At 50.2% G+C, this 70,510-nt stretch overlaps 1 protein-coding gene and 1 long non-coding RNA gene across 7 annotated transcripts; one reads left to right on the top strand and one right to left on the bottom strand.

The window, feature by feature from the left end:
* Positions 1–21,817: 21,817 nt before the first annotated feature.
* PFKFB3 (6-phosphofructo-2-kinase/fructose-2,6-biphosphatase 3) lies at positions 21,818–45,265 on the bottom strand. Of its 6 annotated transcripts, none has more exons than XM_075143045.1 (16): positions 44,169–44,386; positions 38,921–39,046; positions 38,495–38,591; positions 37,899–37,965; positions 37,670–37,744; positions 37,306–37,362; positions 35,357–35,481; positions 34,420–34,627; positions 33,484–33,630; positions 33,007–33,111; positions 31,891–32,020; positions 31,616–31,678; positions 31,381–31,445; positions 29,028–29,198; positions 27,837–27,859; positions 21,818–24,815 (listed from the first exon to the last, which is right to left on the bottom strand). In XM_075143045.1, exons 1-16 carry the CDS (start codon positions 44,245–44,247, stop codon positions 24,809–24,811), a joined length of 1,545 nt encoding a protein of 514 aa, XP_074999146.1. In that variant the 5' UTR covers positions 44,248–44,386; the 3' UTR covers positions 21,818–24,808. The 6 variants fall into 6 exon arrangements, with proteins under 6 accessions (XP_074999146.1, XP_074999155.1, XP_074999175.1 ...); XM_075143093.1 differs by lacking the exon at positions 21,818–24,815 and adding an exon at positions 25,370–25,880 and having other exon boundaries at positions 44,169–44,720; XM_075143054.1 differs by lacking the exon at positions 27,837–27,859 and having other exon boundaries at positions 44,169–45,265.
* Positions 45,266–66,798: 21,533 nt separating this feature from the next.
* LOC142079219 (uncharacterized) lies at positions 66,799–69,820 on the top strand. Its single transcript, XR_012672578.1, has 3 exons — positions 66,799–66,886; positions 69,033–69,079; positions 69,778–69,820. It is a non-coding gene; the product is annotated as an uncharacterized LOC142079219 (long non-coding RNA).
* The last annotated feature ends 690 nt before the right edge of the window (positions 69,821–70,510 follow it).

Here is a 70,510-nt window from a genome sequence, read left to right as displayed (position 1 = left end):
ATCCAGCAACACACCCATCTGGTGGGTCTCCTATGGAAGTCTCAGAGGAGGAGACTGAATGGTTTTACAAGGGCAAGATCTGCTCTCTTCCCAATGCTGTTCTCACCAAGGTGAAGGAAGCTGTTGGGAAGGGAAAACTTCCTCCCTGACCTCTGCTGGGCCCAAGGGAATGGCAGGCCCATGGGAGGAGCATCTTGCTACTGCTGTACAGTCACAACGGGGTTTTATCTCTCAGGGGTTCACAGAAGACTTCTTGTAGCAGACGCAAGGTGGGCAAGGTCCAGGTAAAGGACCCTTCCACGTAAGGATAACCTTCCACGTGTTGGTTATCTCCAGGGGAGGAGCTATCTCTGCCTGCCATCTTGAACTTTAGCCCCAGGAGATTTCACAAAGTGCGGGGACCTGGACCAACTCCAGAGCACCGATAGGGGACAATGCGGAGGAGAAAAGAGCTTTGGACTTTGCAACTTTTCACTTTTCAGCTCAAGTTGACAATGTGTTCACCGCAGAGATGCCTGGGACCAAACACCCTGATTTTCATCTGTAGGGTCTTGTGCAATGCTCAAGGGGAAGAGTCAGAGGCAAATGGCCATTTTGTTTCACATCACCATTCCCACTGAAGATTAAGCATTTCTAGTCAATGACTCTGGCCAGTCCTGTGATCAAGGGTTCAAGAAAGACCTACTGTAAGCGGGTGCTGCCTTTCCTCTTTCCCTTTCTGTTTCTCCTGGGGATGTCACACCGACCATTTTACCACAAGGCATAGCATTTTGCAATAACCACTCACACCAGCTCCCCCAGTGCTCTCCACAATGCTCAGTGTGCAGAACTGGTTTGGGGCAGTGACCAGCACCTGGGCGCCCTGGGCCTCAGGTAGCAGGTGAATACATATGCGGAAATGCTGCACTGGTGAATTTTGCGACACCTCTGCACTTGTTGGGAAGGACCCTGTGGTGCTCCTTGCCAAAATAAGGTAGCTTTTTTCTCTTTTATTAGTTAATGTTGCAGCAAGAGGAAACTGCCCCTGTATTTGGCACTGGTGAGGCCGCACCTTGAATCCTGTGTTCAGTTTTGGGCCCCTCACTACAAGAAGGACATTGAGGTGCTGGAGCGTGTCCAGAGGAGGGCAACGAAGCTGGTGAAGGGCCTGGAGCACAAGTCTGATGGGGAGCGGCTGAGGGAACTGGGACTGTTTAGCCTGGAGAAGAGGAGGCTGAGGGGAGACCTCATCGCGCTCTACAACTACCTGAAAGGAGGTTGTAGCGAGGTGGGTGTTGGTCTCTTCTCCCAAGTAACGAGCGATAGGATGAGAGGAAATGGCCTCAAGTTGCGCCAAGGGAGGTTTAGATTGGACATTAGGAGAAATTTCTTTCCTGAAAGAGTGGTCAGGCCTTGGAACAGGCTGCCCAGGGAATTGGTTGAGTCCCCATCCCTGGAGGTATTTAAAAGAGGTGTAGATGAGGCGCTTAGGGACATGGTGTAGTGGGCATGGTGGTGTTGGGTTGAGGGTTGGACTCGATGATCTTAGAGGTCTTTTCCAACCTTAATGATTCTATGATTCTATGATTCGATTCAGTGTGGGATTGGAGCACTTCATGGCCAAGGGCATCCCTAAATCAGTGCTCCAGTAGTCCTTGAGCCCATGCAATGAGCTCTCACATGCAGCCCAGCTTGAACCCTTGCTTCATGACCATGCGTCAGGATTGAGTACATTTAGCTACTCATTTGTCAAATGTGTTTTACTTCTAGGTTTATTTCTTCAAATTTGCAGTGTGGAAGGAAAAGAAAATAAACAAACAAAAAAAAACAATACCCAAGCAAGAAAAAAACACAAAACTTTGATATTAATGCTTGAAAGGTGAGAATAAAAATTTCCAATATTCCAGCAGCTGCCTCACTCCAGGGCAGCTCCCACACCAAGAGATTAATTTGCTAAGAACAGTGTTATTCTGCCTTGTGTCTTCAAGAACTTCTTGAAATTAAATTTCAGGCTTCTTGTCCCAGGCTTGCTTTAAAACTCCATTTTCAATTATTGTAAGCAACTTGTGACTGGAAATGTTGACAGAGGCGGTACAAAGTCCCCCTTCTAATTAGCAGCTCACCCTGTAGCAAGGATCAAACTCCACTGCTGCATGTGGTGTGTAGCGCTCTTTTGCCCTGACCTTGGGATCTTGCTACTTCATGTGCCTGGAAAGCAGAATTTAAACCGATAATAATGATATTCTTGCCCTTACAATCTGTCTTTCATCCAAGGATCTTAATGTGCTTTAGAAATCCTGGGAGGCTCTGGCCAAGTTAAACATCACACCTCTCCCTGAATTGTTTTTATTCGCTATTGTTTCAAGCATCACGTTAGCTGCTCTAAACATCAGTGACTGGTGAGAAAAATGGAAACTCTGTGTTGGATGACTTTGTGCCATGCACATAACTCGTCTTTATTCCAGTGATTTTGGTGTGATTCCTCACAGAGCTGCAATCAGCCACGTCTCCGTGGGATCCGTGTGTAAGTGAGACTGAAAAGGCAATTCTGCCTCAACTCGTCGTTGAAGCCAGGGTGAAAGATGCTTGGCAAACTGAGTCAAAGTCCTGTCCTTCAGGCTCTTTGGTTACTTTTACAGTTCTTCCACACATCAATTCAGAACGGACAAGAACCTGAAAAAAAGAAAAAGAAAAAAAAAAGGAAAGAAAAAAAAATACAATTGCTAAAACACTACTGACAGCAAAGGATGAAGGGCAGGTGTAAGCGGTGAACCTGTGGTGGATGAGAATGGATTAAACACGTCGTCCCTTTTCTCCTACAGGGGAAATTTTAGCTGTTCTTAACTCATTGCTTGGAAATGCTTATCTCCAGAAGTCTGAAAATGTCCGTCTCTGTGGGAAGGTGGTCAGAAGCTGCAGTCTGACTAATTCAAGCTATGTTAGAGTAAAAGAGAAGCAACTTCTATGTGGAGAAATGCCCTCTGGAAACCACCCGTGGGTAAAGTCAACATGACAGACACTCGTAGCTCAGACCTGGAGACCACATCAGCTGAACTTGATTGCCATGACTATTCATGAAGAAAGAATCAATTGCCCAGCAAGTTAGAGCCTATCAGTACATGTATGTTTAAAAATCTCCATTATCATGTGTTTAGAATAGGGCAGAGTGGCCCAACCTTTTTCTTTTTTTTTTCCCCTCTATTTTCCCTGACTTCGAAGCATTTTCTACCAGAGGCACAGATCCCTTTTGCTCATGTTGGTTGTCGTAAGCAAAATACAATCGCAGGCCCCTCCAGAGTACAGCATGGATGCTGAGACCACGAGCTGAAGCCGCAAGGAGGAAGATGATAAGCATTTTTGCATTCCCTGGCACTCAAGGCTTCTCTAGTCATCTTACAGACAGGGAGGAATTCATCCTCTCTACAGAGTGCTCAGTATTATTCTCTGTGGTTTACATATGGGTATTGTGAGCCACAGAGATGTTTAAGTGTGTCCTGGCCAAGGTTTTGGAGGAGTCATGGTCACAGATTTGGGAACAGAGCTCAGATATCTCCTCTCCAAATCCTGCTGATTGAGCACTATAAAAAGTTTCTTGTCCCATCACCTCAGGTAGATTCCTTTGTGCTAAATCACTGGCAGTAAAAAGGGTATAATAATTAGAATAATTAACTCCTACATAAGCAAGACATGATGCAGTTTGCAAAGATCTCCAAGAACTCCTTATCACAATTTTGCATCTGGAAAGTCAAATGATTCAACCCCAGGCCTGTCCTTTTCAGTCCGGGATCAGAGAGGCTCTGTAAGGTCACCATGAACTCCTGAAACCCAGCTCTCTGCATGCCAAGCCAAGGTGCAGGACTGCCAAAGAGAGATGTAGTGTTTGGCAACACCAGGACACCAAAAGTGGGTGAGAACACGTGTTAGTCTTATCACATGCCTACAAGCCGTCCCAGGAAGGCTGATTGCAACACGTCATCCCTGGAGCATTCAGCAGGTGATCAGAGTCACATTTTGCATGCCAAATTTCCCAGCTGGAGACCTGGGCGATGCCCACTAGGAATTTGGGTGTGTTTGCACAAACGTACCCTTCTGCTGCCATTCAGCATGCCAGGAGGAGCAACACAAGCATACTAGCTAGAAGAGATGCTGCTAAGAATTTGGTGAAAATCATAGTTTTTCAGGAGGCTGTCTCTGGTTGAGAGAAGTCCTTATTACTCGTGTCCTTTGTGGAAGTGGTCAATGGGACTGCTTTTCAGGAGAGAGGGACAAAGCCAATGTTTCAACTGGAGTTTCATTCCTGCAAAAACCACACTAAGAATTTTTGTTTGTTTTTCTTGGAAAAAGCCTACAGGTTGCTATACAGAGGACTCCTAATTTACCCAACCATCTGCAGCAGAAGGCTGGTGATGAATCAATACCAGCTGGAGCTTAGCAGAAGCATATAGGTTGCAATTGTGCCAGGCTACATTCTGAACCTTCGTTAATGGGAACCTCCCAATTGTTTCTAATATCGACTGCTTTGCTTACAACAACACTGAATCAGGCTGATCAAATGCTCACCAGAAGACCATTCAAGAGGTCCTGAGGCTGTATTTAACTCCCAGACCACAAGCACTCCTAAATGACTGTTGGTGGCACTAAGCAAACTGTTTTTAAAGAGCTCAGTTGCCAATTTTCAGTTTCTCCTCCAAAATCTCTCCTGCTTTTGGGTTACAAGTTCCTCAAAAGCTGCTTCCTTCTGTTTTTCCAGGTTCCAGAGGATCTGACAGCATATCAGACCTTGGGGAAGGCATAGTGTTTGGTGTGGGAGCTGAGATCCGTTCCCAAATACCTCAACCAAGAAGTTAGATGAAGTCCAGGCCACTTGTAGGATTCCCTGCCCTGTTCAAGGATCACAGGAGAGGTATATGAAGTTGAATGTGCACATTTTGTCAAAATGGTGACTTGGAGCCATCCTACAGCCCCTCTCATTAGCTCAGGTTGATCCCAGTTCCTAATAATGGTTTCACTAGAATTAAATGCAAAAAAAATGTACATTAGCAAACACAGGAGCAAAAAAGGTTGCTGAGCTGGGATCAGTCATTTATGCGTCTGGAAGGCTTTGTACTCCCTAAATAAGGGCAGGTTCTTCTGAAAGATGATTGATGACAGGGTTTTTTTGGGGCCCCAAACACCTTCGCTCACACCAGAGGCCATCCAGAAGATATCCAAGTCTTGCTCATTTCCATTATGTTGAAACCCTTATAATGCCCTAGGGCAGACAAAGTAAAACACACGTTGTGGTTCATCTTCCCCCTTGCCTAGAGTGTGGACTGCTGCAGACTGGAAGATGCTGAAGCTCCTGCATGGCCTTTGGCTTCATCTACAGAAGAAGCAAAGTTGAACAGACTCAATTTTGGGTCTTCACTTTATAAAATGAATAACCAGGCTCTTGGGCAGGTAGAGAGGAGCATGTGTACTTCGAACCACTACTACCACCTGAGAGTGCAGGGGAGGAACATACCCCACAAAATGTCTTAGAATGACACCAGCTCCCAAATGGCTGAAGAGATGGTTTTGTAGCTCGTTGTCAAGGCTTTTCTCCCATGGATGAAATCCTGAGACACGTTAGAGATTACTTGCTCCATAAGAGATGTCTTGCTCCATAAGAGTTGTCCTGCTTCATAAGTTAGGTCTTTTCTAGGCCTGGCAGAGCTGTGGAACCTCTGTGTTCTTCTACCTGGGAAGAGCATGGAGAACCAAGTTGTGCACTTAATACAGGGGCTGTAAATTCCGTGTAACTTCCCTGATTTCAGCTGGTTTGCTTCAAGTTGATTGAGATTCGATTATCTGATAGCAGATGCATCAATGAACCCGAAGTGATAACAATTCTATCTCTGTGTTTCCCTCTGACCTTCACTGAATGGTCTACTCAACCTTCACTTTGTAATTTTATGCTGACAGTGGAGAACATCCTATAGGCAGAAGCAGATCAGAAAGAACAGCACCATACCTCACAGTTACTATCTTTTGCCTGGCTTTTAGTTGTTGCCAGATTACAGTCCTCAAGTATTTACTTTTTCTTGCCCTTTGTATGAATTTGTAAGGGAAATAATAGCACCAGGTTTTTGTCTCCAAACACTAGCGTGGTTTTTAATTTGTACTCAGCCCATAGGAGCAGCAGGGCAATACATGTAGCAACTAATTATCCCCATCCTATGAGCCTGAAAGTATCCTCTAAACCCATTCCTGGAGGGATGACAAGGGAGCCAAGACTTAGCGTGGCAGTAGATGGCGCTGAAGACCTTGGAGCCTACCAAGAACCCTTGGTCAGCCCATACCCACCTTGTAGGGCTTCCCAAAAAGCCTTCTCTCCCTCTGTTCCCCTTCTGCAGTGAAACCACCCACAGAGGGCGAGAGGGAGACCTTGTCACTGAAGTCTGGGCCACTTTGGGTTCAGTGCAGAGCAGGAGTTGACTTATGCTAAGTTCAGAGATACTCTTACCAGAAGTGGGATCACACGCTGTGCATGACGGTTAGAGGGTCTAACTGCGAGTGTGAAAATGTCAGCAAGCCATGGACCACAGAAGAGCCCTGCTTCTGGACAGCACCCATGTATAATGCCTTCTCAATAGACTTCACTACCAGTCTATATTTGGAGGGTTCAGCATGGTCACAAAGCAGCTGATGACCTTCTTTCTCTGATCTCAGTAATCTCTCGAGATGCAATTACACTTATAGCTTCCGAGGCGTGTCTCCAATTACAGAAGTGCTGCAAGTCAGCTCCAAGCCACTGTCTGCCACTGTTACCATGCGACTGTTGGGAACTTGTGACACCCTGTGTCGTGGGATTTCAGGTCAGGAGCCATCATACCTCCTCTTATCTGATAGAACATGCCGTATCTTAAATGGAACTTGATACATCTGACTGAAAAAACTACCTTGAACTCCCAGGCTTCCCTGCCTGTTCTTCTGACGGTTTCAGGAAAAGTAGAGGAAGGTACACTTTTGGCCTGTTATGCCACATGTGGTGATGTACACGTGGTATGGCTGGAGAAGCACCATACTCTACGGTGGCTTGGCTCTGGGACTACACAGGTTTCTTAGCTGGAAAATGCAAATTTGTGTCTATTCCACTGGTGGGTATGTATGCTTGTGGAAGAAAAACACATTTACAGGCAATGAGCAGTGGAAGGATGACTTCAGGTGGAGCATGTGTCATATTGAACCACTTTCCGGTGTGACTAAGATGAGTTGTGCCTTCTATCCATCTTAAAAGCACAGAGAGCAGAGCAGATCTCCAGAGCTGCCTGACTCCAGTTCCCTATCCGGTCAATGAAGTCAATGGCACAAGGACATTTATGTCACCTATGTCTAAACTGGGCATCACACCCCGTGCTTTCACTGGGAGCCGAGCATCACCCGCCTTTCTCTTAAAGGTAAACTGCAACGTGGGCACTGAAGCATATTGCAGGTGCTGCAGTGGGACATCTCAGTAAAGTCTTGTGTCTTCTTAGCAAATTACTATCATAAAGACTATAAAAGTAGATTGTCGCTGATAAGGATAAAACATGTCCTTAAGTACCTGTGGGTATAGGGGCAGCCAGACTTGGGCCAGAAGAAGAATCTCCATGTTGCCTTTAACGCTTCTCTGAGTTACCAGTTCAAATTCAGGAGTCTCACCAGGGCAATGGACAATCACTCCAAGGATCCCTTCTGGATAAAATCCCAGCCCCGTAAAGTACTCAAATTAGCTGAGAAATCCCCTCCCTTTTACATCCTTGAAGACATTGAAAAAACCCTTCCCCTGGGGCCCATTCCCTGACCTCTAGCAGCCCATCGTTATTCATGACATCACAGGTCATCACGACCATTTTAAGCAGGAAATTAAGCTTCTCACTAAACACTCTTATCTAATCGCCATGGTCAACATTTCGAACTCACTTGCCCTAAAGACATTTCCCCTAATATCCATAAAACTGGGACAGATCAAAGGGTAGTTATCACGTGTTGTGTGTCCTCACCATTACGGAAAGCTTTTCTCCCAGGTGCCACACCTCCACGTTTTACCTCCAGCCTAATTCAGTGTATATCAGTGGATGAAGCACTTTAGTGGTCATGGGGTCAACCAGGAACTTTTCCTCTTTAGTCATACAAGGACATTTCATTCTTTTCTCGGTATTACATTGAGATGATCAGGACATCATCAGATTCATATTGATTCAGCCAAATACAACAGGCATATGATTTTTAATTAAATGGTTCTGCTGACGTTTACTCTGGCCGAGATAACCAGTGCTGTGTGCTAACTTAATTGATCCACATTCCCATATAAGAACATAGTGGTATTAAGCACACCCATATACTGGCACGTTCGTAACTAGACAGATGGAGAAAAGATGTATATGTGTGCACGCAAAGATTAAAATGGCATCATGTGTCACATATTATTCACTTCTGCAAACATCGGATTTATGCATTATTAATGCCAAGGCATCGGGATTATCATTTCCAGCACTGTGTATTCATACGTAGGTGACTGTGGGTGGATAGATGTACATATATGCATAAATGCATATGCATACACACACACACATATGTAAAAATTTGTGAGTGCATGAATATAAATGGATAGACGAATGTATGGTCCGGAAGAGTGTTTAGGTGGAAGTTCAGATATCCAAAAAAGAAATATCCTCGTGCATCTAGACATCAAATTGCTAGAAATCCTAGCCCATTCATAACAAATCTCACAGGCCTTTCCTCCCCTGCCTTAGCAGACAGAAGTGCCCGGGTTTGCTGCGAACGAAGGCATCTCGCAGGCAGCGTGAATGTGAGCGTGTGCCCCTGTGACAAAGAGAAACAAATAGTTGGATGCTGAGTGACGATGAATAAATACTTGCCGGTGTTTATTCCACACCCCAGGGTGGGGCTGGCACTCAGGCTGATCAAGTGAGCCTTTTTTTGTGTTTGTTTTGTCAGTCTCTGGGGTTTTTCCCATCCTTTCCCTGCCCTCCGGTGGGGTTTGGCTTGGGAGGTAGGTCTTGTCGGACAAAGCTACTCCGTGTAACAAGAAAAGTTGCGGAGGTGGGCTGGGGACCGGCTGATCGGGGAGGTTTAATGAGCGGTGTGGGGAAAGGGGAAGCATCTCTCTAAATAGAGAATGAGTCAAACTCACCTCTGGGGAAGGGAGAAGAAAACCTGAAGCAGAGAAGAGGCGTTGATGAGGCACTGTATGTGCTCTCAGTCACATCCTCTGCTGTTTACTCAAGCTGGAGGGATGTGAGCAGAAGTAAAACCTGATTTAGGTCACATATGCCTTTCTCTTTGCTCAGTGCCGGAGCCAAAACATCCCTTGGGCAAGAGGAGGAGGAGACAAGGAGCCGATGCATTGTCTGGGAGATCAGATAGGACTTGATGCACAGTCCTGGACCGCCAAGGATGCCATTTCTCCCAGCTTCAGTGCTCCAAGCAGAGGGCGGTTTTTGCATCTCTCTAAACACTTTCTGTTTGTTGTGGACCTCATGACAGGCTAGTTTGGCTTATCTGAGACTTTATTTTCATAATCACGCAGCTTTGCATAACTAATGAACACTGTTCCCAGCATGTTCTGTAAAGCAAGCACTAGCTGGCAAGGAATTTGTTAGATTTATGCACCTGAACAACGGGCACGGTTTGGTTCCTCATCTCCTCCCCTCCCACCCACACTGACTTCCCAGTGCACAGCCTCTGGGCTCTGCATAAAACCTTCTGGATTGTTAATTCAGCATGACAAGGGCCTATCTACAGTTCCACATCCATACAAGGTCCGGTGCAATGTTGGTTGCATCTTGGTCAGCCTCTAGGCATTGCCCTCAGGACTTAATTGGCCTCACCTGTAATTTACTAACTTGAGGACTTGAGTTTCCCAAGGCACTGGTGTCCTTGGAAAGTCAGGGTGAGGTCAGGGTGTTTGGGTCAGGGTGTTTGGTACCTCTGAAACCCACCTGCTGAGCAAAGCCAGAAGGAGCTGTGCTGAGAGCCCCGTTGCAGGTAACTCAAAGCACCTGACCCCCATCTCATGCAATTTAGCCTTGGGGCACTGGTAGGACCAAATCCAGGTCCAGCAATGCCTGTCCTCAGCCATCCAGGGCCAAGGGAGCAATTCTGCCAGACCAGCAACTGAAGTGAATTAACTGGAAGAAACCTTCTCACCAGGAGATCACATGTAGAGATGGATCATAAGGTCAGTGTTGCTGGTTCCCTCTGTTGAGTCAACAGCAGAGAAGAAAAAGGAGACTTCAAGCCCTTTGACCAAGCAATGGGAGAGCTATCCAGCATCTGCCTGGCGGTAAATTAAACATGAGTTTTGCCGAAGCCGTACAGCTCGCACTGATTACTGGAAATGGCTGTCAGCGACACGTGGTGACACCCTCCCCCTTGCTTCCCCTCTGCCTCCGTGCTTGCAGCCGCGGCTCTGCTCGCTCATTTTGAGCAGCTGTGCTGCTTCTCGCCTCCGAGCCAGCGCCAGGCAGAGATGCAAATCTCAGTCACTTCTTCCACTCACCACATGTGAGAGGACTGCATTTACTGGCGGAAACTACCTACCCACGGCTTTAAATACCGCTGTACTCAAAGCTCTGTCTGCCTTCAGAATTTCTCCTTCAAAGGAGGAGCTAAACCCCCATGCTTTCTGCAGGCTTTATTAGAAATGAATAGACAGTGAATAGAATTAGACAATGAATAGAAATGAATAGGCACGTGAAGTCAAACAGCCTTATTACTGCTGCTAACTTTTTCCAACCCGGTGAAGAGTTAGGCCTTGCAACAATTAAACCCTGCTCGCCAACTGCAAAAGAAGCTGCAAACTTTTGCCAAGGCACAGGTTGTAAATCAAAGCATCAGCACTAATAAATGCAATGTCAAGCAGTTAAGATGGGGTAAATACCCAATTTGGACACCAGTTACAGGTTCCCTTGTGTTTTGTGACTCCACTGATCCATCATCTGCCCCATTAGATGACATGACTTCTGCTGCAATCCTCCACCCCCAGCAAATCCTAAACTAGAAGGTTTTGACCGGAGTGAGGTGAGAGCACAAGGTTGGTGAGCCCCATGGGAACAGTTTGCTCAGAATTGCTTAATGCCAGGTCTCAGAATCGCAGAAAATCCGTAACTGAGACCGTGGGGGGGAAAGGGAGATGTTGGCTCTGGAAGGCAGGGAGGTTGTGTTTCCACCTCCCTGTCTTTTGGGAGATGCCCTGGGGATGGACTTCACATCTAAACCCTGCGTTTTGATGTCTTCCCCATACAGGTTCATTGATCCGGGCAGGTACATGACTCTTGCTAGAGGCTACAACAGGAATTTATCCCTCCAGGGATCAGCGAATTGTGCCTGGGGGTCCCAGAGGATGAGAAAAGAGACAAGTTACCACTTCCTTTCCCAGACCCATCCCGGACAAAGAAACCAAACAAAGGCTTTGGGCTCCAGCAGAGCTCTACCGAATCCACTGTGCAGCCTGGATCCCTCTCTGACCTCCCGGCTCCCGAGGTGCTTGGATGACCATATGCCACTCCCAGACATAATAATAGTAATAGTAACAATGACAAGAATAATAATAGTAAAAATAATAATAATACAACTTTTCCATCCATCAAGGGACAGATCTGTCTTGGGGTGATTTACACACATATAGGCTCAGAGACCAGCACAACAGGCAACTTTCAGTGGCCCAATGACCCCAGCCGTGCCTTTTAGCTGGGGGCTGCTGTTTAAGCACGGAGGAGGCCACAGAGGCAGGGACAGCACGGAGGTTTGTCAGGTTTGCTCCGCAGGGTGATGGCTTCCCGGCTGCTCATCCGTCCTCCCGGCTAACCAGAGCTGGTATGCAACTGAGATTGAAACCATTTTCTGCCTCTGCCCCAAAACCCTGAGAAACAGGTGGTTTCCCACAGCTGTCCCCTTCCCCACGCAAGAGGTGGGGACGCAACCGTTGGGATGGAGTTTTGCTCTGAGCGTTGGGACTTTCCCGGGGCTGTGCATGGCATGGCCATGGTGTGCATCATGCTTAAGTAGCCCCCTCTTTGCTCCTCGCCCAACTGCTCGCAGTCTTCTCCAGTTCACCCATCATGGAAGGACGTTGGCTTCCTGCCCTCAGCCATGTTCACAGACCCTGTAGGTATAATCCATAAAGTCCTGCAGTCCATGGACTGCATCTGTAGTCAAGGTCTTGCTCAGAGTGCCTCAAATAAGGAGCTAATCTGAGCACTCTGATTAATTTTAGGAGGGTCTCTTTGGAAAGGAAAACCCCCCAGCTGATGCACATACCCAAGCTGGGTGGTGGGTATAGTGTGTGTGCATCCAGGAACCATCCCTGAGCTGTGCTGTGCTCTGCACCCATCATCCACGGGTCCCGGTTAGCCCAGACCAACACCACACCAGGGAACACACCAAAACACCGTGGACGGTCAGAGCCCCAGCTCCAGCCCTTGCCCTGACCCTGTTGGTTTGCCAATATAAACATAAACTGGCATTTTGCTGCAGAAAGCTGCAATTTTTGACAAACCAACATTTTCAGCTTGAAAAAAAGCTCACCCAGAAGAATCCTGCCCGGCTTTGCCTGAGCTCCCAGCCTTACTTAAACACAGCTGATTTCTCCCAGCAGCCACAACCCCTGCTATGCTCCCTGCCTGCTCAGATGAGCTCCTACACACAGCGCGGCTATAAATAATCCCAGCCAGCATAAGAAACAACCTCCTTGACAGTTTTATTTTCTGCAGGCATGACCAATCCACAATGATTCAATTTGCTCTTTATGCATATTTGCTTTGGTCCGTTGATTAATTACTTGAAAGAAGATGCTACTGGATTTCCACCCTAGAATATATCTGTTTTGCAATGAATGCTTCAGTGTTGTGCTTTCTCTCATCTGCCGCAAGCGGAGGTGATGATAACCCGGAGCGGCTCGGCTGCAGTTAATGGGATCTATGTAAAACATATCCGGTTCAACAGAGGAGACAAGGTCTCATTCTGCAATAGCTATTAGGCCCATTTCCTTCTGTGGATTTATTCCTAAGCCCTCGCAGCAAATGTTTACTCATCCAGAGGTATCTTGACCTCTGGCATTTGGGTACTGAAGCATGCAATTTGATTGTGAGTTAGTGTGGATCTCCCACGCAGCCTGGCTTTGAACATCCTCCTACAAAACTGGACACAGACCTCTTCCAGCAATGGGTCCCGCAACTGTTTATCTCAAATCACCTCTTCAAAACAATAGAGGGATGTAACAGCTGCTTAATATTTCATCTGACTTTTGCACAGAGGCAAATGCAGCCCCTTTTGAAGTAGGTGGCCAATTTGCTTGTGCTCATTAGCGCTTTAAATATCAACTTCCTGGACAGTATGTATTTATTGGTTATTGCTTGCATTTCTTTTTGCACTGACTTTGGTCCATAACCTGCGAGAGATGCACAGACATGAGAACTTCTGTAATCCCACAGGCAGTGGATGGGCCGGACATTATAGCTGTGTGGGGTCCTGCCTGCTCTTGGCAAACATCAGGCTTTGCAAAAACCCTGGCTGTGCCACCAAAAACGAGCCATGAAGCCCAATGCTCCCTCCCAGACCAGCACAAAAAGCCACCAGTGCAACCAGAAAAGGAAATATTGTGCAATGCATTGTAGTGCCATTGGGAAATACCAGAGGGTTTCAGATTCCCAGGTTACATGTGTGGAGAAAAAAAAAAAATAATAAAGCTTCCCAAAGAAGCTGCAAAACTCACATTACAGGCTCAGACACATGACCGAGCTATTGCAATGGCCGCCCGTCAGCCAAATCCCAGCTGCCCAACACGTGCATGGTCTCACCCCGTGGCAGACGTGTGATTGCCTGGCTTAGCTTAACCCTCACAGCACCGCTGAGTCAGCATCTCTGCAAGCAAATCGGCTTCACAGCCATGGCAGAGTCTTCCCGGTCTGGCTGACATCCTTGCAGCCCTTACTCAGCACTGGTCCCGTCCTTCCCGACCCTCGGAAAAGCCATGCAAGTACACAGACAGCAGCAGCTTTGCTAGGAGCAGCTTTAGGAGGAAGCAGCCAGCCGCAGACATGCTCAGATCAGCTTAGCAGATAGGAAGTTAATTAACATCTGAGTTAAAACCACTGAGGTGGGCTTTTTGTTTGAGCCTACCTCTCCCAACCTTTCTCCCTGTCTGGGGCGTTGCTGGCCATCCAGCTCACACAGCTTCCAAGAGCGTTTCAAGAGATGATAGTGAGATCCCAGAGACACCACGCTGAGCCGTATCTGCATTCCTGAGCCTGTAGCTTCTCTCTGCTGGGTCTCCCAGGAGGTGCCTGGAGGTCACCTGTTGTCTGGGTGAGGTGGACGTCCAGCCTCGTGCAAGATAAGGGCAATACCCAAGTGGCCAAGAAGGCCAATGGTATCCTGGCCTGTATCAGAAATAGTGTGGCCAGCAGGAGCAGGGAGGTGATCGTGCCCCTGTACTCGGCACTGGTGAGGCCGCACCTCGAATCCTGTGTTCAGTTTTGGGCCCCTCACTACAAGAAGGACATGGAGGTGCTGGAGCGTGTCCAGAGAAGGGCAATGAAGCTGGTGAAGGGCCTGGAGCACAAGTCTGATGGGGAGCAGCTGAGGGAACTGGGGGTGTTCAGCCTGGAGAAGAGGAGGCTGAGGGGAGACCTCATCGCGCTCTACAACTACCTGGAAGGAGGTTGTAGCGAGGTGGGGGTTGGTCTCTTCTCCCAAGTAACAAACGATAGGACAAGAGGAAGTGACCTCAAGTTGCACCAAGGGAGGTTTAGATTGGACATTAGGAGAAATTTCTTTCCTGAAAGAGTGGTCAGGCCTTGGAACAGGCTGCCCAGGGAAGTGGTTGAGTCCCCATCCCTGGAGGTATTTAAAAGACGTGTAGATGAGGTGCTTAGGGACATGGTGTAGTGGGCATGGTGGTGTTGGGTTGAAGGTTGGACTCGATGATCTTAGAGGTCTTTTCCAACCTTAATGATTCTATGATTCTATGATTCTAAACCCCTGTTTCATCTTTCATGAGCAATGAAGGGCCATCCCCCATTCTTTCATCAGTGGTGCTTCTTCCCCCAGCATTACTGCAAGTTAATCCAATGTGGTGTTTTCCAAAAAAAGGAATTTTCTGTCAAGAAAAGCCAACACTTTGTTTAAAACATCTTCAGCAAAACAGGGAAAATGGTATGTCAGTTCACGGACTTGAAAGAAGCTTTTTGAATAATATTGGTTTCCATCCCATTTGGACAGGAAGATATTTTTATTTTTATTTACGTTTAAAAGAGAAGATCTCTGGTGAACTGAAAGCCTTGCGCTTCAGCCAGCTTTAACCATGAGTCTCGCAAATCCTTTATTACAACTCTTCTGACTTAATTCACTTTCCTCCCAGTCCCATCTCTCTCCAAGGTTTGCTGACTCTTGCAAGTGATTTTACGTAACGGATGCAGGTGGACTTCTCTCACCTCTGCAACAGACCAGTCATGGGCAAACCCATGCCAGAAGAAGAGGCTGGAAATTAGTCTCTCTGCAATGGCCATGCTCAGAAGTACTCACTATAAGCCTGCATGCTGGTTTAGCAAATCTGGAAAGGCATCCCAGTCATTATTATACATGAATTATGGTGAATATTAGTGCTTTATTATTTTATTATGCCTTGCTTATACAGCACCCAGTCCCTGCTGGGTGATTTATAGCCAAATAAGAAAATAACTTCCCTGCCCCAAGTAGCTTCTAAAAAGTGGGCTCATCCCACCAGTGGGGCCTGTAATGGTGCAAAAATGTCTCTGAGTACGTGCCCAAATAGATGATATCCTCTTAGGAAAGACTTGGAGAAAATGTTAAAAAGATAAATCAAAGCGATGGCTGGAAAGGCATTGGGATTTTGTGGCAATGACTCTGGCACTGGAGATGGGTACATCTCAGGTAGAAAGGGCAACCTGCAAGAACCTGCCCTGGGGATGACTCCCAGGTCTTTTCTTTCACCTTTCTCCAGGAGGGTAAAGCCACCAGTGCAGACCCAAAGAAACCTGACATCTAACCCTTGTACCCATACAGCATGGGGAAGCTGCTGGTGGTGGTTGAGCAATTATAGAGTGGGTTAATGAGCAGAATGTCTGTAGTCTGTCAAAGGATAAAAGGTGGCCTTGGGGTACTGCGGAAGGAGGACAGGCTTGGGAGATGCCTACACATTGCATAGAAAATACAGAGCAAGAAGCAAACGTGTGCGCTGCAAATGCCTAGCGAATGCTAAAGGATGGGGCAATTAGAAAGAGGAGGGTGGATGCATGGCAGGAAAGCACGTCTGCCACTTGTCACAGAAGAATTGAGGCTGGGCAGAAGGAAGAGTGCGTGAGTCAGGGTGCCTGGTTGGTAGGGTGGTGTCACCCATCGGAGCGGGTGACATTAATACAGTCTGGAAGGTAAAAGAGCAGCCCTGGAACAGTCAGAGTAAGTCACAGTCCTTGCAGCATCACCAGTGGGAGAGCCAGGAAGGAAATCAGCCATTAACACTTGTACCATCACCCTGAAATGGTGTGATTTGCCGGTGGAGACACCCCAAGGACAGCGTGGGGGGTATGAGAGGTACCTGTATGAGAGCTACAGCTTCCTTCACCTCCTTTCTCACTGGTGCATCGGTGCTCTGGAGTAAAAAGTGGGTAGAGATGGACCAAGAACCAGAGAAATGCATGGTGACATTTGCTTCTCCATGCTGCCATATGGTGGGACTCCTGCTCCCAAGTGAGGACATCAGTATTTTTAGGTACCCCCTAAACCAACACATCCCCCGCTAGCCAGAAAGCTTTCTCCTCTCTTCATCAGGAAAAGGCAGCTCTGCCCACAGGTTGGCATCCAGCTTTGGTGGAGGCATCCAACGCAGACTAACGCAGGCTCTCCAGTCTGGTTTGGATGACATTTATCAAAATGCTGGGTTTTCTTTCTGCCGATGCTGAGTCAGTTGTTTTGGCGGATAAAGGCAGCGAAAAGCAAGACCCAGCTCTGGAAATACCTCCTCATAATGACCAAAATCACAGCTTAATTGTGGGGTTTGAGCTGCAGCTAGAAATATCTAGATTTGGGGCTGTGCTCATTCTCGAGCTGCCCTCCACTATGGTAATTATTCGTTAGGTCTTAATTACTGTTTCTCGTCATAGCTTCAATTCAGCCATGCTTTTCGGTCATAACCTCTGTTGCCATCCACTTTTCTAACTTCTGCACCAAGCCACCGGTTGGTACAAATTTTTGCCAACATTGATTTCGGTACAAAGAGCACTCAGATACCTCTTGTGGCAGTAAAGACCAAACAACGTTTGCTGGGTGTCTGACTGGGAGTGGATGCAATGTAAGAGTCTGTACCTCGTGCTAGAGGGAGAAGCAATTCACAAAACCTGTGTGATCCTGAACATTGTCTCATCACCATCCCTTCAGATCATGCTAGCTCTGAGTCTTCTTAGATCAGCAAGAAATTATCTTCTCACTTTGCCAACAAGTTGGGTGGACAGATGCCTCAGTTGGCTTTTGTCTGGCTTGTCATGAAGCTCACCAGACTCAGTAACCTTGTCATGGTCTTATCAGGTTGCAAATTAGATTTCCTTTAGGATCTCCCTTAGGGAGATAACATTCAAGAAGACATCTCAAGGCATTTAGCCCATCGTCAGTTGGGTTGGAGCTGCTGGGTCCTCAGGGGATAGTAGTGGCTCATGAGGGAAGAGACTACCAGGAGATCTGAGGCCTTGCAACACTCAGTACACCATTGACTGATTTCTTTGTATTCTATTGCTCTGTGGACTGCCTCATGTTGACACAAGTTGGCTGGTGCATCAGACCGAAGCACGGAGCAAACCTTCCAATGAAGGTTTCCCAGGGCACAGCGCCCAGCCTTGCGGCAGCAAGGACTGGTTCTCCCCATGGCCTCCCCAGACCAGGCAGAGGTCCTGGGGATGGACCACGGAGCAGGACAGAGGATCAGCAGGATGCAGCAAGCTACTTTCAGGGGAAACACGAGACATGAAGCCACCTTTGTGGATGTAGGCACTGTACCTGAATTTCGGGGGTATGTACGTCACCCATTTTGGTATTGACTCTTACCACTATTCCTCCACCCACGTGATGTAATTTCTTCTAGCATTGCCGACAACTAGATTCAGTTTCAATTCACTTTTTCTAAGCAGTTCCTTTCCAAAAGCACTCCCAGCAGAAGCCAAGTGACCAAACCTTTAAGGTCTCCTCTAAGTCCTGCCATGGCTGGGGAGAACAGCAGCTCTGCAAACAGAGGCCAGATCATCCACAGAGAACAGGTCATACCCCAAGAGGAAAGAGATTAGAAAGGAAAAGCACATGACACAATCTGATTTCTCAAGTGTCTCTGGAAAAAAAAAAAAACCCTCTGTGTATTTACCCAGGAAGTTGCAAGGGGCTGTCACAAGCTATATGTCACCGGCCAGCTACTTCTAAGCAGCAGCTCAAAGGCAGAAGTGTTCCCAAACGGCTCTGATGGCTGCTCCTCATTGCTGCAGGGGGTGGGAAGCAGGGCTGGGAGGATGCTCTGCAGTGGTCAGGAGGGTAACAGAGGGGCTGCAGGTGAAGATTTCTCCAGCAGGACCAACTCACAGGGCTTAGGAGCATCTGAGCAGGTCCAGCTGCAGACTGGATGGCTGTTGCTGGTGGCATGGCTACTCCTGCCCCTTTCTTTCCTTCTAGATGAGTTGTCTTTTACTTGACATTTTAATTTCAGAGAGGTTTTCAAAAAACGCTCTAAGTCTGTGTGGTTTTTGGAAAGAGCAGGACTTCAGCGTGGTAGGTCTTCCCATCTACTGCAAGTGGGACATTGCCTGGTGCAAAGCCAAGGCATGCATGGCCAGGGGTGGGAGAGTCTCTCAGTGTCATAATGAGCAGGTGAGAAGAGGGGGAGCCAGCAGTTAGTGGTGACTCCCTTGAAGGCAAGTGAGCTGAAGGATGGGACCAGTGTGGGACCCTCGCCCACTTGACTAGGGAGGCCGGCAGAGATGTGCGGTGCCAGGGCCAGGGGACCCCTCAATGGGCAGGGATGAGGTGGGAGGAGAACGGCTTAGGCTCCACAGCAGGAGCCACAACAGAAGGGTTTTATTGGGGGCATGAAATTGCACCCCCCCCCAGACCTACACTGAGCCTGACCGCTCATGGGAACGGGCTGTTTCACACCCAGGGAGGGGGCAGCTCGGGGAGAGGAGCCTGGCGCTGCCCCATCGCACCCCTCAGTCTCGGAGAGGAGAGAGGACACAGATGCACACATGAGCAAGGGAATTGCATGGGTCAAATGTTCAGGTCCACGCAGCCTTCCCTTAGTCACGAACGAAGCCCGGGCTCTGAGCCCACCCTGGGGATGGGGAAGGCACCCCGAGACTTCGCAGGGTTTAGGCATGGAGCAGCGAGGCTGTGATTTACACAGGTCTGTGCAGAGCTGCAAAATAAATTTTCCATATTTCAGTAGAAATATATGCCTTCCCAGGACGTCTTTTTTGTACCAAAATTGCACAAACGCATTTAGATACCTGGAGCTGTTGCAAATAATTCCCATTAAAGTCACAAGCAGCAAGTTGTTTCCTCTTGCAAAGCAACCCCCCAAAATATCCATTTCTTTTTATTTTTTCTCACAGGTGGGGGGAAAAAGAAAAAGGAAAAACCCCTCCAATCCCATGACGTGATGGCAGTCACTCTCTAGCTGGAGGCAGGTGAGCGGGGTGCCGGCTGAGCTTCATCCAACATATTGCATTGTAAAGGTTTGCCCTTGGTTTATTTAATCCCTTGCACGTATCAGACACATTCCTGAGCCATCAATCAGAGCTGAGTCAGCCAGCGTGACCGGTCTGTCCTTTTTTTTATTTTTTTTAGCAATCACAAGTTCTCTAGCCTTGTTTGCCAGCAGTGAGTTGGGTTTGTTGTTTTTTTTGTTTTTTTTTTTTGAAATGAAAATGAGACTTGACTGGGAGCGGGGAAATGTTCCCGTTGCCAAGTAGAACCTTTAAAGCCGCCCTGCCTCGAGGAACATCTCCTCTCTGCGATGCTACAAAATGCATCACGTGGAAGAAAAATAAAGGATGCTGCCTGGGATGGCGTTGGCCGATGACCCCCTCCCTTGCACAGCTCTCCTGCATGGACGGGGTGATACAAGCCCCATCTGCACGCAGAAAGAGGAGAAAAGGTTTTTCGGAGGGGGTGTTTTCTTGCAGAGCAGCCTTGAAAACGCTACCCACAGCCACGCTCCGGGAGGTAAAGCCTTCCCCCTGTGCTCCCCCCATGAGGACAAGGTTATCACGGCATCAAAACAGCCCCTGCCCACCCGGGGAAGGCAGGGGAGCCGCGCTGCTGTTGTGGCTACACGTAATCTCAGCCCACCGCGGCTGGCAGCGTTATCGAAGCCCCCGCATCCCTGCGGGACTCTCTGCAAGGCTATGCTCCCTGCCCTAAAATAAGGCAAGAGCATTTCGTCTCTGCTTGGGTCAAGGAGACGGCCAGGTTGACAGAGATTAAAAAAAAAAAAAAATAATACAAAAAAATAAAATCTTGTGGTTTCTGGCGTTCCTGGAGAGCATGGGGCATCCCCACCCCCAGGATGCTTGCAGGGATGAGCATCGCGCTAAAGACTCGCATGTCTGCATGCACACCTAGAAAAAAGTTATTGCAGATGCCTTGATCAAGCTTAAAATCAGAGACCCCTCTCCCTGGTGAGGGGCCCTGTCACACAGAGCAATCAGAAGAAGGGAGAATCATAGAATCACAGAATCATCAAGGTTGGAAAAGACCTCCAAGATCATCGAGTCCAACCGTCAACCCAACACCCCTATGCCCACTAAACCACGTCCCTAAGCGCCTCATCTACACGTCTTTTAAATACCTCCAGGGATGGGGACTCCACCACTTCCCTGGGCAGCCTGTTCCAAGGCCTGACCACTCTTTCAGTAAAGAAATTTCTCCTAATGCCCAATCTAAACCTCCTTTGGTGCAACTTGAGGGAAGATCAGAGCAAGGGTTGCACACCAGCCAGCAGTAGCTAACCACAGAACTGAGCTTGAATACACAGTGGTCCACAACTTTTTTTCCCTCTTTTGCTCCTAACAAGCTTTCAGAGGCACAATGGCTCAAAGGGGACGAGCCTCCAACCATATGGGGAGCATCCACCCAAGATGTGCTCTGGAGCATCACATTCAAATTACATCTTTCCCTGCCTTCTCTCCCCCTCTTTTTTGGAGTCAGAAGAAAAAAAGAAACAACCAACTTTGCAGGGAATTGTACAACTTCGCTTGCAGGTGGCATCTGCTGTTTTTCTGCCTTCAGGGCAAAGACAGCCGTGATCTCAGAGGACAGCTCTTGTCCAGCCCTTCAGCTTCCTCTAGCACCAAATCATTTTAAGCAGGTATTTGGTTTCAAGAACTGTACCAGGTTTGAAGAAATGGCTAGAGAAGATCTAGGCAGGACATACTCCAGGACATCATCTTTATACTCAACAGTGATATAGTGGGTAGAGCTTGGGGGTATTCACTTGTCCTTAAGTGGGTGTCAACACTTGGTTGGAGGAACGACACTCTCAACTCCACTGACGAGCTCATCACTCACCATAACAGAAACCTTAAAATTGCTGTAACATGGTCAGAAAAAAAAAAAGGCTCAAGCCATGGGATCCAAATGGTTTCTCTTGGAGATGATCCTCAGAAATCGCACTGCAGGGTCGGGAGGGATTTTATGAGGCACAGGAACATACGTGCAAGGCAGGACTGCATGGCACATGGTCACCCTTGGGGTCACCAAGCCGCACGCAAGACGAGCCTGAGAGCATAATTCCTAATGCAAAGAAGAACCAGGTCACATCTGTATTTCAACAAGGTATTTTATTGGTCCAGCAACTGCAAAATATACAAATTTCTGAAAGGCATACCCTGTTTTTAAGCTGGCACAGCTTTGTATCAGGCAGTTATTCCAGACGTATATACAGAACAGTTAACATATCACAAATCAAAAAAAAAAAAAAAATCCCAGGTAACTACCCTTCTCTCCAAGCTTTGCAGTATACATTAAATAAATAGAGCGGTTTGCTATAAAAAAAAAAAAAAATTCAAGTATCACAATGGAAAACAAAACCAGGGGGAAAAAAAAAAAAAAATAAGAGGGGGGAAGAAATCACTGATGTGGTTCAACAAGTCCCCTCTCCCCACCCGCCTTGGCTGCAGCATCGCTGCCCAGTCCTCGGCTCTGTTCCCCGAAACACGACGGGCAGCGAGTTTCTGGGGCAGCACGATGGCACCAGGCTGACACCATCCCACCCACCATCCCACCCTCCAGCACGAGAGGACCTCTCTGCTGCTCAGAGACCAATTTTCCCCTTACTGGAAAAAAGGCCAGGCTTTTTGTAGGACCTACCGAGACATCTATTATTCCCAAAGGAAGAAAGTTTAGGGTCATTAAGTTTTTTGCTGTTTGATTTTTTTATATATATATTTTTTTATATATATATATATATATATATATATGTATATACACACACACAAATACACGCCAAAACATCTGCAGAATTACATGTTTACAGGATTGATCACGGGGCAGCCAGACGTCAATGTTTGCATTTGCCGGCTTATCTTTTCGTAGCAGGAGGAGAAAGATAAAACTCCCCAGGAAAGGAGGCTGAAAAGACAAGTGACCCGCCCTCCCCAAAACATTCATTTTTCTCAAAGTCAGAGAAACCGAAAGGGCAGATGTCAACCGCGCACACAGGGAGAAGTCTGCTTTTAATGTGGTTATTAAAATTAAAAAAAAAAAGGGGGGGGGAGGAAGTGTTCTTTTTTTCACCTGTACAGGAATATAATACACATATGCACAAGCTCACACAGGCAGGGCACCGCCGAGACCGTCTCTCCCCCAGTCGGATACGAACCGAGCGCGGTCCCGGCCCCCTCCCACCGTCGGTGCCGCTCCGAGCACGTACTTTGGCTGCACGAGGCTGAAGCGCTAGGCACTGTGGTTCACCTTTTCCCAAAGGAAAAAACAGACCAAACCCCCCAAAAAACACACAAGCAGGAAAAAAAAAAAAAAAAACCATCATTATTTCTCCCCAAACCTCTCTGCTCCCTGTCTTAGGGATGTTGTTCCCTGCCCAGGCGTTGAGGAAAGTCATGGGAAGGATGAAAGCGAAGTGCTGCCCGTCTCCAGTTCCCCAGCCCAGCTGCAGGCAAAGAGCACAGGGTGGGGATGGAGAAGATGCTGCACATCAGAGTGGGGGGGGGGAACCAAAAATAACCCAAAACCCTAAAAAAAAAAAAAAAAAAAAAAACCAAAAAAAAAACTCAAAATCCACAGACTTTTGCACAAAGCAATAGTGGTTAATTGCCATTTTTAACCACTGTCTCGCAGCCTGGGACAGGCTGCCAAGAAGGGATCTTGCGTATCAAACCAGTGGGAGGTTGGCTGATGGAGTCTAAAAGTCAGGACCTCGCCCCATTTTTCCTCCACACACACACCTCAAAGGCCGTAACTACTATTTTTTCTGTAGTCGCAGCTTTCCAGCATGCAAAATAAAATTAGGAAAAAAAAAAAAGTTGCCTGTATTCAGGCTTCCCCTGTTAAGGGGCACGACTTGAAAAAAATAAAATAGTTATGCTCCTGCCACAAATAAAGTGCAAAAACCAAGCGGTTTCTAGGTATACACATATACATGTGTGTGTGCATGTATATATTAAATTAAAAAAAAAAGAGAACACAGACAAAACTGCCCCTTCTTGTGGCTTTTTGCAGCCACACAGGGACTCCTGCATCCCAGCCAGACCTCTGGCCACCTCCACGAGACCTGTGTGTCTGCAAAATGCATCTAGCTCAGCCTGTTCACCTGCTAAGTCCTGCGACGATGCAGGGATTCAAAGCCCGCCCCCCAAAATCTCCACTTTCCTCCAAGAAAGAGGAAAGGGGAGATGAAGTGCCGGCACAGCACCTCAACTGGTGCTCAGTCTCCCCCAAAATCCACACACACCTGAACTCAGAGCATCCCTGGGTGCTCCCCGAGATGAAAGCATCGCCCGAACCACCATCGGTGTGGCTCCCCGTATGCTACAGGCAGCTCACCACCAGTTTTAGAAGCAGATCTACATTCTCTGCAAACCCCTTTGAGGTGTGTTGATTCAAAAAAAGAAAAGGGGAAAAAAAAAAAAAAGCATGTTTTGGGGATTTTTTTGGTTAAACCCAGCAGATCTCGCTGTGAAGGACTTCGCACAACCGCCTTCCCGGTGCTCGCGGGCCTGGGTGAGCCGGGCTGTGCGACAGGCTGTGGCATGGGTCGCTCAGCACATTAGGGGCTTTCTTGAAAAGTAATTAATAATAATAATTATTAAAAAAAAAAAAGCACAAAATCCCTTCACTCCCTCCCCCCTTCCCCTTATTTCTCTGTTAACCCCGCACCGTCCACATATATACACCCCACCCGCAGGCGGATGGGTACCAATCGTCTATACAAGAGATCAAAAACCGCTTACAGAGGAAAATTAAACTCCTGTGTGCTAGAAGCACTTTACAGCTTGCTACGATCTAACAGGACGCCGGAGAGGAGAGCAAATGCTGCAGCCTAAAGATCTGGTGGTGACCCCAGGGAGCTCCTCTCCTCCGCTCTCCTGCATCTCTCCCCCCCTTCAGCAGAGCGGTTGGCGGATGAACGGGCGTGGGTAGAAACAGCCGAGGGTCGACCTCGCCACAGACGAAGGAGACCGGTTTATAAGCAAGCTTCGGAAATGGCTATGGGATGGGAAGCTGGCATCGCCGGTGGCGTCGCTGGTGGCCTCGCGACAGCGCCAACGGAGTCACAACGGCTTCTGCGGGTTGTTCATGTTCTGCAACGAGAGGGGAAGGACCGGGGTTGGGGGTCGTGCTGGACCCTATCCCAGCAGCATCTTCTACATGCACATCAAGGAGGGGACGGGGGGAGTAACAGAAAGCCACAGCACGGGTCACTACGAAAGCATCCACCACAGAGGAGAAGACACTGTCCACCCAAGGAGAAAGGTGGGGGGGATGCGCTGACTTGCTACCCACACCCCTCCCCTCAAGCGTCACCTGGCTTTAACTACAGGGTGGGGATTAGACAAAGATATCCCTAAAATCACCTAAAAAGAAGGCAACCCTCCCACCCCACCCCGTCTGCACTTCTGAAGCTGCTCTTTGGTCCATGCAAGGCAAGGTGATGGGGGACCACGGTGTTCATTCAAGGAGCCCAATTAAACATCTCTGTCTTGCTCCCCTTGAGGGTGGTCAGTGTCCCCCCCCACCTGCCAAGGAGGAGGTCACCATTTGCCCATCCTTGGCACTGCCAAGAAGAGGCAGCTCCCGCCAGCCGTGCCGAGGAGCCGGCATGGGGACCGGCCACTGCCAGCGGTACAGCAGGAGCACCCGCTCCCCCAGTGACACGGGGTTTCACGGACCCTAGAGCTGCTTCGGACACAGCCCTGGTGCGGGGTGGTCACACCAGTGCACGGTGAGGACCACAAAACCAGAGACAACCAGCTAAACAGAAGCAGGACCAGCCCCGAGGGCGATGGCCGGAGGAGAGCATCCGCTAGAGGAGAAACCCAAGGGGAGATAATCACAACAAGGACATTTCCCAATTCACAAAACTACACGAAACAGGGTAGAGGGAAAAAAGGACTAGGAAACAGCTAGGAGGGTTTCTCAACATTTTTTTTTTTCTTTTTTTTTTTTTTCTTTTTGCTTTTACTACCTAAACTGCCTCTTACAAGCACCAGGAATCTTGGCCAGGCTACGAGGCAGAGCGGGCTGAGCTGTTCTCCCTGTTAGCTAAGGAGACAGGAGGAGGGTTAGGAAAAGCCACATGCACCACAGGCATTTACCTTGGAAATATTAGTAAAGAGAAAACTTTGAGAAAGTGACAAACGGGTCGTCTTTAAGCATGAAAAGTGAAGGGAAGAAGGGAGGGGATCAGGTCGTTGTTAAAAAGTGCACTTCGGATCACAAACCAAGCAAAAGGAAAAGAAATCATCACGCCAGGTAGTCCCGTGACCCCAAAACTGGCTTGATCCCACAATCAGGAGGACTCTGAGGTACACAGCCATGTCCCCAGGCTCTCCAGGTGTCCCCTGGTCCTCCTGGATGGGGGTCAAGACCCCAACAGTGAGGGCTGATGCAAACGAAGCACCCACTGCCAGCCAAGTCCCATGGTACAAACTGGGAAGGAGATTCCTTCTACCTCCCCTGAACCCATATGGGTTGTGGTGGGACATAGTGGGACCGGACGCATGCACCTATGAGGCAACAGCCTCCAAGAGAGGTACTGACGCCAAGCCTTTGGTTTGGGGTGTCTTCTTCGCTTCCTCAAAAGCAGCCTTTAAGTCCCACATTAGTAGGTGGAAGCAGGCTCCCAGCAGCTGGAGATTTTAAACTTGCTGCTGCCAGCCTACAGCTGGGATGGGTGCCATCACTGCCTGCTCCAGCAGAGCTCCTGGTCTAGCAAAACCTGATGCGGCCACCTCCCAAACTCAACATCGGAGCGTGTTTTCAGTGTCCCAGCCAGCACTGAGGCATGCAGTGCTTTTTATTACAACATGGATGGGGAAAAAGGTGGACGGAGGGATGGACAAAGAAACAAAAATGCTTTCAAAGCAACCCAAGAAGACCAGGCACTTCATCAGAGGCTTTTGTGCCCATGAGCAGCAAGGGAAGGAGCACAGACATGCAGGCCATGCTGAGCAACTCAACCTCTACATTTGCCCAGGAGCATGAGCGCGATGATCTTCCCCAACCCATCCACCAGCAAAGCCAAATCTGACCTTCCTAACTTCCCTTTTCTCAAAAACTCTAAAAGGAGAAGAAACATGAGGTTCACCAGCTGTTACGTGCAAGCAGGGCTGGGGCCTGGCCGTGTTATAGCAGATTCCTCCATCTTCAGCCCACAAAACGAACCAGGACAGGGATGCACGTAGGCTGATTTGAACTGGTCTATAAGGGGCAAAATGATCCCTGGGCACTACCCCAGCCTCAGCTCAGCCCCAAAGTCTCCCTCGTCTTTGAGAAGACATTTGAGCACAGCTTCCAACAACCGCTGCTCTCAACTCAATGATGTAGCATGAATTAAGTCCAAAGGCTTCAAATTTATCCAGAAGCTGTCCTGTCCCTGTTACCCAAAGATCTAACAGCACCGAGGCAAACTGTCGAAGCCTTGATTATTCATAATTAGTCCATTAAATGCTCAAGGCATCTTGCTTTCTTACTAGAGCTAGAGGACAATATCCTTACATCTGCTCTGCCCAGGACATCTAGGCAGACTATTCCCAAAATCCAGAGGTTTGCAGAACTGCAGATGCCAGGACGCAGGATCAGTCTGGCTCCAGAAAACACACTCCTGTTCCCATGCAGGCGATAAAACCCTGCTTGGGGCTGAGGTCAGAACCTTCTCAGAGATCAGTCTGGTGCCATCACCCATAGACACAACTCAGAGCCCCTGGGAAGGACAGACCACCTGGGTCTATCGCCTACGGTACAATGTGCTATCGCAGAGGAGATAACCCCAGGAAAACCCAACAGCATCTCTCATCCCCTGAATGTCCAAGGAGTTTAGACATCATCAATAGAGGGCAAGTGATAATTTGCTTCATTTCTCAACAAAATTGGGACATTTAATCAAGCTAGGAAAATTAAGGGTTGGACAAAGCAGCACCCATAGTCTCCTCTTTACCTTTCCTAAGATGCATCCAAATCCCACACACACAGAGAAATATTAACTCCAAAAAGTCCACACCCCGGCCGGTTTCACAGCAACAACAAAACAACCGGTGGGATGGCAAGAGACATGGAAAGGGGGGGGGAGCAAAAGGGGGAATAAGACGCAAGAAGGTACTTACAGGCATGCCTTCCCTAGTAAAGGCTGCAGAGAGACAGAGAAAATGGAAAGAGGTGTCAGTAACGCCGCGCGAGACCGGGCAGAGGACACCGGACAGCAGCGAGGGGCACCCGAGCAGCGAGAGTTTCCAAACCTGAAGCCATCAGAGAGTTTGTTGCAAGACTCAACCCGCCCAAGCGGAGCCCCGAAAGCCGAGAGAGAGACCGAGCTGCCCCGCTTGGTGCTTGCTGGGGTGGGAAGGCTCATGCGAAGCGGCCACCAAGCAGAGTGGTTGGAGGAGCACGGCACCCTTCCTAACCTGCCCGGGATCTGGCTGAGGAGGGGCGAGAGGACAGCAGACAACACAGATAACGCCAAGAGGGGCTGGGTGAGACAGCGAGATCCAACAGGCAGCTGGTGGGAAGGGCAGCATGGTGAAGGGGCACCTATATATCTATGCTGCTTCTCCAGTACCACCCCAGCTCCTTAATGAGCACAGGGAGGGGGGTTTTGTTCCTGGAGAAGTGTGCAGCAAGGTCTCTCTTTCTACATCCCTTCATGGGTGGGTAAAGAGGAGAGGACACATGAGCACCACAGCAGCTACCCACAGGGTTTCACCCAGGGCTGCAGAAGGCAACCGGGTTCACCATGCCAAGAGGCTTCTGCTCATTTTTTGGTCCGTTTTGCCTATTGCTCTGGGAAGAAGGAGACCCCTCAAGTCAAAGATGGGTCCTGGCAGCTCCTTCTCGAGAGAAGCGCAAGAATATTTGCTTTATTGCAACGCCCAGGTCTACGCCAGAGCTGAGCACGTGCAGGGGGAAGGCAGGAGCCCTTCAGTCCTGGCCGGTCTAGAGATGTGGCTCCCCAGGGGTTTGACACCACGATGCCAGATGGTGAAGGCACTAAATTAACGCAGCCAGAGCTTTGGAGGATTCACGACACTCTCAAAACCCAAGAGAGGATCCACAGCGACTCTTCGCCGGGTGCTCCCGAAACCAACCCAAGGCAGGGAGGGACAGCAGCCGTGGGAGAAAGACGAATCTCAGAGACAGCAGCACAGGTCGCGACAAGTGCAAGCCGTTCGCCAGCTTCAGGAGCGACAGGAGGAGGACAACAAACAATAAAACGACAAGAATAACAACAACTAAAAAGAAAAAGAACAAAAAAAAAAAAAGAACAAAAAAAAAAAAAAAAAAAGAAGAGTTCAACTAACTTGTCCCGGCAGTTGCGTGGGCACTTCCTGAGGAACACAGCCTGGCAGGGCGGAAGAAACAGCCACATGCTCCTCAAAGCTGTTGATGCGAGGTTTTTTGGTGGGCTCTGGGCTTGCTAGAGGGGTAACGCTATTACGTCTCATGAGCGGGTTAGGTCCCTTCTTTGCTTCCTAAATTAGAGTGAGACAAAGAAAAAAAAAAGTAAATAAAAAAAATAAATAAAATAAAATAAAAGGGAAGAAGGCGACAGTTATAAAGGAAAAAAAAAGAAGCAGGTTGTTTTGTTTTGTTTTTTTTTTTTTCTTTTTTCTTAAAGCAGCCTCTGCTTTTCCCCACAATCGCTGTCGACGTGCAAAGGATGCATTGAAAGGCTCTGGACACCGAAAAAAAAACCCTAATGCAAAATGTTCAAGAATGCAGCGCGATTTTCCAAAAAGGGAGGGGGGGGAAAAAAAAAAAAACAAAAACCAAAAAAGCCCCGCACTCAGAAACGAGACAGACTTTCTCCCCACCTGAGCCTCTACTCACAAAAAAATAAATATAGAGCGCTATATAAACCTAGCGGTAATCAAAAGCCATGACTTTGCACGACAGAAAGAGGCGCCCATCGGTCTCCTCCTCGAAGCCGGTCCCTCCGACCCAGGGAGGGGTGTGAAAGCAAGAAGAGAGAAGACGAGCCAGCCCGGGCTGATAAGGAAGATTTGGGAAATGGGGGCAGCAGCCAGCGAGGGTCGGCACCGCGCCAAGCTCCAACTCAAGCGAGGTGGGATGGAGGGGCAGCACCCCGCGCAGCCGAGCAGAGGGACCCAAGCGCTTCGCACGTGTCTTGCTCTATCCTACCCGCAGCCCATGGTCTCCAGCCATCCCTAGCGAGGGTGGTGGTGGAGGGGGCCAGCCATGGCCCCCACAACAGGGGAAAGGACTTCCCCACCTACAGCCACGGGGAGGGAGAAGCAGCTCAAATGTTGCTGCCCGCTGAGGTTGGGAAGAGAAGGAAGGGAGATGTGGGCCAAAAGGGGATGGCTCTGACTGTCCAACATCAAGCCGGGCTCCATCACTGCTACACACAAGTTGGAAAGGTCCCAGCGACTGGAACATGGGCATTGCCAGGGTCCCTGGGGTCCCCCTTGGGTGGCTGCCCAGCCCCAGCACTGAGCTGGCGTTCCCCTGCTTTGGCTTCCGAGCTCCCAACGGAGCACAGGGCAGATAGACCTGACCGTACGGGGGTTTTCCTCCATCTGAGGGGTCTCCTCCCTGCAGCATCCCCAGCCCAGCGCCACCACCTCCCACCCTACAGAACGGCACTCTGGTGGAATGTGCTGAGTTTGGCTGGGGTAGAGTTAATTTTCTTCACAGTAGCTGGTATGGGGCTATGTCCTGGATTTGTGCTGAAACCAGCGTTGATAACACAGGGATGTTTTCGTTACTGTTGAGCAGAGCTTACACAGGGTCAAGGCCTTTTCTGCTCCTCACCCCACCCCACCAGTTAGGAGGCTGGGTGGGCACAAGAAGTCAGGAGGGGACACAGCTGGGACAGCTGACCCCAACTGACCAATGGGGTATTCCATACCATATGACATCATGCTCAGCATATAAAGCTGGGGGAAGAAGAAGGAAGGGGGGACGTTCGGAGTGATGGCGTTTGTCTTCCCAAGTCACCGTTACGTGTGATGGAGCCCTGCTTTCCTGGAGATGGCTGAACACCCGCCTGCCGGTGGGAAGTAGGGAATGAATTCCTTGTTTTGCTTTGCTTGTGTGCGCAGCTTTTGCTTTACCTATTAAACTTTGTCTCAACCCACGAGTTTTCTCACTTTTACTCTTCTGATTCTCTCCCCCATCCCACCGGGGGGAGCGAGCGAGCGGCTGTGAGGTGCTTAGTTGCCGGCTGGGGTTAAACCACGACATAGCCACATGGAGCTGTGGGCACGCCAGGAAAAAAACACAAAGGCAGGAGATGTTGGGCAAGGCATTGAGCCCAGGCTCTGCCAGCCAGTTCGGAGACCTGGGAGAAGTCACCTTCTCTGTCCATGGCTCTGTTCCCCGCTCGGGTGAGCGGTTGACTGCGCAGGTGAAAGTTGAAGACCAGGGAGGAGCTTTCCCTGGGTCAGCTTTAATCTGGGCAAACACAGTGGGAAGCAGGCACATGCAACAGTTCTTTTCCCTCAGAAAACCCTCAACCGGCCACGTCTTTGCAGAGCAAGAACCCAACTGATGCTCCTGTCCTCCAGCAGCACCCTGAGCATCTAGCTGAGCAATCTCCCCATGCCCAACCCAGGCGTCCTGGCTGCCAGCTGACCGTAGGGGTAAGAAGGGGGACACCAAGGGATGGATCTGAGGAAAAACAACACTCACCTCTGGCCGTTCCCTGTGGGTGTTGACAGCTTCGATGTTCAGCGAGATGGATTCCACCCGGCAGCCTGCAGAAGGGAGCACAAGGAGACAAGGAGGCCATCAGCAAACCCAACAGGCACAGGATGCTACAAAGTGCTCCACCCCAGACCCCTGCTTTTCTCCCAGAGGCAGCTTGGATTCAGGAGGAGGTACAAGTCGAACCCCTTGGCACGTTTAGTAGAAAGGCTCCACTTACCATAGGCCACCGGGGTCAGCTTCAACACTGTGTGAAGGGGACATTTCAGGTAGGGCATTTCATCTGCAGAGAAAGCAAAAGCAGGAAGGTTATCCCATTCCCCTCTCCAAAAGCAGGCTTAGACATCTTCATCAACAGCTAAGGCCATCCCACACCAAAGAGATGCATGCTCCAGGCCCTGCATGGACTTGAACACATCTCTCATCTCCTCAGAGCTCCATCTATCATCTCTCCTCCAGCAGGATCAATCCTCTTCCCAGGGACAGGGAGCTCACCTGCACTCTTGTCCAGAAAATATGCCAAGAGACAGCGCATGACAGCCTGGTGACAGATCACAAGGACGTTCTCTTGTCTCTCCAGCTCCATGATGACCGGCTCCAGGCGCTGCACCAGATCTTGGTAGGACTGAGACAGAAGAAGGGAAGGGAGATAATGGCATAGAATCAAGAAAATGAGCACCTCACAAGAAACAATGGTCCTTGTCTTGGTACATCTAACAACATAATTACTGCTAAAACTAAGCAAAGTTCAACAAATCCTCATCTTCAGACTACTCTAGAACATAGCTATTTCTTCTGGTCAGAGGAGAAAGAAGCCATTCACACCTCAGTTACAGTCCTGGAGAGTTTATTAAGGTAAGCAACAACTGCAGAGGGGCTTTGAGCATAGTGTCTATTATCTTGAAATTTTATTTTCTACAAGATTTTTAAGTTCTGAAAAGTCTGGAGCAACCGGAAAATCTCCAGGGTTTTGAAGGACTTCATAAAGAGCCATGACAGCAGACAGAAGGAAGCCCAGACACCCAGAGTCAGTGTCAGACATCCCCAAACATTCTCCTGTTAGACACACTGTCATGAGGATGTCTCCAAAGATTTCTCCCATATGTCTATGGACATGACTTTTAATTTGGGGATAAAAAGCTCAATTCACAGCCTAAAGTATCATCCAGAACTGATGTCAATTCCCACCTCGTTGTGTCACACCCTGAAAGCAGATTGCCAGGAACAGAGATACCAACATCAACCCTTAGGGAATGATACTGAGAGCAGGAGTAGAAATTACTTCTTTGGAAATGAAAGAAAAGGAAATTCCACTTTGCGTGGATGTAATGGAGGAGGTTGGACTAGAAACCTCCAGCCCCGCCTCCTACTCATTTGCTATAAAGTCAGTGGGACTGTTTGTTAACTGATACATTTCTTAATGAGATCTTCACATACCACGATTTCACAAGAGCTCAATGCAAAAGATAAACATGAGCCCTGACCTTTCTTGATTCTAGTTTCTTGGAGCACTTGCTGCTCCCCTGCTCCGAGTGTAGAGGACAGCACGAAGACAAGAAAGCCATGTTTAAAGCAAGAATCACATCCCTGAAGGTCTCCTTGCAGACCTACCTCCCCAGAAGGATAGCGGTAGTAATATTTATCCTGATCACGTAAAGCAAATTCCTCTGGATGCTGCTCCCTGATTTCTTCATATGTCATTTCTTCACACACACCCTGCCAGAACAGGACATCCATGAGGTTACTGGACATGCTCAAATCAAAAGGCATCAGCACGCCCAACAAGCAAAACCTTCTCCAACGCAATTGTCTATCACCCTCTGAGTGGTCAGCTACAGAGCAGTTCCAAGCAAAAATCATTTTAATCTGCTCATTCAAGCCAACATCTGGAAGCATCTGCACAAGGTAGAGCTAAGATCAGAAGCCAAGTTGTGAGTACTGCAGAAGTACCACCCGTTCGCACAGAAGGAGAATCTCCCCACAAAAGATGAGATTTAGGCAAAAGTGAAAAGGCTGGTGTTACCACCCTCTCCGCCAAGCGGCAACCAGCACGATCCAGCTGTTCCTACTGCAATCAAAGATACTCACAGCATCAATTTCATTGAGTGCCTTCCACTGCTCGTAGGGCAATTGGAGAGCTTCTGCCGTTTGGATTGTCCTTTTTAGTTGGCTGGTCCAGATTTTGAGGTCCTTCAGGTTCTGCTCCTCAACAAACTTGTTCAGTGCCAGCGCAAACTGTGGGACATAAAAAAGAGGTTGATTCCTGATCCACAGCTTCCCAATGGGCCTTCTTCCCTGCTTCCCAGTAAATGCTGCCTTCTCCAGGACCTTTTTTGCCTTCCATAGGCAGACACATTAGTCTTCTGCTCTGAGGTGAAGAGCAGCCACACATGCATTGATCCCCAAAAGCTATGAGGGGTACGAGAACAGAGAGAAAGCAGAGGAGAAAGCGGCAACCTAATGTCATCAAGGAAGAACATCAGCGTCCAAGAAACAGCACCACAACCTGGGCTCTCCTACAATGCTATGGCAGATCCCTGGCCACCCTTAACCACAGCTCTGCTTATTTGTCATAGAGCTAAATCGATGTAGCCTGTAGTCCTTGATAATAACCCTCCCTGCAGCAGCGCACTTGACCATGTCTTTGAAGAATCAAGTAGTGAGCAATCTGAAAGCACCCTTGGATTTGGCTATCCCTACCAAAGGGTGGCAGCAGTCCTTCTACAGCCCGCCCTGCCTGTGCAAGGTCTGAACCAACTTGATGAAGATACTCATACCCTTCTCTCCAAGAGATTTCTGCAGCCCAACTTCTGTTAACCCTTAACTACATGCAAGCCTACGTGCAACACTGATGGCTGGAAAGTCTTGTTTTGAGGCCATGCCCGAGCCCAAATTTAACTACCCCTATAGATGGATCCTCTGAGCACCCCAGCTGTCATCAAATATACACTTAATCCAATGCATAGCATCTACTACACCAAACCACTCCTAGAAGCCGTAGGGGAATATTCCCTTCTCCCTCACCTTCTTGCCCCTGTTGGAGAGGCCCGAGTCACCTCCAATCTTCCCCTTGAGGTTGAACTCGCTTTCACCATGCCGGCAGAGATAAATGGTGCGGGGCTGGACATGGATGTTCATCAGGTAGTAAACGATCCTGCTCTGGATGTGATCCTGAACCCTGTTGACCAGGAACCGCCGGCCAACATCGATGACTTTAATGAGAGAAAGCTCCCTAGGAAAAGCACAGCAAGGATGAAGGGGTTGCCAGTGGGGAAAGAAACACCGTCCTTGACAAACAGCCTTGTGAGGTTATCTCAGTCAACATAATCACCCAGCTAAAAGGATTTCCCGCAGGCTATTTTCAACAGGAAGCCGACAGGTAACGGCGATTCATGGAGAGCTAAGTAACACTAGTGTAACCACCATTCCTCCTTGCAGCAGTAAAGAGGATTAAACAAGACTAGCAGGGAGCACGTTCCTCCCCAGGACAGGGCTCAGCAGGACCAGGATTATCCACGCAGGGCACACGGACGTATTTATGAGCTGGAAAGGCTGGGAGGTGCCTGCACGGTCATGCAGGACAAAGGTCCTCCCAGGGCACACAACCAGGCAGAAAGCACAGGGCTTGCTCAACCTTGTGGTTTGAGCCTGTTCAAGCAGTCCCTTCCTTTAACTGACAAAAGCATCTCGGAAACACTCAAACCGAACTGCTTTTCCAAAACCTTTGTATTTAGACCTGCAGAACCAGCATTATCTGAGCCCAGAAGAGCCTGGGAAGGTTCCCCTGGCTCCCTGGCATTTTCAAGGGAGAAGCCGAATTCACGATGAGGCTTGGCCATGCATTATTCTAGCACAGTCACGTATTTGAAGACAAAGTGAAATACAGCTCCATACTTCATTACTCCTCTCCTGGGAGAAGGCAGGCATTCAAGCCAGTTCAGAAGTCAGCAAAGTCTCTTACCGGTCATAGTTATCAGGGTCGAGCGGCTGGTAGCTGGCCTGGTAACAATTGATCCTCTTCATGAAGTCCTCCATGGCATCGGTTGAATTACAGTCCCGGTAATCAGGGCTGGACAATTTTACTTCCTGTGGTAGGGGAAAAAACATGCCGCAAGGAGAGGTTAGGAAGCTTTCCAAGCCAGACCATACTAATCTCAAATTTCAAAGTCCTGCCAAGATCCAGCTATTGGCTGAGCCACTTTACAACCATCACTTATGAGAAGACAAAAAAGAAGCAAACTAGACCCAAAACTAAGCACAAGGTGAGAAAATCTGGTATAAACCATTGCATGACCAGTATAGATGCGTATCGGTCTGCTCCCGTTCTCCCAAGAGTTTGGGTAGCACCTCACCACCCAACACAGTGGAGAAAACTGAGCTTTTTTATGGCTAAAGAAAAGCATCAGGTTTAAACAGTTCAAGCTGAGGATGGAAAGTACATAAGCTTAGGCACGATGCTTGCCCCGGGCCTTTTGAGTGAATAAAGCTCCCAGGAGATAGAGGTCAACCTGGCTGTCCACCATCTGAGGTAGCAGGATAACAATATTCAACCCCTTTCTATGCATTATTTGCTACAAGCTACTGGGCTGAAAGATGCTAGAAATGGGCAATGTGAATATCCAGAGCTCTCGTGGACTAAGTTCTGCCTCAACTACACTAACAGGCTATTTTTCCTGCAGATTTGGGTTTGAGTAGCAGCATTACACGTTAGTAACTTCACACGCAATCCTGAAACCAACAGGATAACACAACCGAGCGACACGCGCGGCAGCACCCCAGACCTGCAGTGTATTTTCCGCGCTGATCCCAGCACTAAGAGCACCATTCATCTGCAGTGCCCCGTGGAGCAAAAACCTACGCTCAGCTAGTAGTTCATTTTCTCCCCCTTCAAGCATTAGTTTCCAAAGAAAGGGATTAAATCCTCCAAAAAATCCAGCTTCAGGGTATTGCAAAGAGGGAAAAAAAAAAGAAAGAAAGAAAAAAAAAAAGATAGAGCAAACTGAGCATTTTATTAGCATCATGGAAAAGGCTGTGTGCAACCTCGCAAAAAGCTGATCGCTGGCCATGGGACACTAGCTCCCAGCAGGAGCAAAAGCCATGCTCTAGCCCCCACCACAGCACCCTTTGTGGAGCCCATCCGGGGGGCAGAACAAAACCCAACAAAACCCTTCTCTCAGACTTTGGGTATCCTGCAACACATTCCCAGACACCACAAAATGGCTCACGAAGTTCAGATGTACAACTGGAGATAAGGCTGGAGCAGAGCCCAGTGGAGGAAAGGACACTTTCATTCAGATTAATCGTGCCTAGGTAGACCAATTAACATCTACCTGCCCTAGCCAAGCCTAACGGGCAAAGGAGCTCTTCTGCTGGTGGGAAATCAAAGATCCAGCAGCTCCCAAAGGAGTGGAGAAGCAATGTTTTATGCTGCTCTCCCAACCAAGACTTCAGCTAGTGGCAAGAAACCTCCAAGCTGACCTTCTATTCTTCTCAAAGCAGACCCCAATAGATTTTGGGAAGCCGCACATGGCTGAAGACACCAAGTCTGACTACTCTCTGGTGGAATTTAAAGCCCTAACCGCATCCATCGCTTCCAAAAAATGGGACTTGGGGGGGGGGGGTCACCAAAGCATCTTGAATGCTTTCTGTCCTTAATATCAAGTTACAGATCAACAGATATGCAGAGAGCATAGAAGGGAGCTGGGGAAAGGCTACAACAACTTTTCTTTTCATTGGGTGGTCCTGGGAGATAAAAGTTCCTTTCTCATCCCAGGACAAATACATCATAGAGAGATAAAAACCTCCTAATCCTCAACCAACTCTGACAAGATGTTCTGATAAGAAACCAGCAGGGAGGAGGTGGAAAATCCTACATGAGGGAAAACAAAAGCAAGGTGTTTCCATGCTTACCATAACATTGGTGGCAACTACCGTGGGATCATTGCAGACAGATTCAATGAAGAACACCTGCGAAGCAAAACAAAGCTCACCTGAAGGCCAGCAATAAGGTTTGTAGCATTCAACCAGCTCCTTGCTCAACCCAACCTCCTCCCTCCTTGACCGGAGAGTTCTCCCTCTGCCCCGCCCCTATCTTTTCCTTCTCCAGGTCTTGGGATTGGGAACAAGGAAAGAGTTTCACATTTTTAATCAAACCCAGCAGTGAAATCTCCCTTACACAGGAACATCTTGAGGACAACACGTTAGTGAAAGAAGATAGGCCAACAATACACTAACATGGACTATGCAATACAGGCAGCAACCCAATGGTACCAACCTTGAACCCATTTTCTTTGGCAAAGTTTAGGATCATCCCTCTCCTCTCCCGCGTGGTATTGGTGGCATCAAAAACCTTTAAAACCAAAGATTTCAATTAGCACCAAGACCGTCTGGTTTCCCACTGAGCCATTCCTCAGAGAAGGAACTGCAGAGCGAACTGCACAGGGCACAGCGCCTTCGGGACCAGGACTGCTGCCAAACCCCATGGAGCCCATCTCGGAGCTTACCGCAATCTGGCCAGCCTCCTCTGTCAGGTACAGCTTGACGTCCCTCAAGGCAGCCAGGGCACATTGCCTGCAAAAGAGGCGAGACATGCATGGTCTTGATGTTCTCAGAGATGCTTGGAGCAGCCAGTGCACAGATCCCCGCAAAGGAGGGCAGGCTTTGCAGCTCCTCCTTGCCACCTCCCCCCTTCTTCCAGGGACATTTAGGAAAGTCACCCTCAGCCTGCTAAAAATACAAGAGCCACGCGTGCCGAGCGGCGTGCTGGTCTTCACGGCAGAGGCAATGGTAGATGGAGAAGCAAAGGTCAAACCTCATGGCAGACCTCATACCCCACATCGCCGAGCCTGAAGGTGAATTTAGGGTACCACTCATGGAGGATGCATTGGTGACCTGAAGCTACCAAGCCCTGACAACCTCAGTTTGCAGCTCTTGGCACCCAAGTCAGGCCCTCCTTAGGCAGGCAAGGAGATCTCAAGCTAGAGCCCAGCTTTTCTGTCCATCACCCCTTAAAACAAGCTGAGCAACCCCACTGCCAGCTGTGGGCTTCACTACCCATTTGGGACCTGGCTATGAGCACAGATGCAGCACCCACACTTACCTCCTGACTTTCATGGCCTCCTCATTGTCGGGGCGGAAGAAGTCATAGGAGCTGTAATGCTTCACTGCCTCGCGACGATACTCCCCCACATTGAAAACTGGATGGGAAAGGCAAAGACCATCAAAACCAGGAGTGGGCGTCAGCACAGCTCGACTCAGCTGTGCAGCTCCTGCAGATAATGCTTCCTAGCAATGGGCCAAGAAGTGACATCCTTAGAGCAAAAGGGTCAGGGACATCCCTTGGTCTTCAAAGTGAAGGAGAGAACCTGGGCTGCAGCAGAAGCCACAGGAGGACGTAGATATTTGGCCCATGAGATCTTGGAAAGATCCCCCACTACCTCCCGCTCCCCAATGCACTGAGCTCCTAGAGCAACTCCAGAGGACCCTGGACCTCATGCTTTCCCCAGCCAGCCAGTGAAAGCCTCACCTTTCGTTGGGACACCAATCCAGTTGAGGTAGCGAGTCAGCTTCTTGGAGATATAGGTCTTCCCGCGGGCTGGGAGGCCAACCATCACTATCACAGTGGGGGAATTGGCGAGCTGCGGTCCACAGGCTACGAGGAGGAGGAGAAAGAACATGAGCAGCCGTTAATCCTCCAGCTCATCTTGTATCAACCCTGCAAGGCACTTGCTCTTGACCCAACCTTCCCCCAAGTCCTTCAGCAGCTAGAGGAAACCCAAAGCCTCTGCTCCCCGTGCACCACCATCTCTGCAGTATCTCCTGTGCATCCCTTTCATGAGAATGGACAACCAAAACCTTGAGCAGGCAAATCCACTGGCTCATTTTTGCAATGGGATCTGCTGAATGAGCACGTGTCAGAGCAGGGGGCACGGTGGACGGCTCCATGACTGCCCACTGGTGACACACAACTGCCCAAGCTAAGCCAAGCTGACCCAACTTCACCCCGGTGTCACCCAAACCGGGGGACAGGAGCGACAGCCTGACAGCCATGGCAAGAAGAGAACATCCTGATGGTTGCAAAGTGAGCAAGGAACCAGCAGCTGCCCCAGGCTCCCTGCAGGACCTCTGTGCCTCAGTTTCCTCATGTGCAAAAAAAAAAAAAAAAAAAAAAAGAAAAAAAAGAAAGCTGAAATACCAGGTCTGCACCAAGATCTTCACCCACAGAGCACATCTTCCAAAAACTTCTGCTAGCTTTTTAGCTGACACACATGCAAATGCAACCAACTAACTGTTTTTTTCTGAAGACAAGCAGGGCCCGAGGACTGCAGAACCACCAGCATTTAAAAGCAGATATATGAGTGACTTATCCCTTTTTCCTCATAAACCTGTTTTAAGCTGGGTTTTTTTTTTTTGTTGTTGTAAAAGGGGTCCATGTCAAACAGCTGGAAATAAATCCAGAGGCATCGCTTAGTGATGACTTGGCAAGTGAAGAGAAACTCCTCTCCAACTCACCCGAACGGCATGGCCAAAACGCAGACAAATCAGCTGCCAGGCTGCCCAGGTGAATCGCTTCTCTCCCCATAAATCCTTTAGAAAGTAAATTCCTGCTTCAGTTTGGAGGAAATTGCTGAAGTTACAGGACTGGGAATGCAATTTGGGAATTTTTTTAGTCCTCCACAGCCCAGTCCCAGCACCAGGGGATGCATCTGGACCGCACACCCCATGGACCATGTAACATGACAGCGTCCCTCTCCCGTGTCTCACCCCCGCTCCTCTCCAGAAGCATTTCTCACGTGGTGCTGCACACAGGAAAGGCCGAGGCACAAAGCCAAGCGCTTTAAATACAGGAAAGGAAGATCTTAATGATGCCTAATGCCACCCGGCATGACACGCCAAGAGCCCTCCCGGCGAAGGCAGAGACCAGCCCCGATAGGCGAGACCCTCCGGGGGATTTCTCACCCACCCTTCAATCCACCCGGCAAGCCCGGAGACCTCACGGGAAAGGAATGCAGGGAGTGAGTGGCTGGTGGCAGAGCCATAAAAAAATGCAGCTTAATTACGGTCTGGGCGGAGAGCTCTGCCTGCCCATCCCAGCTGCCCGCAGGTGGGACCAGGCGACGGCGGCAGAGGGATCTGGGGATGCGAGGGGCTCCCCGGGGATGGGGACGGGGCGGTGGGTGGGGGTAGATTTTTCTCAGCGGAGGTCTGGGAAGGGCAAACAAATGGAGAGGTATCCAGAGAGCATGCAAAGCACGTGGGATTTCCTTCCCCTACTAATAAAAAAAAAAAATAATCCAACAGCTAAAGAAACTGAATTAAGGCCACGAGGCAGAGTTACAGCACCGGTGCCCAGAAGGGCAGAGAAGAGCCGCCCATCACCTGCCTGGCTGACTTGCCACAGCAGACAAGAGATGAGAAAACTATCTAAAAGAGATTTTCTTTTGTTTTTTTTTTTTTTTTTTTCTCCTAAATATTCCACATTCCTCAGGCTGGAGCTGCCCTCGCACTCGCTCCCTTTGTGCGACCTGCATCCCCCGGTGCCGCATTTCAAAAGCCCGGGCCAGCTCCCACTGATCTCAGCAGCAAGCGCTGATTTTGCGTGCTGGGATAGCAAAGCAGCTGTGCAACATATCCAGAAAAAGTATTTTTTTCCCCTCTCTAACAGTCTCATATCAACCAACCTATAGGTGCAAGTCTTTTTTTTTTTTTTTTTTTTTTCCCCACAAAAAAGAACCGTAAAGGGAGGGGGGAAGGAATAATACCTGAATAGAGAAACTCCTCCTTTCCCTACCTGCCAGCAGACAAATGATGTCAAAGAGAGGAGCCAAGAGGATTTGGGGCCATTAAAATAATAGCACTCCGAGAGGGCAGGGACAATGCCGGGTACTGTTCACGTCCCTTTGGCTCCAGACAGCCCAGACGGTCCCAGATCTGGCACTACATAGGCGCACACATGCCAACTCCAAAGGGTGCTGCAGGAGTTAAACACCTGTATTTGAGGAATTTCCCCCCAATTCAGTTTGCTGCCAAAGGAAAGATTCAGGTTCCCCTTGGACGGTGAAAAAGCATCTGTTTACAGACCTGGGAAGCACCTCCCAAAACACCAGGACACGGAGCATGCAACTCTTTATCAGGAACCTGAGCCCAAACCCAGCTAAATCACAAAAGCCTCCGGGAAACTTTGCATCAGGGATGTAACAGGAACCAGTGTTTTGCTCCCAGTGCTTCACAAAGACCCAATTCATCCTTTCTTTTCCCCACTGCTGGAACGCTATCAGGGATTTCAGTGCATATTCATTACTCGTTATCAACATCGATCCAGGTAAGTCAAGGTCAGGGATGACTTTTGAAAGGCTCAATCAGGATATTTAGAAGTTGCTTGTCACTTGTGCCTTCTATCTGCTAGAAAGTCAGCGCCGATGCGCCCTCATGCTTCACCGGAGGGGGTGGAAGGAAGGACAAAAAAAAAAAAAAGGGAAGGAATTTGTTTCTATAAAGGGTTAGATAAAATAATATGCCCCACTTCAGGCATTTTTACTGTCTCCTCATAAGAAGCATTCCCACGTGCCTCCCACTCCCGCAAGCCCATGCCACATGTTCCACGTTAGTCTTACATTCCCCTTTTCTTTCGTATCGCAATTCCCCGACACCTTCGCGGATGCACCGAGAATGCGTTTCTGCGCTGCCCATCGCGCACACGCGTGTGAAACCGATGTCACCCTAGCGATGTTCATGCTGTTTTGCATGCATGTGGCTGCCGTATTTTCCAATTCCCTCGTTCCACCGAGCCGGAGCGATGGGAGAGAGAAAGGCAGCAACAGCCCCTTTCCTCCTCGAGCATCCCCCACCCGAGCCCCCTCCCCTCGCCCGGCTCTGCCCATCCAGCCGCCTGCGACGGCTTGACTTTCCCAGCCCCTACGTGAGAGACGTGCAGCTTGACAGCAATTTAATGGATCGCCGTCAAAAGGCCAGATGAAGGCATCACTTCGCATCCATTCGAGCCTCCCGATGACGAGGAAGCGGACAATCAGACTAATTATTTCACACGCAGGGAGCAGGCAGGCGGGAGCTTTTCGAGGATGCTCCCAGGGATGCTCCAGCTCCCTCTTCCCCCCGGGGACCGCATCGGCCTTGCGCCTCTGTTATACCTCCATTCCCACCCGGCTTTGTGGCTCTGCTCTTTGTTGCTGCCGAGGAATTAATAGCGCCTCGAGTTTAAAATAGCCACCTTAAGTTTAAAAAAAAAAAAAAAAATAATAAAAAAGCCCTATAATGTTCTTCCCATAGAATGGTGCCCAGCATGGCTTGTTCCCACCCGGAGAGAAAATAATTAGAAGCCACGTTACAGTATTAATGAGCCCCTCGGTGACTTAATATATTAAAATGTGTTAGTTTTCTGCTCTGCCAAGGAGGGAATTCTCTCCTTTGAGAAACCAGGTGAATAAAGCAGCAAAAAAACACAGGGAGGCTCCGCGTACGCGAGGCATTTCTTTCAAAGGTGTCAATCCTTGAGAAAAATCAAACCAAACAGATACATCTGCGAAGCATTAAGCCAGGAGACATTTTACCCCCGCTAAAACCAAAGCCCCGTGGCAACCCAGATGTTCAGCCTGTTGCTAAAAGCCATTTCCTCAGCAGCTTCTGCTGCAGAGCTGCCCTTGCCAAGCCCAGGCTGCATCTGCAAACATCTGCTATAGGGCTCAGCCATCCCTTGCTGCATGCCTGACCCATAGCCATGGGGCAACGACACGTGGCAAATTCATAGGATTTTTTATTATTATTTTTTTAAAAGGGGAAACCTTCCGGCCAAGGGAAATAAATGTCCGAAGCGACTTTAAAAATGCCTGCTGAAGAAAAGCATCGGAAAGACTGATTCACCCAACTGCCCAAGCCACTTCCATCCTTTGCCAGGCTGTGAAGTGCCACCTCCTCCGTCCTGGCTCCCCGCAGCCCCGGATCTGCGGATTCCTGCGACGCTTATTTAGAGTTACGCGGAGTTGCACAACTGGCAGGTTGTTGGTTTAGCTGTTGGGTGAGTTAAAAGAGCTGCCTCTTGAGCTTTAGTATTGTATTATGATTCATGATTTGTTTTATAGTAACACCGGGATGACCCAAGCGTTTGCTTTATTTTTTTTTTTTTTTTTTTAAGCGCAGAGGTTGGTTTTAAGATGCTTTCTGAGCTTTGAAAAGATGGGAAACCACCGCAGAAGTTTCAGCATTGATTTTTGCCCTCCCCTCCACCTGCATCCTATCTCATCCCAAGCACAGCACAGGGTAAAGTGGTAAAGTGCAAACGGCTGGTGATTTTTTTCCAAATCCATTGCCTTAATCCTGCTTCCCCCGCCAAAAAATAATTAATAAATCACTAATAAATCTCAGAGCAAGGTGCCACATAACCTGGAAATCCCAGCTGAGCTGGTACCCGGCTGCCGAAGTTAGCAACCTGCTCCCTTCCCTTTTAATCCCAGAGCTGGAGGCGGGGTGCGGGGGGGAGTGGAAATTGGGACACGCGTGTCTCAGCGCCTCTCCGCATCCTCCAGCTCCCAGGGCTGGAAGTGAGTCACGGGATGGCAGCGGGTGGGATACGGACACCGGGATGATGCTGGAGGAGGAAAGGCGGGGGGGGAGGCGGGATGCTGCATGGATATTATGGGAAAGGGGGGGAGATGTTGCAAAGAGCCCCCCCCCAACCCCGGGGGGACGCAGGAGGAGGGGGGCTGCTTCCCACCCCACCCCACCCCGTCCCGCGGGGATGCTGCGGTGCCCGTACTCACAGCGGCGGGGCAGAGCCGGGCGGTTGTCATTGGGAAGCCAAATCTTCTGGATGCGGCTTTGCGTCAGCTCCATGGGCATTTTTAAAACAAAGGTCTTTTTGCGCTCCGCGTCCACCTTGATGCGTTTGCGGAGGGGGAGGGAAGAGAAGAAAAATAAAAAAAAAAGAGGAAGGAGGGGGGAAATATATAATGAAAAAAAAAAAAAGGCTTTTTGTTGCAATCGTCGCTTTGGGGGGTGGTTTGAATAAGCGGCTGCGACGCTTTCGGATGCTTCTCGGAGTCTCGTTAAGGCTTTACGGCGGAGGAGAGGGAGGAGGAGGAGGAGGAAGAGGAGGGACGGGGCTTCAGGGCACAAAGCCGGCACGAACGGCACAAATACCGCCGCTGCGTGCTTGGAGGGAGCGAGGGCGGCTCCTGCCGCTAATTTTGCTATAAATCTGGATGCCAAAAAGAAAAAAAAAAAATTAATTTCCCTTTTATTTTGGGGGAGGGGGGAAAAAAGAGGAAAAAATCTGCGAGGCAGCCGGGGAAGGGGCGGCCCTGGCGGCTGCTGCGGCTCTAGCAGCTCCTCTCCCCCTCGCTCCGCTCACGATGAGCCGGCAGCCGCAGCGGCCGCCTATTTCTAGCCCGACAGGCCGGCCGGCGCCCGGCGGCTCCCGCCCTCCGGGGCGGGGGGGGGCGGCCGCTGCGCCGCCGCGTAAGAGGAGGAGGAGGATGGGGGGGGTGCGGCTCGGCGGGGCTGGGCCCGCGCTGCCGCCTGCCGCCGGCCCCCCGCACTGCAGCGGGGACAAAGGAGGCGCCGGTGCGGCCGGGGAGCCTTTGTTCTCATGGCGGGGGGGGGGACCGGCCCTCACCGTGCCTTCAGCGCTGCGGCTGGGGGCTGCATGCAGGCGGTCCCCAAGCTAAAAATAAATAAATAAATAGATAAAAAATATTGGAAATGAAATATAAAAAGTAAGATAATTAAATAATAAAAATAAGAAAGTGAAATAAAATGACAAAGAAAAACGGAAATAGAACGGCAACGAAAAATCAAAGTAAAATGACAAAGAAAAATGAAAATAATAATAATAAAAGTAAACCAAAAATTGAAATAAAATTAAAAATAAAAAGTAAAATTAAATAAAATAAATAAAGATAAAACAAAAAATGAAATTAAAAAAGTAAAAGAAAATAAATAATAAAAAATAAAAAATAAAATTAAAAATAAAAAGTAAAAGAAAATAGATAATAAAAAATAAAACAAAAAATTAAAAACAAAAGTAAAAAGTAAAAGAAAATAAATAATAAAAAACAAAAAGTAAAAGAAAAGAAATAATAAAAAAAAAAACTAAAAATAAAATTGAAAACCCCCAAATAAACTAAGAATTAACTAAAATGCGGCGGCATGGGGGGATTTGACCCCCTCCCCCCCCCCGCGCTGTGGGGCGGTCCCGCACCGGGGGCACTGGCCGCGCCCCTCCGCGGGCCGGGGGGCGGTGGGGGGCGGCGGGGGGCCGGGGTCTGCGCTCCGGCACGTCGCTCACGTCGCACATGGCTGTGCCGGGCCGGGCCGGGCCGCCTCCCCCGCCGGGGATGCCCTGGCTGCGGCGGCGGCTCCGCCTCCGCCCGCGGCCACCGCCACCGCTCCGCCCCGCTCCGCGGACGCGCAAAACGCCCGGGCGGGAGCCTCGGGGGCGGCTCAGACACCCCCCCCCGCGCCCCTCCGTCCTTCCCCGCAAAAAAGCGGCTCTCGTGGGGGTGTGGAGCAGCGGCAGTGCTGGGGATGCTCCCCGGGGAAGCTTTGCTCAAATGGGCACGATGTATTTTTTTTTCATTATTATTTTATTATTATTATTAATTATTTTATTAACTTTTATTAACTTATTATTATTATTATTATTATTATTATTATTATTATTATTATTATTATTATTATTATTATTATTCTTCCAGTGACCAGGTTCCTGCAGGTGACCTTTCCGCCTGAAATTACGCTGCAAACAGCAGCCCAGCAATAACAACAACCCGAAGCAATCAATGTTCACAGCACAGAAGGGTTGGGGACATCATCCAGGGGCCACCCAGAAAAACCGCTTTGGAGACACCTAAGCCCCAAGTGTGCTAACACCCCCACCCTGCAGCACTGGGGTGGATCCCACCTGGCACCGGGGGGTCCATTTGACAGGGTGCTGGGTGGTGAACGTGCCACAGTGGGGAAACATGGAAATATATCATAGCTGGGAAGAGTTCTAGAGGTGGGAGCATCTGCTCTGCTGGGGTTTAATAAAGCAAATTTTGCTTGAAAATTGAAAGCCCGATAAGTAACATCTCGGATACTCAAAGTGTTCAGTAGCCTTTTTTTATTATATAAGGTATTTTCCTCCTCTAGAAGGAAAGGCTTATATTTTTATAACGGATCTAGAAAGAACATATTTTTGGCTATCTCCTTACATGGAGCCAAGACGAATGCAGTAAAAAAATGCACAGTCCTTCCCTCTCCTACGCAGGAAAAAAATATTCGCAGGCAAAAAGAAAAAAAAATTAAAATTAGCTACTATGAGGGAGCTGGAAAAGAGCCAAAGATTTGGGACGTGGGAAGGAAGATGGGGGAGAGCAGCGAGAGCTCTGGCTGGCAAAGGTGGGGATGGGGATCAGACACAACAGTGTTCCCTGGACCCAAAATCCAGCCTCGGAAAAGGGCAGGAGGGTTTTTGGGTTTTTTTTCCCCAAAATCCCAGACCTTTTCCCTTGGAGGGCAACGAAAATTGAGTTCCTGGCTAAAACGCAAGTCAGAAGAAGGAAGAAAATTCACGTGATGTTACAGGACGAGGAGTTTGGGCACCCCCTTCCTCCAGCAGCTCAGCTCTCCTCTCTGCAGCTTTTCTCCTCTTCAAAAATCACCACCCCCACACTACCAAAAGGAGCCCGAAAGCGAAACCCCGCCTGAATTAAAATCACAGTCACTTCAAATTAGATCCACCTAGTAATTCTTGGCTTAAAAACTCCTAAATAACTGGAGCGGAAAACTTCAACTCCTAAATAAATGACCTGGTTTTCAAAGGCACGAGCACCCAGCTGCTCCAAGCGAGGTCAGCTGGAAGAAGCATCATTACTATTTATAAGGCACTTTCACCGCGGGGAGAGGGTGGCGGGCAGGACAGCACTAGGTGCACCGAGAGGGTTTATTTTCCCCTCTCGAGTTGTGCTGTGCAAAAGCACAGCACCCTATAAATAGAGCCTAGACCGGTAAATAAGCTGTTGCTTACAGCTGCTGTGAAAGGAGCCCACGGGGTGCTTAGCTCAGTGATTTTTCAAGAAATCAAGTCACCGAGAGGGCCAAATGCTGTTAGGAAGAGGTGCGTTGGCGTGCCATGGGACGGCCAGCGATGCTGTCCCGCATCCTCTGCTTCGCCAAGTGACAAAAGGTGCAGAGGGAGGAATAAATCACCCAGCGTTTGCCGGAGGTGCTGCCTTACCTACCCTATCGCAGGAACCTGCGGAGATTTAATAAATGCAAAGGGACAGGGGTATAAAGGTAATGGCAGGGCTCAAAATCTGAAGGTCCTGGTGGTAGATGGGGAAAAAAAATGACCTTGAGCATCCAAGGGATGGAGGCAGCAGGTCCAGAGGGGTGGGAGAGGAAAGGGCAGTGCAAAGTAGGGGAGACTGGCGGAAAAGGGTGAAAAACTCCAGTTCTGTGAGAATGGGATGCCCATATCTTACGGGCTTTACAGACTGCGAACTTCTCCAAAACGCCAAAGCCAAAACCCCTCAATTCCCCCTTTTTGTTTCTCTGTCACTCTAACACCGAACTGACCTAGCAACCCGCCCCGAACAGTGGAATTAGGCTCTGGATACCGCCCAAAAATCACAATCCTGGACTAAATTCCCCATCTCCTTTGGAAGAACCTACTGGTACCAAGGGACCACCAGCCAGCCTCCCCTGGCACCCTTCCCCCAGCATCAAAATGCAGGCAACAGCAGCGATTGCCCCGGCGAGCCCCAACTCTGACTAAGCCATGATTCATCCTCCTCTTTTTTCTTCTTTTTTTTTTTTTTTTTCTTTTTTTTCCCCCTCTAAAGGAAACTTGGAAGGAAAGGACAAGTCACGTTCATGCCTACGTTCAGCACGACACGGACCATGTCTCTAGGATGTGGCATGGAGAGGACAAGGTGCAGCGTGCATGATGCCCACTGGGATCCAATTTGTGCGATCCATCCCTGCACCCAGCAACTCTTTGCAGGGTTAAAATTTGGAGACGGTGGTTGGGAGCTGTGCATACATCACCGTAAAGATGCAGGCATATGTGAGCTTGGTTAACGGCAGGGCAGCTTGACCGAACAGCAATTTCCAGCACGGCCTTGGTTTACCAGTCTGGGGCATGGGCACAAATAGTTCTCCCTACCCAGGGAGGGAGGTTGCGAAAGTCAGGCAGCAGCTGCCCAAATTCTTGTTAGTGCATTAACAACACCCTCTTGCAACAGAGACAATTATTCCTCTGGGCTGACCTAGGGGTATTTGGAAAAAAAAAAAAAAAAGAAAACACTAAACTTTTTTCTGAAAAAAAATCGGGGGGATCCTGGAGAAGCCAAGAAAATCGTCTGCAATGCGTTAGGGGAATCGGAGGCTTTGAAAAAGGTCAGGGAGAAAACCAAGTGGTTCCTCCTCCTCTCGCCCACTGGATGCTGAGCTCTTTTCGCTGCTGATGGCACTTTCTTTGGAGGGACTCAAAGTTTGCAAAAGCTGCTGAGGGTCAGGCTCGCGGTGGGGAGGGTTTTGCAAAGGCTGATAAAAAATGTTTGGGTTTGGAGAGGCAGCTGGAGTTCACGGCCCATTGTGTTCTGCAGGTTTCAATCGCCTCCCTCCCCCTCGCCCCTCACAGGTATTTCAATTACAAGAGTAAATAAACAAGGAACAAAGTGCAAACTGTACCTATATCATCGGGATATCACCGCTCCCTCTCCCCATCTCACCCTCATCCCGCCCGAGCCCTGCTGCCGGGGCGGGGGGGGACCGCGATGAGCTCCTGCATCAACCCCAGGGGTGTTTCTGCCATGGAAAAGAGCTTTTTCTCTCCTCTCCGCTTAACGAGAGGGTTTTTCCTTCCTCGTTGCTTGCTTTTCACCCCCCCACACCCTCGCGATCACACACTCCCTTTCCTCCTCAATGGTATCAGAACTGCAGCATCAACCCCGCTGCTGGCCAAAGAGGAACAGAAATCAGGCAAAATCATTTTCTTCACGATATTATTTCAAGGCAGGGTTTCCTGCAGTGATTACGGGATGCTGCTCAGCACGGGACTCGCAGTCCCCTACCCTGAAATCAGAGCAGAGTTCCCGATTGACATCTCTCGAGTCTGCAACTGGGAGGGCTGAACCCTGCCCGGAGTGCAGGATCAGGGCAAGGCAGGGAACATTGTGTGCTCGGGGCTGCCCCTGAGCCATCCCTCAAACACTGGAGAAATACACCCGTTCCCCCATCCGGGGACAAGCCGTCCAGTTTTTGAGACTATTGCATGCTGTAACTGGACCTGATGTGCTCACGAAACATCTTCCTTCCCCGACCGTAAGAAATTGAGTTAGTTGCTAACAACAGCCGAGCGCTGAAATACCAGCAGAGCAAGCACACGGGGCTGCCGCACGCATGCCTTTGGGTGCAGCTTTTCTTAAAAATAGCTGCAAGCAGAGAAGGGGAAAATTCAAAGGGGTTCAGTCTCCGACATTGAGAAACCAGTGCTGAGCTCGAGAGGGGGAAATCTCTGCAGAGTCACAGGGTGTTGCTCATCCCCGCTGTATCAGTCCCTGTCAAACACCACGCCGAGAGCTGATCTTGCCTTTCCTGGCAGCCAAGAAGCAGGAAAAGCCACGAAGGGGTTGCAGAAATGCACGGGGCCACTTTTCCCAACACTCAAGCAACAAGCAGCAAAAATCAGCTCTTGCGCGCACGACCTCGCTTCCAACGATGGGTACTACCCAGGCGGTGAAAAAAAAAAAAAATTCACTGTCCACTGGCAAAAAAGTTTTCTTTAAGTGATTTTTCAGCCATATTCAACCGATTCAAGCTTGGGGACCTGCTTGCTTTTGCTCAGCCGTCTGCTCCGAGCTCCTGTGCGTGCTGTCACCGTTGAGCTCGGTGCATCGCAGAAACTATTTCAAGGACAGTAAATCCTGCCTGAAGTCAACCCTCTGTCGTGCTACGCCGTCAGCCTTGCTAAAAGCAATTTATTTTTTTTAATTCCTTTTCATTTAAGAGCCCTTCAAGCAGGAGGATGAGGGTTCAAACCTCGTTTCTTATAAGCTGCCAGATTTGTACCTAACTAGAGGTGTTTGGTTGTAATCGGGTGACTTAAAGGTAGATAGGAAAGGAAATGGGAGAGTGGCAAACGTATTGCCTGGCCGTGATGAATATAGGGAAGAAGGAAGGTCGAGAGCCTGGATTTCATCTCGATTCCCCAAATTAGAAGCAAAATCACTCAAGGATCCCTCCATCGTCCCCGGGGCTCAGGTCTTGGAGGGTCCCTGGGAAGACCCAGTAAAGCTCAAGGCCAGAGATGGGGAGATGTGAGATGGCTGTCCATAGCTAGGATTGAGGACCCCAAAGGAACCTCCCAGGACTGATGACCCCAAAGGAGCCTCCCAGACCGATATTCTTATTTAAAATCCCAGGAAAGTAGTTTCATCTGTAATTTTTGAGAATTACATTCTGTAATTCTCAAAAAAAAAAAAAATTTGGAAATAACGTTCTGAACCTGCAACATCCATTGGAGCAGGGACATTTCTCAACACTGACAGGTCTGCTCAGAAACGGGTCCAGGAGGATTGAGCAATGTCCTGTGAAAGTTCCTGACCTTACAAGACCAGTGCAAAACAAAACTCACCCCATAAACGGCCTAAATCATCGAGATAATTGACTCCATAGGTTGCGGAGACAAATACAGGTTTTTAAAAGTGGTTAGAGGGTAATTAGATGGCAAGAGGTTGGGGATATTCAAGTCTTGGGAATCTGATACTGGTTCTCCTTGAAATGAAATCTGGCTGCAAAATTTCAGGCTTGGTCCCAACAGAAAGGGTCGAAGGGTGCGGATCAGGCAGAGAGCCAAAATTCAGGTTTTGGCACTGTCAGTGACTCCGAGAAGCCAATATTCACATTAGCCTGGCACTGGGTTGTGCCTCCTACTCCCAGGTACTTTTAGTTAGATCAAAGAAACACCTCCCCGTTTGCCCTGTGATTTTAGGGCGTGAAAATCCCCACTGAAAAGTCCTGGGATTTGCTTTAGGATGTAAATCCACAAGATGTTAAACTTGACTTTATGTTACCCCATCCCTAAGCCAGATGCCACAACCACCTGCGACAAGGCACCGCTCCAGCACAAAAATCCTGCTGGTTGGAAAGAAAAGTGTGTTTACAGGGTTACTCTGTCCTCGCTGCCAGATCAGGTATTACCCCTCCTGCTGCTGCCAGCATAAACCTGGCATACGTTACCGTAGTGCCTTCTCCAGATAAACCAGCAGAAATACAGCCACGTGCTCACGCCGATCCAGACCTAATTTGGGCTGCAAAGCGATGCAGCAAGTCGGAGATCCAACGGGAAGGAGCTAAAATCCCAGCCCTCCTAAGCGCAGATTGTTATAGGAACCATTTCCATGGAAGTGCCCGATGGTTGAAGTTGGTTGCGTTCATGAAGAGCTTAATTCCCAGTCCGGTGATGGATTTGGGATGGAGCTCTCCTGGTCTCCTGCCTGCAGGGCCCCAGCGATGGACATGAAACCCCCAAAGGAGGAGTCTCTTCAACCCATTTAAGGTGGAAGATGGTCACCTTCCAGAAATCACAGCCTGTCATTATCCCATGGACTTCGCTATTGAACTATTTCCTAACGTCTTATTAACACCCACCTTTCATTAAGGGTCTGGATCGTTATCTCATCGTTGCAGATTATTAAATCAAACAATGGCACAGGCTGTGGTCTTTGGGGCTGACTCACCTTATGATGTAACAAGCCCAGGCCAGTGACAACCTCAGCATTGCCATGGTGACCAAGAGGCTTCTAAAGAGTCGTAGGCAATGATGACCTGAAGTCAGATACCCAAGAAGATGCTGGGGAATCTCTTCAAAGGAATGCAAGAAGCTACAATACAAAGCTCTCAGGAAGAAACCGTGGTGGTTTGTATTCCTGCTGATCAAGGAGCAGGTCCTTGCAGGCAGCAGCGTGTGCCGGATTAATCATAGCCTAGGAAAAAGGATATTTTTTAACCCTGCTATCAACTAATATCAGTACGGATCCTGACAGGGGGGCTTTTGATCAGGGGGTGATTAAACTCCATCCTACAAAGCAGCATCCCAGGACGATCTGAACCATCTGGGAGGCTCGGATGGAAATGTTCCCTGGGGGATGCTGAGCAGGGAGAAAGCGTTGCAGCCCCACACGGCTCCTGCTGTATCTGCCTCCATCCACAGCAAAGCTGTGAGTAGTATTTGGGAAGGATTTATGTCATTTTGGGTGTCTACAAAGGGCTGGTCACTTTTGACCACTTCTATCATCCACGGAGAGAAATGGGCACTCCCAGAGCAATTCACTTGCCCTGCTGTGGATATTGATTGTAAACGAGGACGAGAGGTGTCCTGGAGGTGTTTGTAGCCTGTGAGCATGTTGGGACACCTCAGTGCCATCCAACGCACATCTCAGTGCGCTCCAGCACGAGGTGACCCAAAACACAATTCCTTGTTCAATCCAGAGTCCCATGAAGGGAGGAATAGTAAAGCTTTGATGAGGAGATACATTTCGAAACCGCGTACGTGCTGAGGATCTTTCCACCCACACCCAGCACGTCTGCCATATCAACAACCCACTTGTCCCTGCTTCCTCACAGGGCTGGGATGATACAGGCAATGGCAGGTGATGGTTGCCCAACAGTGTCCTACGCACCTCAACCCCGTCCAAGAAGAACCACTTTTGGGATGAACACCACTCCTTGGATTGAGCTGTTCCCTGGATCAGCCTCCCCAAGGGTTCACCTCTCCGTTCAACTGACGGAAACCACAAGGCAGCAAGAGGTGAGGTCTAAGCGTCCCACTTCTCCAGACTGTTGCCATGTGCTTTTAAACCTGAGACCTGCAGGGACTGCTTTTAGGAAGCATGTGAAACACATCTAGGAGAGAAAGTCTATGGTCAATAGGTTGAAATTTAGAATAGGAAGGTCCACAACTACACTGAAAAATGCCCAAGGACCAACCAACTGAAAAGCCATCATGAGATGGCAAAGATTTCTGAATTCGCTGCGCCAGGAACAAAAATGATCAAGAGATGAAAGACTGATTGAGGCTCTGCCCTTCACCCAGCAGACATCTCTAGGTCTTTTTTTCAGCTGCAGGAGTCACTCTGAGTTTCCGTATCTTTTGCTGGAGCTCCCTACAGTCAAAGCCTCCCCCAGGTAACCTTTCAGATCTCCAATTTCCTAACAACTCTCCTAACCAATTTTTGGAGCCAATCACTGGAATCAGATCACACAGATTGCTGGAATGCAGAAATTAAATAACCAGATTTCCTTATCAGGGTTTTCTTAGATTTTTTCTGCTTGTAGGGCAAAGTTTTCCATTTGTCTAATTCCTAGCAGATGCTTTTAATTTGTGCATTTCATTTAATCTTTTCCATGCCATGGAGACCTGGCTGGGGAAAAAAAATTGGCTAAAATTGTCCAAAAATATCTACAGAATTTTCCCTGGAATTTTGGGACAAGCTGAAACAATACGGGGAGCTTACTGCCAACATATTTTCTCAAATGCATTTACACTTTCCAACCCGCAATTACAAGCTGTTAACGGCTCCTTGGGGAAAAAAAAAAGAAAATTCAGCCGAATGTTTAGATTTCTGCCCTGGAGTTTAACATATGGTAGCAAGCCAGCATTTGGGTACCTGGCAGTTTGGTAGGGATCACGAGGGAAGATGCTGTGCTTCATAGCACTGGGGATTGCCCCAGTTTCCTCCCAGAATAACTGCTGTTACTTGAGCTGAGAGCCGGAGCCATGAGGGGATGGCATAGGTGGAAGCACACGTTGGCCATTGACATTGAGTTGTCCCCACCGAATACGATGGAGAAGGGGGAGAACCACTTTTATTGCATCTGCTTTGGTATTGCTGGCAACACCACTCATCAGGGGAATCACAGCACAAACTCTGTGCCCCAAATAGGGTTCAATTTTTTCTTCTCCCTCCTTGAAAACCAAACAAATGACTCCAGGAGACATGGGCTCACCCCACGTGTTCATCCCCACCGTGCCCACGTGCTCCTCTGCACCGTGCCGGTGGGTCCGTGCTTCTCCGCTTGCACCTCCCCGGGCTGACGCCTGCGGTGACGGCAAGGTCAGAGCGAGGGTTTCACATGTCCCAGCCCGGCTGTTTACCCGGCGCTCAGGCTGAATTAAAACAACTGCTAAAGAGTGGCCTGAGTCAACAAGAGATCTGACGGCCACCCGACTCCCGGGCAGGATCTCCTGCCAACTTCCCAATAAAGAAAGAGAGCTGGGCTCAGGCTCAAGGCACGACCTTCCTTTGCTCGGGCTCAAGGGATGACCTTCCTTTGCTTCATGTTGTGCATTTATCACCCAGGCTTGGATGGTCCCAGGCACCTCGTTCCCACTGCTGGGTGAAGATGCTTGTGATGCCTCGTGGGTCAGATGGATGGCTGGGTCTCCCGACCCATGCGTTGAGCCAACGGGAGCTACAGGCTGCACCCATCGGGGTGCTTGAGACCCACGAAGGTTTGCATGGGCAGAGCCCAGAGCATTTCCCAAACCTGCCAGCTACGCAAAAGCAAGGTCTTTCTGCAGTTGTGGCTAATGGGGATCCCACCAGCATGGCTTTGGGGTGAAGGCAAGGGTGGCCAGAGGGTCACAGTAGCTGCAGTCCCCCATATCTACAGGACATGCTCTGAGCACGGATGCGTTGCGCATCCCCTCCCTGTCCTGCCTTAAACACAGATGCTCATTCCAGAGCTGACCAGCTAAATAGCCCCAAAAACCCATCTCACGCAGGGTCCAGTCCAGCCCTCCATGCCTGGACAAGCACAGCTCCCTCCGACACGTGCAGGAGCACACGCAACCGCCTCGATCCCTGGCAGCCTGTGCGGCTGCTGCCTTCGGATGCTACTCAAAAATCTGGTCCTTTTGCATTCAGACAGAGTCAGTCATCGACAAACTGGAGTGACTAAGACTCGGTGCTGGCACACGCCAGCCTCATCCCATGTTGCCTTGTTTTGTCTTGTTTGCAGCCAGGCCGTTAGCCACCAAGGCCACCCAACTCCATTGCTGCAAGCACGGCACGGCAGGACATCCAAAGCCAAACCAGAAAAGGCAACCTCAGGTTTTCCAAAATTTGGACTGGTAAAGCCATACCCAAAAAAGACCTCTTCTCACCCTCACGTCCTCCACCGAGAAGTTACCCAAAGCGCTGCCGTTGCAACAGCCATAAACCCTTTAATAGTTTATTGAATTGCTCTCCTATTTACGACGCCAATATGTTTGACTTGGATTAGATTCTCAGCAGCTCAGCAGCACCCAAAAATTACGAAAAGAAAAAAGGGAGAGGGGAAATGCAGCAGCAAGCAGAGGTGATTTCATGTTTAAGAGGACCAAGGGCTTTGTGGACTGCATTCCCCCACATACGTGTTCTTCACAGCTGCTGCGAGGTGGAAATCCATTCCCTGCCTTTGGCAAATCAACCTTGGAGAAACAAATAAACACAAAAATCACTGCTGGCAGGTGCCTCTTCTGTCTCAACTCATCCTGCTCAGGTCGGTTCAACAACACGGAGATTTTGGCAGCGAAGCCACTTCCGAGTCCCTCTTCCCACCCCAAAACCTCATCCTCAGCTGTGAACTGGATCCAGTGCTCCAGCTGGGAAACAGACCCAGGCTGGGGAATAAAAAAAAAACAGCAGCTTTTTCCTCTTTGATATTTTTATTTTTTGGCAAAGGGAGTGTTGTTTCACAGCGTGGTGTTTCACAACCCCAGAGCAGTGGCGTTGGCACAAAGTGGGGCAGCATCCCGTGGTGCTGGGGATGGAGGGGCTTCATGGGGTTGCCCAAGCCCAAATCACAGCTTCAGCCGCGTCCTACTGTTCTTGTTAGAAATCCCTTGCTAATAAGGAGGATTTCTAAGAAAATCAGTGAGAGGGAGAAAAAACAAGTCAAAACCTCAAATTTCTGCCCCGGGCACGCTGGAGTCTCCTATTGGCATCAAGGTGGGGTGCTCGCCTGGATCGTACCTGGGATGAAGGGAGAAGTTTTCTCCAAATAAATTTATATCTGTGACTAAGGAGCCTTTATTCTCCACTTGTGCGGGATAACCCAGCAGCGCCCATCTGCAATTTTAGGGGCAAAATAATTCAATTTCTTTGGGCCAGGCAGTCAGTCCCTGCCTTCAAGCCCACGAGCAAGACACGCACAGTGCAACCACAGTGCTTACCCCTTAGCAGAAGCAGCCGGAGCATCCTGGCTCCGGAGAGACCGAAACTGGGAAGTCACATCCCTCCTTGAGGCTTGTAGCCAGATCTGGGTGCAGGAGGCAAGACGCCCAATTTTTCTCCCGATACCACCGGGAGAAAAACACCTCCCATCCCTGTTGTTTACCAGGTTCAGCTGTTCTCCAGATTTTCTGGAAATAGCCGGAAAGCCCGGCAGCCCTCCAACACCCGCGATAGCTGCTCATGCTTCTTTCGCATGTCTCCGGAGGAGGTTGCAGCTGCTGGGAGGGACGGTGGCAGTGCCGGGTGACGGCGAGGTCAGGAAAGCAGAGCCCGGCAGCGTTTCCTCCCTGCGTGCATGTGAACGGGGCATGCACAGCCCGTGCGGCTTCCCGGGGCCGGCACATGCTCCGGCAGCCCTGCGTCCCCGCCGTCCCTCCCGGGCGGCCGAGCCTGGGCTCCCGCCAGCGGCCGCGTGCCAACGGGCCAAAAAATAATAAATAAATCGGTAAACAAGTTCACCTCGCTGCCCTGCAAAAGGCTCTCCCTGCGTCAGGTTGGACAAACAAGCACCAGAGCTGACTGCCAAGGCGTCAGGGAGGGGAATACATCGGGTTGTCTGAAGGGTTGAAGCCATTTAACACCAGCCCTGCCGTGTCCTTGCCCAAACATCGGCTGCCGAGGGCTGCCAGGAGGCCAAACCGGGGCTGGGGCTGCACAAGAACACAGCAGCACCTCCTTTTCCCAGCAGATTTATCATCACCCCTTCCCCAGCCCCGAAGCAGCATCATTTCTCCCCAAGTCATTTCCTATTTGTTCATCTCAGACTCCCCACCCCATCCTCAAATAACCTATTCCAGGGCTGAGCAAAGCCTTCCCCGATTTCCAACCCAAATCTCCCCAGGTGGGGTTTTAACACCCTGCTCCTACCCCCATGGGTTGATTTGGAAGCTCCACGTTGCACTACGGCGAGGTCTGGACCAGAGACGCACGCCAAAATGTACCAACGTGGGGGATGCGCTGCAGGATGCTCTGGCACGGCCAGGTTTGATGCAGAGGGTGCTGGATCTGCAGGTAAGAGCAACTAAAGCCACAATCACAGCGGCCTGCCGCGTATCGCTGCACCCTCCTGTGCCTCAGTTTCCCCTGCCTTGAATGATAAAGCTGGAAATCTTCCAACGAGGAGTGAAGGACTAGGGAGGGCGAAATCTCAGCAGTCAACTAGGAACAAAGAGCATGATGCCCCTGGAGATAAAAAAAAAAAAAAAAAGGAAAACCAAAGGAAAAGTCCAATTCCAGGGTGTTTTAGCAGGAGGGTGGTATAGAAAATACAGGAGATGATTGGGTTTTCTGGCCCAGGAAGAACATGTCTCACTCTGGCCAGGGAAGGGACTCATGGTTTTGGGAAGAGGTTTAATCGGGGATGGAAAACACCAAGGAGATGTTTCCAGAATGGGATATATGGAAGATCATAAAGTGAGAGTGTTTTTGTGCTCCAGGAAGGAGAAACATGGGGAAAAAAAACATGGGAACAGCTTTCAGTTTGAAAAAGGATGTTATAAGGAAAATAATAGCTGTCCTCGATAGCAAGGAAGATTTAAAGTAGATATAGGAAAAGTTACCCAGGTATTAGGGGAAGCCTAATACCTCTTGGGAAGACAAGGAATTCCCCAGGGGAAAACACAAGGGAAATTTGAAACTGCTTGTATAGGTTTGATCTTGACTCCCAACCAGGGCCTGACCCCCATCTCCTTTTTTTTTTCAGCCTTAAAATGTGGTTATGCAGGGGAACAAAAAAGTGGGGTGCCCTGCAGAGACGTGCGTGCCTGCGTGTGCGTGTGTGCACGCACGCACCAGGCAAACAGGGATCACGCCTCGCCGGCTGCTGGTTTTGAAATCCTCCCACGTCCCTCCACAAAAAACCCGTGGTCATCTGATTTAAAGCCTTTGGAGTCGTTTTATGCCGAGATTAATTTCTCCATCATTGAGGGTGTGTTAGGGAAGGGTTCGGCATGCCAGCCGCCCTGCCGGCACGGGCTCCTGATGGCAAGAAGAACGTCAGAGATGGTGGGATGCCGGGTGGAGAAGTGGTCCGGGGGGTGTCGGTGGTGTGATTTGAGTGCTGGGGTGAAGTCCAAGCCCATGCTGAGCATCCTGCAGAGGGGTCAGACTCTCCTCCACGGTCCAAGCCCAGCCTAGCCCAGCCAGCTTGGCTTTTCCTATGTAACGTGGCCACCAAGCCCAGTCTTCACCCAGCAGCGTGAATAGAGAGCACCGGGGTCGTGCCTGTTCACCATGTAAATACAGCACAGGAGAGTCCTTCTCCATCCAAGCAGGAGTGAGGCAAGACACCAAGAGGAAGGTTTTCCAGCGTTCCAAGTCGATCGGTGGGTTGCTGGCCCTGGGAAGGCAGGTTACAGGCATATCTGCCTGCTCCCAGGTTAAGAGATGAGGAGATGGTATCAGCCACTGCATCTTTACGTGGTTTCAATTCCCAGACTCAGGAATTCTGAGAGGCTGTAACAACCTATCTCTTCCCACCGACTGGTTTCTGTGGAGTGATCGGGGTGCAGAGTGGGTCCCAAAAACCCCCACTGAACCTTACAGCTCCCCCATAGGGAGCTGCATACCCTTTACAAGCTTTCTTCCCCAGTTTCAAGTTGGCTGGTGGTCCCACCTCCAGCTGCTGTCCAGCAAAGGACATCCCACCTCCCCACCACAGCCTGGCATGTCCTCCCCTGCACCAACACCGTGAGACATGGTGGGCTTTGCTGCTTGGTTGTGCACAACCCCACGAGCATCATCAGGAGCTCACGAGCACACAACTTCATGCTCACCCCATGAGCACACAACTGCTAGGCACAGTTTCTTCTTAAACCCATTAAAAACTCTCCATGAGTGGTCATAAATGCTAAAGAAAGCATAATGTCAAAGAGGCATGGAGAGGTCATGCTCACCAAGTGCTCTCTTGGAGCTGCAGGGAGCAGGGACGTGCCGGGACGGGTGTGATGGGGGGACAGACACCTGCTCCTTTGGGTCATTTACTCGTGTTTCGCTCAAGAGGCCAGCGAGGTGAAAGGGGATGAAATGAAACCAAGAGCCAGAAGGAAAATACCCTGGCAAGAACCACCAGCCAGCGGGCAAAGCAGGACACGAGGGGGTTTCCAGCCTTCCAGGAAAGGTGTTCATTGAAAACAAGGCGATGGTTTGACTCAGGCACGAGCTGGTGAGTCAGGAGAGCCGGGGCCAGCTCTGCCGCACATTTCCTCCCTGCCCTTTGAGCAGACGGCTGGGAGCAGACGCCCACGCCGTCACCGTCACCATCACTGTCACCATCACCGCCACGGCCCCCGCGGGGAGCTGCGGCAGGCAGGACCCCCCCCCCAAACGGCTCCCGACACCCCGCTCGGGTTCTCCCCATCCGTGTCGCTTGGAGGCGTGGCTCATCGGCGCTCGTAAATCCTCCCCGGTGCCTTTGATGGGAAGCGCTGGATAAAAAGTTTTCCAAGCCTGCCAGGAAAACACGACATCGAGGAGCGACGGGTGACGTGACCAGCAAACGCAGCAGCGTGGGGATTTGCAGGGTATTGCCAGCAAGCCAGAAAGCAGCCCAAAGTAACAGAATTATCTCTTTTAATACCAAAAAGCTGCAGAAAGGCAAATCTCCAGCCTTAGCTGTAATCACTCTGCAAAAGCAGATCGTTTCCCATCAGAGGCTGTTGTGATCTGACTATCTGCAGGAGCTGGGATATCAAGGAAGAGCTCGATAGAGAAGGGGACACGCAGCAGAAATAATAACGCCGGGAATGGCACTGTCCTGCCCTTTCCCTTCATGCTCATGTGCAAAAGGCACCTCTGCTCCTGCTAACAAGAGCCTCCTTGATCTCAGCAAGCAGAAACGAGACCAGACGACGTCAAAACTTCTGCTAACAGAGAGCGAAAAGGCTTAATAAAGAGCAGTATTGTTATAGTGGCCAGGCTGTCTACCCGCTCCTCCCACCCCGCAGCTGGAAATTGCAGCGCTTGGTGGCAGAAATCACCTCCACAATGTCATCCCCACCAGGGCATTTCTTCTGCCAGATCAACTCCTGTTATCACTTTTCCTGCTGGATAAGAACTTCTGCTACCTTTGGATAGGAGCTGCTCACAGGAGATTGCTCTGCTGGCCACCAGCAGAGAGGAGCCACGGGAAGGTGGACATCAGCAGGGCTTTGTGCAGGTCTATCAGGCGCTCTTCTCCACCCAGTGTTGTGCGATGCTGCAAATCTCCATGCAGACAAGCACCCCATCGTGGCTGGGACGTGGTGGTTGAGAGACATCCAACACAACACGTTTGCAGTGGGGTCAGTAGGTGCGACACACAGTGAGGTCTCTTTGCAGAGCAGCTCTGTGCCCTGCAACCATCCCAAGGGCTGGATTTGGGGGTTGCTGTTATAGAGTCTCCAAGATCTCCAAACAACTTGGCTGAAGGTGAGTGAATAGGTCCTTGTGGAGGTAGGTGTGATGTGGGGAGGAAGGACTTTGGAAAGATTAGGGCTGTTTTTTCAAACCTCATGGTGCCCACCATTGCATGGTGGGTGTTCAGCTCCTCCAGCCCCTTGCTAGCCCTAAGGTCGTATTCATCTCAGCTGCGTGCTGCCAGCTTGGACCCAAGTGTCTGGCTTTCCTTGAGGTCAATGGCGATGGAGAGGTTGCCACTGGGGCCATTGAGCCTATCCATCATCAAAGCACCCTCCTCTGGGCCTGCCCGTTCATTGCCTCCTGGGGGGACCTGGATGTCTGGCTTACGCTGTACACCTCACCCCAGAGGTCTAAGGAAGGTGAGAGCCATCTCACCCCATGTGACGTATGCAAGGACACCCCCTAGATTGCTCTCAGCCTGGGAAGAGATGTTTAATCCAACTCGTGCATGCAGCGACCACGAGGCACCGCTTCCTTTCCCACTGCCAGCCTGGCAGATGAAGGACAGAGCTCAGGTTTCTGCCTCAGACCCCTCAGGAGCTCCCTGACCGCTGTGCTTGTGCTTTTTCCAGTGTCCCTCCTTCTTCTCTTGCTTCTGCAAGCTGTGGCTGCTCCTCCAGATGCTGGAGGTCTATCATGCCCATGGCTCTTCTAATGTCCACCTTGCTACGAGCTCTTCTCATTTATCCTGCGAAGACAGCGTGCTCAGCACAGTCAGCTGCAGTTGTCCAAGCTCTGCCTCTGCCTAGGGTTGCACTGGTGTTGCAGAACTGCAGCTGATGTCCATGTCAGCAGAGCCCCTTTGCAGGGACACGGCATCCACCATCTCCTCTCTTGGACATGGTGTAGTGGGCATGGTGGTGTTGGGTTGACGGTTGGACACGATGATCTTAGAGGTCTTTTCCAACCTGTATGATTCTATGATTCTATGATTCTATGATTCTCTCCAAACCACAGCCCGCACCCATCCAGGTCCACCTCTGCCACCAGCATGATCCTCCTCGGTGGTCCCAGAGAAGACCATCAACAGACAAAATCAACACCAAGGACTCCAGAATCTGCTCCCTCATCAAGCCCCGAGTCCTCTTTCTTGCCCAACTCAAGCCATGCATCACCACGCAGGATCCTGTGCTCACACGAGCGCTAACATGCCCTGATGACGGGTGATCCAAGCAGCACCCAGCAGGTCCCCCTGTCCAACAGCTCAAAGCCAACCTACACCTTTATATATACCCATAAATATATATATTCATGGTGCCATGCATTTTTTTTTTCAGCTGGGAAGCACCTCGCACCGTGCATCTGTCATGCCCTTGCCAACCCATACCCTGGGGAGCCAGTTGCTCCCAGCATCATGCGTTGGATCTCTGCTCGCTGGCTTTCAGTCTTATCTCCAGCTCCTTCCCAGCCAGCAGCACCACCACCACCAGGATTTCATTTGTCCTTTGACAAATGACAAATGTCCTGCTCCCTGGCAATATCCCGGCTACTTATCACCTGCACGCTCCCAAGCTGCCTCGCGTCAGCCGCAGTAATTAAATCATATTTTTCAGGTGAGGCGAAGGGCTTTTTAGGTGAAAGCTCCCAACACCTCCTGCCAGTAGAGCTGTAGCCACGGATGGGGCTTCACCAGGGTAACGGCACCGCTTGGGGATCAGGACTTTCTCCAGCGTTGCCAGCTGATGCGGTGATGCTGTAAGAAATTAATTCCTGCCCTAAGCTCATTCCTTCTAGCTGGCCTCGAGCATCTCTGCTAGAAATACCTTTCTTGAATATCTGAAACTGCCAAATGCCTTGAGGTCGGCTAAATGGCAACTGTTGTGCAGACATGAAGTGCAGATCCTGGGGCAATGCCACTGGCTACGATGCCCGGAGAGGAGGCAAAACAGAGCCAAGGCAACGAGATTTAGCACAGACTTGTCAGGGAGACCCGGGAAAGTGATGCCAAAGCTGCAAGCGGTGAGAAGCCGGCAGAGCCAGGGTGGGGTTTGCAGTTTACTCCCTAGGATACCCCATTTCCACACGTAGGGGCGTGCAAAGGCAGCTCAGGGCCTCCCAAATGCACATCTCAAAGGCTCCCTGTGCCTCAAGCTACCTGGGGTTTGCAGAGCAGCAGCCTTTAGGCAGAGCCTCCTCTTTGCACCCTGGATCTGGGTGGCGGTGAGCAAGCCTGGGGGTGAGACGCTGCTCCCAAAAGACTCCCAAAGGAAAGGCTCAGCCTCCTCGCCGAGCTGGCTGGAGTCCTGGTTTTCCTCTGGGAGGATCAGGCGGGCATCCTGACTCCAATCCGGCTGAGGCCACCACCTTCAGCAAGGATTTTTAATGCACCAGGTTGAACTACAGGGAAAATATCTTCATGCCCGACTCTCCTGCAGACTAAGGATACGCACTAAACTCTGTGCAGCTTTTGAAGGGCAGCCAGCAGACCATGCTCTCCACAACCCTCCTGCCTGGTGGTTTATAGATGTGCCCATGGGAAGCCCAGGCAGCCCAGCTGTACTGAGCAGTGTTCTAGGCATGGCTGGTGACATGGGGTCCCACCAACCCAACGGGATGCTCTCAGCTGGGGTCACATCTACACAGACTGCAGCCAGGCATTACAGAGAACCTCTACAAGCATTGTCATGGCCAAACTCACACAGTCTGTTCTAGCCTGAGCGAGTCTTACAGTCTCCATCTGCAAGAAGAAGGGGTCCTTGGGGGGCTCTCCAGCATGAGCTGAGCATGCACAAGTGATGTTCAATACCCATCCACGCTGGCCTCTGTGCCACGTTGGACTTTCCCAAGGTGGAGCTGCAAGCTGATGCAGGGAGCTGCTGGCAGCTGCTCTGGCATTTCAAGGTTGACCTCTAGAGGAAGTTTGTAGAGGAGGTATGGCTGCGAGGGTGACACAACGGTTGCAGAACCGAATTGCCCGTGGCAGGGTCCCGAGGACTTTCAGGTTATGTGTGCCCCGGGTATCTAGCGGCGACGGCAAGCACGGTATGGTGCCCCAAATAGATCCTCCCCAATTCAGGTGTGCTGGGCAAGACCGCGTGGAAATGTATCCTCATTACTGCAAACCCACCACGTGTCCCCCAGTGTTGGAGACCTGCCCATCGTTTTTATCACGGAGATCCCTGCTGAGGCTGCACGCCAGCTGCCCTCCAAGGTGGGAAGCTCCCCCCGGCTCTCCGTGCTCACCCCCAAAGGACCGGCGCTTTTAAAGCCTGACACCCTCTGCTTTCCTCCAACCGCCCACCCCCCAGCATCTCTCCTTCTGCTCTAAATGAATCCGTTTATCGCCTAAAATTAAATCAAGACCTGAAATCTGCTGCGCTGTCAAGATGCGAGGGTGTGAACCACACCACGCTTCACTGAGCCTTAAAAGGCAACATAGATCTCCGCACCTGAGATCACGGGCTCTGTGAACATCACTGCGGACAAACTGCCGCACACCCAAAACATCCTCCCCAGAGCAGGGAGAGATGAGAAAAACAAATCCAGCCCTCTCTCCCAAATTTTCATTCCCTCCCTGCTGCTCTTTCATGCCATGCCAGCCTCAGTGTGTAACATCTCCGCAGCGGTACCCTCCACCCCTGCCCCGGCACTGCCAGCCCTCGACGTGGCACCGGGCTGCCCACCGGTCTGGAGACACCTCTCCACTTCAGCAAAGCACCTGGGTTAGAGGCTGAGCAGCACCTTCTCCCCATGTCCTTGCACGCCCCAACTTACCCTGCCTCCCCTGCCCTTTGTGTCTCCTGGAGAAGACTTTTTCCCCTCTGTTTCTCCTCCCAATAGAGCTGTTAGGACAAGGAACCACCACGAGCATCCTGCTCTGTGCCCCACCATGTTCACACTATGGTACTCCTCTGGGATGAGGAGGAGGTGACATTAAGGGGCCTCTGCTTCACAGCGGGCCAGGGAGGGTGGAAAACTCATCCCCTCCTCCGTGGGGAAGCACAGGAGCAGCGGTCAGGGCTTTAGGTCTCCTAGCTGGGTCCTTCTTGCCCCACGCTTCCAAGCCAGGGGATGTCAAAGAGGGATTTCTGCCAGCTGCTGGGACGGAGTTTTTGGGAAAAGAGATGGTTTGGGGTACAGATCGGAGAGCACCACGGGGTGAAAGAGGGCTGCCCAGGGGGGGTACCCCTCTCAAAAGCCGTTTACCTCCCCGGTCTCTCCTCCCAGACTCCCAACGACACAGCTCATCCAGCTGAGCATCTCCCAAGGACCGCCACAAATGCACACAGGTTACCAGTTCTCAGCCTGCACCCCCCCAAAACAACTCCCAGCAATACCCCCCCGGCCCAGAACCCCCCCTCCCCCGCTTCCCCTCTCCTCCTCAGCCCTTGCATCACCCACAGCGGCTTGTTCCCCCAGACCAAGGAGAGACGAAAAACCCCACAGCCAAGGGAAGGCGGAGGGGAGACTGTTGCCCTTTGCAGGCTCCATTTTTAACCCCCCCCCCCCAACTCCAGCATCGTGGGGTGTCCCCCCACCCTACCCCGAAAACCAGCGGGCTAGGCAAAGCCAAGCAGAGCCCGCTGCTCCCATCTCCCACCCCTGCAAGGAAGCACCGCACGGGGCACGGACCCCAGCCCCAGCCCCAGGTCCCCCTCCCCGGCCGGGGGAGCATCCCGGGGTGCTGCCCCCCCCTCCCCATCCAGCCCCTACCTTTGCGGAACGGCATGGGGCGGGCGGGAGGCTGGGCTGCGCTCGGACGCCTGGGTTCCGCGGTCGCGGATGCCTTGCTCTTTTCTATATATATTTTTTTTTATATATATATGTGTGTATATATATCTCTCTTCTTTAATGTATTTTCTTCCTTCTTCCTCCCTCTTCTTTCAGAAGGAAACGGACATATTTGGGCAAAGCCCGGCAGAAACCAGCGTCATTTGGAGGCAGGCACTGCAGAAAGGAGGAAGTTCTTATAATTTCGGAGCTTTTAACCCTTCGCTTCCCGGAGACAGCAGGGCGCAAAGGTGACAGGGACAGGACAAGGAGCTGATGGCCTTAGAAAGGGATGGAAGGTACCGGGAACTGGTTTTTGGTTTGGTTTGTGGTGGTTTTTTTCCTGGTAGGACCGGTACAGAACTGAGTATAATGGATGTGGGTGGGATAATGAGGTTTTGGCCTCCCACATCACCTCTGCCAATCTTCTGAGCTCAGCAGAGCACCGATCCCATCTTCTGTGTGGTGGCACTGGGCCAAGCTGGGAAAACTCAACTGCTTCCAACACCAGGGAGCCAGAAACTCCGATCGCCCTGCTTAGCATCTCCCGTCTGCCCTTGCACAGGCTGCACCATCCAAGGCCGAGGCAATTGAAGGTTCAGATCCTGCTGTGCTAACCCCCATGCTGAGGATGTGCAAGTCCCCCTCTCCTGGGATCACAGCAGGGATAGCTGGCGATGAGCCGTGAGCTGAGCCCAGAGTTTTGGAGCGCAATCAGGTCTGTGTGGCTTAATCTCTACCATTCAACCTGCAGCTCAGGTTGCAGCAGGAGGTGAAGGTGGAGCATTACCGCCTGGGAGAGTTGTTTATTTTTACTGTGGTTCCTTTACTGCCCTCCCTGGAGGTAGAAAGAGGCATTGGCTTGGAGCTAGTTCAAGAGAAACTCCTTAAGCTACGCAGGACTGGACCCAGTCCTTCCACCTTAGTGGTGAACAGCAATACCGTGAGCTCTCTGCCGTGTCTTTGCTCCTCAGAACCACTCCTCCCTCCTGGAGTCACCAAGACCTTCCTCAAACCGTACCTGTGCCGGTGGCCGTGGTGGTATAAAGCCTCCCTGCCCAGCTACTGCAAGCTCCAGCCCCATCCAGACCACCATAATGGTCAAGGTGAGCGCTCTTCATCCGCTCCAGTGCAGAGTCTGCCAGGTTTGGCTTAAACCCCCCTGGGGAAACCTGTTTAAGGCAGTGGGTGAGGAGCACTCCAAAAAATGGCCCCCAGGCTCTGTTCCGAGAGCTGTAACTCCAGCAGGGATGACAGGGACATAAATGCTGTCTCTGTCCTGCTCTAGGAGGGATGGCTGCTGCACGTGGAGAAGTCCTTGAGCCTCCATGTGAGGGACAAAAGCATAGAAGATTTGGTGGCCTGGGCTGCTGGGCTTCTTTCCAGCAACTGCAACCAGTTGCAGCAGCTGGTTTCTACCTTGTCCCCAGGGAACACGGCAGCACACGCTGGGGCTGGGTCTCTGCCCAGGCAAATTGAGCGGGCAACCGTTTTCTTGGGGGAAAAATCATCCAAAAATGGAATTTCCCAGGACATTTAGCAACCCTAAAGGGCCGCAGGCTGGGAAAATTCAAGGCAGCTGGGCTAGATGTCCACATGCCGCTGCCAGACATAGCACAGCAGGTAAAGCAGAGCCCTTCTTCACTCCACGTGGCCCGACACCCACGTGCAGGAGAAGACACCCCAGCCATGCCCGAGGCCAGGGCGGCACAGCAGCAACCTGCCTTTCATTGCATTTTCCAGCAGAAGCAGCCAGTGCTTTCTGGAGGCAGTTCAGCAGGCCCTGATGCTACTTCACAGCCTGTGAAGTCCCTCTCACATCTTTCAGGCTCCTTCCACCCCTTGCTGGAGGCTGCCAAGTCCCGCTCCGTGCATAAGGACCGCACGGCCCTGGCTTCTCCTTGCAGCCGTCCCAGCACAGCTCATGGCTGAGAAATGGGGAGCAACTAAAGGGAGAGGGAGGAGAGCCCGGTACTGCCCCGGCTTGCTCAGGGAGCCCAAGCAAGCAGAGCTGCTCACAAGTGCCAGCACCTACCCATGATGGGCCCTGTGCAGGATCCGACCCCAGGCAGGCAGGAGCAGGCACCGGGCTGGCAACTCCTGCGAGGAGTTGTGTCTCCAAGAATCCTGAATCCCCAGGGCATCGGGGAGGACATGCTGTCATCTTGCTGATACGACTTTTTTCCCCCCAGTTTTTGGCCTTGTTCCCTGTCTACCGCCCAGGAGCTCCGCTGATCCACCCCTGGCAGGAACGGGAGCCCAACTCTATCCCAGTGCTCCGGGAAAAAAGTGCTGCTCCTTGAAGTGATGAGCTTCCAAATCTCTATAAAACACAAAAAAGAGATTTTTACAATTTTATTGCCTGGGATAAATGAGGATCAGCAGTTCATCTCTGGAAGAATATTTCCAGCACATGATTCCAGGGCTTGGCAAAAGAAACATAATGCGATATACTCAGGGTTAGACCCAATAATGAACTTGGGCATCGTGTCCATCAAAATCCACGTTTGGATACTCATGTCCAAATTTGTTGTTCATAACATCCTGCTCAGTACCTGCATAGCTTGGAAGGTGCCTAACTCCTTGGTTGCTTTTTTTTCTGTAACATTGGTCTTTCCCGGGCACCAGCAGTTCAGCTCCAAAAACTTCCCAGTAAGAGCGTATTAGAGCACTGTAGGTGTGATCTGGTCCTGTATTAGAGGCTGGTGGTTAAGGTCCCCGTTAAGGTGCTTCCATCACCTGGTCTGGGAGGCAGAGAGGCTTTGTCAGCCCCTTGGCTGAAACGGTGCAAAGGCTCAAATAACCCCTGGGCGAGCACCCAGCCTCGGGGCAGCCAAGCGGATGGAGGGCTGCTCCTGCTGCTCCAGGAGCATTTTGGGATTTAAGAGGTGCCCGTTCAGCAGTGAAGCACCTACTTCTTCCCTCGGGCAAAACCAAGGCCAGTCACCTGGGAGCCAGCTGCTCTTCAAGGGAAGAGGCTTACAAGCTACATCCTCCACTGAATCTGGTCCCCAGGAAATCAAAGGGAGTAAAGCATCTGGTTGATCACTGGGATTTGCTCCAGTCACTCTGTGCGTTGGGCTAGAAAGATCTCAGGTGGGACCATCCTTGGTTTCCACACGTCTGCCCTCTGTTTTCCCCATGGGCAATTTCTAGAAAGCAGCTTCCAAGCTCCAGCCAAGGTCATCGTAGGAGTTGGAGCATCTTGTTGCCTCATTCCCTATATTAAATACTATTGGTTTTCGCCCACAGAAAGCACCTCAGGCAGCTAAGTGGTGCCAGGCAGTTTAAATAAACAGGTAAGCCTTCCAACATAGTCTGGGGATTTTTGGTGCACCAGGATTTTCACCCCTTACTCACTGTTCAACAGCATTTCTGTCTGGGATCTAAAAAGAACAATACAAAAATAATAATAATAATAATAATTAAAAAAAGAAAAACACTGAGAAACAAGCTGGTCCCAAAACCAGGTTTAGATGAAACTGAACAAAATATGGTCCAGGACAGTGAAATGAGGATGGCTCTCCTCTTGGCCGGGCTGCACGGTCAGAGAGGCTGGTGGGTGGCTCAGCATCACTCAGGGTTTTAGGAACAGGTTGGGCAAACAGGCTGGGAACGGTCTTAGCCAGCGCTGATCCTGCCCCGGGGCTGAGGGATGGTCCAGATGGCTTCTCGAGATCTTCCCAGGCGCTGGTTTCCGTGGGAGAGGCACCGGCAGCAGCGATATTCGTGGGCACCTTTCCCAGCAGCATCCCGTAGAAAGCTGTCTCCAAAGGAAGGAAAAGCATGACTTAATGGTCATTAATATTTTAATGGGGTTGTTTAGTTAGAACTAATCCAGCAAAGAGTCCTTTTGCCTTTCTCCCAGGTTTAAAACCCATATTTGGCTGAGATGCTGTGACTGCAGCCCTCAGCTTCATCCTTAACCCCAGAAAAATCCTCTTTGGCCAAGATGGAGATGGAGATTTAACTTTCCTTCCTTCCCTTGCACCATTAGGTGTGCAGAACCAGGCTTTGTATCAAGGGGCAGGGGAGATGGGATGCTCCTCTGGGCTAAGCTGCTCAGCATTTCTGCACATACCTAGGGGAAGCAGAGATGTCTTTATCTATACAGGGAGGAATGGATCTTCCTATCAGTGATTGCCCAGCCAGGAAATCGGTATCGAACTGACCTCCCTTTCCAGTTAGTGGTACGGTAAGATAATGGGTGGCAGCAGCCTGCGAGACAAGGATGTCGGTGCTTTTCTTGGGTTGGAGCCACGCAGTCGTTTCAGCCTGAGAATCAGTCACAGGGATCTCGATCTCCTTCACTACGAGGGTTGTACTCTACAAGCAAATAATAATGCAAACAGCTCGTTTAAAATATTTATAACATTTTGAACATTTGCTTGTGTGGCACAAACCCAAGAAAGACAAGGGTGCTCGTAATTGCTGGCGCTGGGTACGTCGTGGGACATGCTTACACGATCGATCAGGCTTGCATAATCCTATTTTTTCCCTTTTATAAGATGTTTGAGTGCCCAGGCAGGCTCTTAGCCTCTGGCCTCAGCCCCTGGGTTACACGTTGCTTGAAGGTGCTGCTTTCCCAGGCAGCACCCAGCCCCTTATCCCACCGCTCGGCTGTTTTCTTGCTGAGCTGCTGCTGTTACGCCTAAGCCAACCTCCCCCAGCTCTCAAGGTTGCACTTCAGTGACCAGCCGCTGACCATCAGCGAGTTGTTTATAGCCCCG

This window comes from Calonectris borealis, chromosome 1 (assembly GCF_964195595.1).
Source record: "Calonectris borealis chromosome 1, bCalBor7.hap1.2, whole genome shotgun sequence".
Taxonomy (NCBI): Eukaryota; Metazoa; Chordata; class Aves; order Procellariiformes; family Procellariidae; genus Calonectris; species Calonectris borealis.
Note: the sequence above shows the minus strand (reverse complement) of the source record. Positions and strands in the feature narration are given on the sequence as shown.

Excerpts from the sequence above, each read along its gene's own strand:
- PFKFB3 (XM_075143093.1), bottom strand. The coding sequence starts at position 44,247 with ATGCCCATGGAGCTGACGCAAAGCCGCATCCAGAAGATTTGGCTTCCC. Across the intron at positions 29,199-31,380 it reads CCCACAGGGAACGGCCAGAG|GAAGCAAAGAAGGGACCTAA; the intron begins GTGAGTGTTGTT and ends ACTCTAATTTAG. Across the intron at positions 27,860-29,027 it reads CCACGCAACTGCCGGGACAA|CCTTTACTAGGGAAGGCATG; the intron begins GTTAGTTGAACT and ends GTCTCTCTGCAG.